Here is a 72,089-nt window from a genome sequence, read left to right on the forward strand (position 1 = left end):
TTGATCTGGTTCTAAACATGAAGATGCAATACATACCTTTTGTAATAGTTTTACACCATGTATATCAAAATATTGCTCCATCTGAAGTATCCAATTTACCGGATCCTTGCCATCAAACTTCCTCATCTTGCTTTTTCTTGATTTTAGGAGCTCTACCTTGAAACGACTGTAACTCTGTACTTGTGGATCTTTAAGTTCTAGATTTGTGATCTATAGTATCCCTCTGTGTCCTCTTTCCAATGCCACCAGTCTGATCCAAATTGGATTCTCCAAGAAAGAGTTATGCACAATCTCCCAAGATGACCTGATTATAGACTAGTTCAGTAGAACGAACTTGTACGACGTGCCACGAGTCACTGTTTCACCCTTTGGATCTAAAAAATGCATACAAGAAACTACAGTCCATCCTCTTTCTATACCTTCTTACGAAATTTCAATCCGATCCCCAGAGGGAAAGTTATGACGATTTTCCCCAGGTCACCTGTTTTGAATGTAACTCAGGAGTCTGGAAAAAGACCAACTTCCTCAGATCATATCTCTGCAAATATCGCGCGAAAAGCTCTGAAATTTGGACCCAAGGTTCAGCGTGATTTCTTCTCAAATGGGTTTTTTTTTGCGACTTCTGAAACGTCACAGAAAAAACGTTATAGCGAAAATACCACGATGACCTGTTTGGAGTAGCGAAACCCTAGAATCCAAAGCTCTGATACCAAATGTTATGAAACCAGCTCAAGAAAAGATAGAAGATATAGATCAACGCCTTATAATTCAGCCTCTTCGAGGGGGCAACCTCCTTTACATTACATAAATGAACAATTCTTGGATGATACAAATGAAAATACCTCCTTTCTATATATAGGAGTCTAAGGGGTCATAACATAACCAGAGCCGACATAACAATAATAATGTAAGGGCACAATAATAACAATAGTGGGCTTCTATGGGGCACATTAGTAACAATATGGGCACTATATGGGTACATCAATATAATAAGTGGGTTGTACTAATAACAATAAGGGGTTACACTAGTAGTATAGGGGCCTAACACATAATAAGCACATTTTTGAGTTCACCAATTGCATGGACAAGAGTCCTATCCATCTGAATGATCTATGCATCCTTTTTATCCCATTTTGCATTGATTTTGTTCATGACATATAGGGGCATTAAGTTTATCGATGCACCAGAATCAACTAAGAAATTGTGTACATTATAGTTGAAAATTTCAAATGTCAACAAAAGTGGAGGGCAAAATGTGTTTACATCGAATGTTAAAGAAATAAGTACAAATTCTAGAGAACCATAAGACTTACTGGATTCGTCTCCCTTTTTTGAAGAAGCATCGTTACCTGAGACAGATTGTCCAAGTGCGTGTAGGAGCATGTCTCACTGGCTCGTGATCTTTGTTAATTCGAAAAGTGAAATATTCATGCAAGTCTTATTCATTTCATTAACTATGTTGTAATCTAATGCGGGAGATCTTGTCGAAGTGTCTGGGGGAGTTAGATTGTCCACTACTTCCGGAGTGATGGATTTACTTTTACTGCTTGCGGAAGTACTTTTCTTTGTAACTTCATTTCCATACTTGTTCTGTGTGTTTTGCATTGAGTTGATGGGCAGACTGAACTTTTTTAACAAATGTTCCTTCAAATTATGCTTTGTCAACTCTTGTGTAGGAGCTTACCCTTGGCTTCTTAAGTTATATCGAGTGGTTTGTTTATGGGATGGGTCATTACTCAAAGGTTGCTTTTCGACATTGCTCTTTCTAGTTGTGAGTATACAACTGAATGTGTTCGCTGCTGTTAGAGAATTATATCTTATAGAGAAATGGAACACATCAAATATTGCAGAAATATAAACACAGAAAATGCATAAAACAAGAGAGACACAGATATACGTGGTTCACCCAGTTTGGGCTACGTCCACGGAGAAACAACCAGTCCTTCCTTTTATATTATCCAACAAACTGAAGAGATACAACCTACAACAGATCCACTGTAATTCCCTCTTCGCTCTCAATCTCCTCTCTCTTCCTCACTCATAATACAGATATACATAGACGCAATACAATTCCCTCATATATAGCGAGGGGTTGCCTTATAGGGCAAAAAACCCTAAATTAAACACAACTTCTACCGTCAAATATCCGCTTAATGAATGGCCCATATTGACTACGAAATTACAACATTTTACAAGGCAATTTTACATCTATTCTTAGCTTCGAGGCGCTGCCCCCGATCCCCCCCGCCAGGGGGGGGCTCCTAAAGGTCACAGCCACCCCCCCGAACCCCCCTACAGCGAATATTTTACGGGCGGCACGAATTGGGGTCCAATGCGGTGATACCTTTGAATACAAAAGATAATCAGGCTCCACACCCAACAATTGCATGCCCTGTGCTTGGTATCTCTTTAGTCGCAACGATTTCTTCCTTTTCTTTCGCAGGCTCAATCTGCCTATTAGTCAACACTGTGTCAATAAAATGTGCATCCATAATGTTCATGTTGTGGTTCCCTTGTGGGCATGTTTTCTTTGAATGGTATCCTTGATGAAATGAACAATACTGATCCATGCCCATACTCTCCATATTTAGCACAACGTTAAAGCTTTGTGCAGACTTGGTTGGATGGTTGTTGCTGCTGTTGAAGTTGGAAGTCTTTCTCAGAAGGTTGGACTTGGGAGTTCTGCTGCTCACAGTAGTCTCGCTTGACCTTTATTTTGGTTCTGCCAACTCATTGGACAAAGACTTGATAGTGCGGGTCGAGATTTCAAGATCAATCGCTTCCTATTCTTTGGCCTTGCTTATGGAGGCCTGAGACCTTTTCCCCTTGTCTTTGGAGAAATTTTTTGATTCATCATCTGCGATGACTCCAATCACACACAAGTCCTTTTAAACTGCGATCGCCTCTTCAAAAGTTTCAGCCAAAGTTGGTTTTGCAGTTCTTTTCACGAACTGTGCAATGCTTGATGGTAAGGCATATTTTAAATAGTCGATTGTGATGGAGTCATGAGGTTTTGTGTTTGGGGGAAATCTGTTCAAGCTACAGTTAAACCTCTGATTGAAATCTTTCACATTTTATTTTTTCTCCATCTTGAGATTGCCCAACTCTTTCAAAAGCATGGCGAGAGTTTATCATCAACGAATTTCTCAAGAAACAATTTCTTAAAACCCATCAAATTCTGGATTAAGTTTGGAGAAAGGAAATGATACCATACAGTATCTCTGCCATCTAAGCTAAGATTGGGGTTGGTGAGGTTATCAGCCATAAATATATGGTTTCTCTCCTTCTAGCGCCATAAATGTTGAACGTGGTGGACCCGCCAAAATTTAAGGGGTCTCCTCGATAGTTGGTCCCAATTAGACCTTACACCGTTTGGGATAGGAACCCCATCCAGAATATTTCTTGGTTGTTAGTTATCTTAAAGATATGCCTTGGCTCTAATTGTTAGTAAGATAGAGGAGTGAAAATGTGCCTTCGAAAAGAAAGGGGGCGTGTGTAGTGAGTGTTCGATTGTATGTGTTTCAAAGTTGTTTCACTTCGGAGGGGAGGAGAAGTGAGCCTCTAAGAGAGAGGTAGTAGTACCACCCTAGTAGAGACACACATAAACAATAAGGATTCGTACAACACCAAGGGGAATAGTCCACAGAGATGCGACGGTCATTGCAGCCAATGTAATGAGAAAGATCTATATAATATGCAGTGGAATAGTCCACGAGGATGCGACAACGATAATGTAAATTACAACACATTCTCAATAAGATAAGTACCAAAATAACCGAAATAGTTCAGCTACTTTAACACAAATGAAAGCGAACATGAATTACAAACATTCACATAATAGTATTACAAGCATCCATAATCCATGCATGAAGAACATGATGGCCCATATGACTTCTTATATTAAGTAAAACTTCCAAGACACATGTATACAATGAACATCACTAGCTCCAATAGTGGAGCGTTGGAACCACTCCTTGCTCCTCAAAAGAACTAGCTTGTCTCTCTAATGCCTTGCGGGTGCAACTAAGGTGAAAATTCCTTTGCTCTTATAATGAGAGTGTATATATAAAAATGAGGAAGTGATGTTTCACCTTCCTCATGAATCTTCATCTACACTTACGACTGTTTGACTTGCTATGACTTTTTAACTTTACATGACTGTTTGGTCTAAAATGCGGATGCAAATTAGAGTTTCATTTACTATCAATTCCGGTAAGTAAACTTTGAGGGTCATCCAATCTATATGGACTTAGAGACAAACTAAACTAAGCTAGATGAAGAAATGCCAAAGCTCCCTTACAGGAGGTCTTTCATTGGGATCTCCAACACCTATTTAGTCATTTAATCAAAATGAAATCTAAAGACATTGTGACAAGTGTAAGAAATATTAAAGCTCCCTTACAAGAGACTGTTCATTAATATTTCTAATCATCTTAATCAGCAAACTATTTAAACTAATGAAATTAAAGCACTTAAACCTAATTCTGATTGATTGCATGAAATATTAAAGCTCTCTTAAAAGAGACTATTCATTTATATCTCAAGCATATGAATCAGAAACCTAAACTAATGAAATCAAACATTAAATAACAAATCAGATTCATTGAAAGAAACATTAATTGTTTCTTACAAAAGGTCATTCGTTAATATTTCAAACATATGAACCAATAATTTAATCTAATGAAATTCATAAACAAACATAAAATGAAAGTTTACCAAATCAAAATGAGCATGCAAGTGAGGCAATGGGGGCCCTCCATAGCTCCACAAGCACACCTAGAAATGAGTCAAATGTAGAAGAAAATCCAATCCACTTTATTTATCATCAATTGCAAATTGCAATTACAAGCTCCCAGTTCTACATTCCCAGAGGTCCTAAACTCTACATTACAATGATTCTAAAATCTAAAATTGCAAATGAAGGACTAAGTTTCTAAATTCTAAAAACTAAGATTACAAATGAAGGAGATAACACTCCTATTTATACGACAAGATGAGATAACAAACTCATAATGATGATCCACTATTCCCTCTTCAAATCCACATATCTCTCAACCAATGGTGACACGTAAACCTATCCTCCATGATTTTCTCCATGAGGTCCATGATCTTATCCATGAGTGTTAGGACCTCATATTGTCTCTTTTTGACCGTACATTTTGTTATGATGTCATCCTTTTTCAACTTATATTTAAAGTCCTTGATTACTGTTTTAACCCAATTATTCCAAAGGTACACAATATTTCTTCTCATCACTATACGTTTAATTATTTTACATATAATTACGCTATCTTCATTATTAACCATTGAATTGATAATTGTTGAATGGTTAAAGAACAATGTGCAGTCCACGTTGCTGAAACTGCCTGGAGATTGCAAGATTACTTCTACAGTTGCTGAAACAGCAGGAATGACGCGCAAATCTCATGGCTGAACAGTTGTGATCTGCAGTCTAGATTTGACAGCAACAAAAAGATCACCGAAGGAGCTGCTACACTGGATGTAACGATCATGATCTAAAGACAATATTTTTGTAACAACATTTTGTTGAAGGGAAAACTAACTTCCCTATTTTTGTATAAAGGGTTAAAATAGGACTTATAATGTAATCTATTGTAATAGATGTCTCCTCTTTAAAAAGAGGAGACATCTACATTAGAGGGGATGAACAGACTGCGGGGAAGAGCTTAGTTGAAGGAACAGAACTGGAATCCTTTTTCTGTAACATGACATATTGATTGATGAATAAAATATTGTTTTGAACATTTCTTTCTAGTTCTTGTTTCTTGGGGAATCTTGTGAGAAGGACAGGGCCCACCTTCATCACAAGATTCACCCATTATATCTTAGCAGTGTGTTAAGTGTGTCTTTCATTCATGCTTTGTTAACAGTACTGTTTACTAAATATCATTTTTGCATTATTTCCGAAACTCTGTTTTCTTTCCAATGGATTGCTGCAGTGTTTATTTTATCCACAGTTAATTCATGTGTGTTGCATTGGCAATTGAGTTTACAGAGTAAATTGGCAACTTGATAATTAGAAATAGGTGTTGAAGGTTTCTGCTCTGGGAATAGGGTCCTTTTCTCTGTTACAACATAGCCAGCGATTTCATTTGCAGATTGATTCTTTAGATTACTCCTTTAATGAAATTAAGCATTCTTTGGTAGCTGTCTACAATAGATTGTTTTTGTTGTAACTCAGAGTGGAGCTTCAGTTTGTTTAAGCAAGGTGTGACTAGTCTTTACTACAACTTTTATTGCTTTTAAGATTGAGTACATATAGTACGCAGTTGCCTTTGAAATAACAGACTTCCCTGGGTTGAAAATTTATGTAGCACTTGGTTGTTTGAATTAATAAGCAATTAAAGTGACCAACATTTTGGCGCCGTTGCTGGGGAAGGCAATCATAGATTTTAAAAGCACTGATGATTTTCTTTTAGATATGCAGGATGCATGAGAGGACGCAAGAAAACTAATCCTGCAGGTGGCAAGGGCAAAGGAAGAGGAGGAAGAAAAACTTTCATTGATGAGATTATTTCAAAAGCTGAGACTTCTTAGAGGCTAAGCTCTCGGAGGCCACAGACTTAGTGTTCTCTCCAAATGGACTATGAAACAGAGGAAGTAGTGGGACCTGAAAGGGTTGAAGAGACAATAGAACATACTGAGGAACCAGTGGAGGACATTGAAGAACCAATAGAAAATATTGAAGTTGAGGAACCAGTTCAGGACATTGAGAGTCCAACAGAAAGCGCTGAAGACCGGGTAAGTGCAACAGGGGAGCAACCAATGGATGGAAATAATGAAGGAATATTTAGTGGAGGACATGGAGGAGGAGAAGGAAGAGGCGAGAACTCTCTCTCCACCTTGGAATTCCCTATTGGGGAACTTCCCAGAGGAGCAACTCCTATGAAGAACATCCCACTCTCAGCCTTACCCAACTTCCATGGTTTATCCTTTGAAGACCCCGATGAATTTCTTTTCGAGTTTGATATATTGTGTAGAAGTTATGATTATACTACTAATGCTCAAAAATTGAAGTTATTTCCAGCAACATTAAAAGGAAATGCACTGAGATGGTTTATGAGCCTGGGAGGTCATGTGGTCACAACATGGGATTAGATGAAGGAGAAGTTTCTGGCCAAATACCAAGACTATTGCCAAAGGAGAGAAAAAAGGGAGGAACTATTCAAGATGGTTTAGAAGGAGGATGAAAATATGGAGGACTTTGTGGAAAGACTCCAGTATAATCTACAGAGATCCGATCACCCTGATGTAAGTAAAGATATTCTTAAGACAATATTATTGAAAGGGGTAAGGGATGACTGTTTAGATATGTTAAATATGCTTGGTAAAGGGGATATATCTAAATATTCGTATGATGAAATTGTCAACCTCTGCAAGAGATGTTCAAGAGGGGCTGCAAATAGATCAAAAAGCAGGGACAATACATATTCAAGAGTCCAAAAATCAGCCAGTGGAGGAGCAACAAGAGCTGAAATAGGTAATCTGCTTGAGGAGTTCAAAACTGAAATGTTAAGCTCTTTTGCTTCACAGATTGATACCTTGTAGGTTAAGAAGAAACAAGTAGAGGCAGAAGCCGCTTTGGCCATGTTCTGTCCTAAATGCAGAGAAAAACATCCGCTAAGGGAATGTCCATTGGACAAGGTACCAATTTGCACCATTTGTGAGAAGGACCATGAAACTCAACAGATTACCAGGGATAAAAGCAGCGTTGCAACCAACTAAGGAGGAAGCTGAAGCAGTTTATCTGCTGACACAAAGGAGGCAATGGCAACCACGAGGACAAGGTACGAGCTCTAGTATGCCATTTAATCAATGGAATAATTATCCTTCTTTTAATCAAGCAAATTACCCGCCTTTCAACCAAATGCAATACCCACCCTTTAATCAAATGAATTTCCCACCCATGCAGCAAACAAACCCACCCTTTGTAGACCCTACAACGTGGACTCCTTGGCTTCTACAACAATCTTATTTTAATCAATGGAACCCAAATTGGAGAGCTCAACAAACTCCATTCCCAAACCAATTTCCTCAGATTTAGCAACAACTTTCTCTCCTGTCAGGTACTCCACCGAATAATCAGACAATGAGACCCCAGCTACCTGTACAACCGAACCCTAACCCTAATAATAATAAAGTTGTGCAAGTCATCGATATTCAGAACCTGCCTACACCTCCTGTGCAGTGTAATGATATTCATTTACAATCCGGGAGAGTAGTTGAGCCGATTATTGACGATATTACCTCTTCTGACTCTGACAAAGAAGAGGCAGAAAAGAATAATTTACCTAATAAGGGTGCTGAAACAGTCAAGCCACCCTCTAATAAAACTGCTGAAACAGTAGAGCCACCATTCCTTGAATGTCTAGCTCTCGCTAAGACACCTGAGCCGCCTGTTTTTAATCTTCTAGGGGAATTGCAGAATCTTTACGTTAAAATTCCACTTTTACAAGCACTCAGAGATGTACCAATTTATGCCAGAACCGTCAGAGACATCTGCATCAAGAAACTTGGTAGGAAAGCTAAAGACACCCTCACAGTTCATGTGATGGGTGATCTGGCCAATTTAATGTCAGGGAAAACCCCTCCTGTAAAATATGGTGATCCCGGCCATCCTACGATCACAGTACAGGTTGGAGAAACTATTGTTTCACGAGTTCTGGTAGACCTATGAGCTGCTATAAATATTATGACCCTTGAAACTGCACAGCTGTTACAGTCGAAAAATGTAATTAGAGAAACACCTACTATCCTGGAATTAGCTGATCGTTCCACAATCAAACCAGAAGGGGTTATTGAAGACCTGATCATTTCAGTTGAATCCTAGAATTACCCAGCTGACTTTGTCATATTACAGACCAAAGCAATGTTGGGGGGGGCATCCTCTGATTTTGGGGAGACCTTGGCTGGCTACAGCAGATGCCTTTATCAGCTGTAGATCAGGATCAATTACAATTTCTAATGGATGTGAAACTAAGCAGCTTACTCTTTACCCTCATGCTACACCTATGATTAACAATGATGATTCTGTATGGTTAGACTATGAGGATAATGACACTCAACCAATTTTGACCATTGGACATGCCTTATCCCTTAAAGACACCACGAAAGATGAAGTAATTAGTAATTTTATTTCTGAACCTTCCTCGGTTACTTCTGAAACATATAATCAGTTAACTGCAATTCTGGAACTTGAAACACAGGAAAAGCTTAAATCTGAAAATTCACCTCAAACATCAACTGCTATATCCTCTAAAAGCATAACAGTAGAAATCGAACCTGGTAAAACATTGAATATAAACCCCAATTTATCAGATGCTGAAACACAATAGCTAATGAAGTTGCTCCGTGAAAACAAGGAAGCATTCGCATGGGACTACACAGACATGAAGGGGATCTCTCCTGAATTATGTACTCATTGTATCTATATTAAGGAGGCCTGACCAATCTGTCAACCCCAACGGCGAATGAATCCCAATTTGAGGGAAATTGTTAAGGAAGAACTTCAAAAGTTGCTTAATGCAGGGTTTATATACCCCATATCTGACAGTGAATGGGTTTCTCCATTGGTGATAGTACCTAAGAAAAACGGGAAATGGAGAGTGTGTGTAGATTATAGAGCCTTAAACAAAGCCACTCAAAAAGATCATTTCCCCTTGCCATTTATTGATCAGGTGCTGGACAGCTTGTCAGGAAAGAAATTCTTTTCCTTTTTAGATGGTTTTAGCGGATATAACCAAATCAGAATTGCACCCCAAGATCAAGACAAGACCACTTTTACTAGTCCTTGGGGAACTTTTGCTTATAGAGTTCTCCCATTTGGACTATGTAATGCTCCAGCAACGTTTCAAAGAGCAGTGATAGGAATCTTTTCTGATATGCTTAATGATTCTATGGAAATATTTATGGATGACTTTACTCCTTATGGTGTGACTTTTGAAGATGCATTACAAAACCTTGAGAAAGTACTTAAACGATGCATACAAGCTCATCTTTCCTTAAGTACTGAAAAATGTCATATGATGATGAACGAAGGAATTGTATTGGGGCACTTCATTTCATTCCTTGGGATTCAAGTAGATCCATCTAAAGTACAAGTAATTCAGACCCTTCCTATTCCTAAAACACAAACTGATGTAAGAAGATTTTTAGGACATGCTAGATATTACAGAAGATTTATCAATTTTTTTTTTCTAAAATAGCTTCTCCTTTGTTTGTGTTACTTATGAAAAATGCTGAATTTAAGTGGACTGATGCCTGTCAAAAAGCATTTGATGAACTTAAGCATCAGTTGTTTACAGCTCCAATTCTAAGGGGACCTGATTGGGCACTTCCCTTTCATACATCCTCCGATGCTTTGGATACTGTAATTGGAGCTGTCTTGGGACAAGAAGAGAATAATCTTCCTTATTCCATCTATTTCAATAGTAAGAATATGACCCTTGCTGAGCTTAATTACACAGTTACTGAGAAAGAATTTTTAGCAGTCATTTATGCTATTAATAAATTTCGACATTACATTACTGGTTATCCTACTTTTGTTCATACTGACCACTCGGCTATCAAGTATTTAATGAACAAATCTGTCACGAATGCTCAAGTTACCAGGTGGTTATTGTTACTACAAGAATTTTATATTACAATTGTAGATCAACCAGGTAAAGAAAATGTAGTTGCTGATTTTCTTTCTCGGATAAAAACTGATGATAATATTCCAATAGATGATTCCTTTCCTGATGAGTACTTGTTTGCAGTATCTGCTCACTCACTGTGGTATGCAGACATTGCTAATTATCTAGTTGCAAGGAAGCTACCATCACACCTATCTCATCGGGAGAAAAGAAAGATCATTCCACAAAGTGCTCGATATAGCTGGATAAGTGGGTGTCTTTTCCATACAGGACTTGATCAAGAAATCCGAAGATGCATTAGAGAAGATGAGGTTTATGATATATTGAAGGCTTGTCATGATGGCCCTTGTGGAGGGCATTTTGCTGATAAGAGAACAACACATAAAATTCTCAGGATGGGTTATTATTGGCCCTCACTTTTCAAGGATGCAAAGAAATATGTCAGGGCCTGTGATAGTTGTCAGAGAATGGGTCAACCTAATCATAGAGATGAAATGCCACTGAACCCCCAGGTAATACTTGAACCCTTTGAAAGATGGGCTCTAGACTTTATAGGACCCATCAACCCTCCATCCAACCAAAGAGTTTACATATTGGTTTGTACAGATTATATGACTAAATGGGTGGAAGCTAAGGCACTTATTAGAGCTAATGAAGAATCTGTTTTAACCTTTTTATTTGAAGAAATCTTCGTTAGGTTTGGAGTGCCTAGAGAACTAGTCACAGATGGAGGACCTCCTTTCAATTCTCATGGTTTTAAAGCTACGCTTCAAAAATATCATATTAATCATAAAATGACTACACCTTACCACCCCCAAGCTAATGGTCAGGTGGAAAGTACAAATAAAGTCATAGAAGCCATTTTAACAAAAACAGTGAAGGAGAATAGGAAGGATTGGTCTCAAAGGCTGCCTGAAGCATTATGGGCTTACAGAACCACCTGGAGAAACACTACAGGTTTTTCACCCTATGAATTGGTCTATGGAAAAAGTGTTGTTTTTCTTGTGGAATTTGAAATCAAAACCTTAAGAACTGCTTTAGCTGTTAACCTTGATTTGACTGATGCACAGACAGCTAGGTTGTAGCAGCTTCAGGAATTGGATGAAAAGAGGTCGGATGCCATCCACCAAACAACTATGATTCAACAATAAAGAACCAGGTGGCATGATAAAACTATTAAGCATAAGCAGTTCCAAAAAGGTAATTGGGCTCTATTGTATGATTCCTGGTTTGAAAAATTTCAAGGAAAATTGCGAACAAGGTGGCTGGGACCTTACGAGATAGATACTGTTTTTCCTAATGGAACAGTAAGGCTCCTAACAATTGATGATTCTAGAACACCATTGTTAGTGAATGGGTATCAGCTCCGTCCGTACCAGCAACCAATTTCTAAAGAGGATTTTAAGGCCACTTGCATGGCAGATTCACATTATATCTTTTTGGGGGAGCCTGCTGCCCCTCATTGCATTTAACCTCTGCATTATATGTTTCTTTAGTAGATTAGATTTATTAACTAATAATCCCTGTCAAGGGTTGCCATGTTACAATTTATTATTTTGCAGGTCTCAGATTGGGAGGCTGGTTGGAAAGAACAATTGTATTGCAAGTAGGATCAAGTTTCATTTTGGGAAGCATTCTCATCTCACCTCAATTCATAGCTCATTTCCCCACATCACCTCTCAGCAACACTTTCCTATTTTGCTTTACAACAACATCTCTCTTTATTTTTCCCGTTGCTGAAACACCAACTTTTTCCTTTTTTTCTCGTTGCTGAAACACCAACTTTTTCCTTTTTTCCCGTTGCTGAAACACCAACTTTTTCCCTTTTTCCCGTTGCTGAAACACCAACTTTTCCCGTTGCTGAAACACCAATTTTTCTCATTGCTGAAACACCGACTTTTTCCATCTCTCACCAATTTTTCCCATTTTTCCCACAATTGGAACATTAATTCCTCTCAAAAGAATGGATACATATTACTCCCCATTGTGAGAATCATTTATTGATCCTTATAACTTTGATCTTTCACTACCTCCTCCTATGTTTATAAAAGCCTTTCATATAAATACCCTCATATTACAAAACCCTTTTTCATAACCATTGGTCATCTATTAGCGACGACATTATATTTTCAGAATATCAATTGAAGGTAAACATGAGGTATGCGTTTTTTATGTGTAAATATTAAACTATAGTTAATGAGAAGATTGTGACATGATTACCGCAATCGCCGTACATTCAAACTTATCATTTTAGCCACAGTTGGGGGGAAAACCAAAATTTTGTAATCATTTCACGATACGCCAATCACCGTCGTTTTTTTTTACCATGATTATGTCCCGTCACCCCATCTTCGTCTCATTATGTCATGACCTTATTTCCAAAACTTACTCTGTTTTGGGTGCGGTAACTCGGCTTTGTACTGTGCATTTTACTGAAGCAAGTAACTATGGGAGGCAACGCTATTTGAAATGAACCCAGTTCAACAGCTCTATTGGAATTGCACCCAGAGGTATATCAGATTTTTCAGCAGGCAGGCTGGGTAGATTATTTTCGAAGGCTCCAAGGATTTGATCCTTAGCAAGTCCTTGAATTTGCACGCAATTTGCAGGAAGGCTACTCTACCGTTCAAGGAGTCTGAATTCCAGTAACAGAGGATGATATAACACAGGTTTTAGGTTTACTGGCCACTGGCATTCGATGGTTCAGTCGCAAACACATCATTTTGAACGCATAGCAGGACTTCCTTCTACCAGGAGAGCGGGTCGAGCCTAAAGGCAGGGGTGTTGCACTTCATTCATTACCACTTCCATGGCCGAAGGTTACCGAATTTGTCAAGCACTATCTCACCTGCGAAGGACGTTACCAGGTAGTTTATCAGCATGATTTTGTCCTGTTGAATCATTTAAGACATGGTCGTCTGTTAAATATGCCATATTATCTACTTGGGTGTCTAAAGAATATGTCACATTATTCCATGAATGCGAAGTACCCACTCCTTTCCCTCACTCACCATCGTCTTGTTCAACTTTTAATTCAAAGGGTTTTTTCTCAATAGAATCCCCCTCTCCTTAATAACCCACCCCCAGAACCCGATGAAGATGCTGGAATTCCTCAAGCAGCAGCCGAAAATCCCCAAGAAACTATTGAAGTTCCTCGAGCAGCAGCTGAAAATCCTCAGGAATCTGCTGGAATTTCTCAAAGAGCAACCGAAACTCCCCAATTAAATGCTGAAAATCTCTGACAGACCCCTGGAATCCCTCAGTAAATTGAAAATCCTTCTGTACAAAAACCAGGGAGCATCGTTGATCCCTCACCACCTGCAGCAGTTAATCTAATTGACCCCTCCATTGTATTGACCCCACCCCATAATTTAGTTGAATCATCCACCCCTACTGTCAATATCCCCAGTGATGATTCAGATGATAACATTCCCATTGCTAAGCTAAAAAGGAAAAGGCAAGAAAAGGCTGTGCCCCTACCAAAAAGACGAACAAGGGCCTCAATTAAAGAAGCTATCACTTCTGATGACCCTCCTACCCCAGAGAAAGCTACTCATAAAAGAAAAACCATTGTTCTTCCTGCCTTTTTACCTCGAAGACGAATGAGGATGTCTTCTGAAGCAGCAATTAAAACCACTACCCTAAATTCCCTGCCTATTATCCTAAAACCCCATACCCCACCACAGTCCCAAGGCCCTGAATCTTTACCTACCTCACCCTCGGGTACGAAAATGCAAAATGCATAGGATTTTGTGACATCATTCCTTTCAAAGCATGTAGCTGTTACACAAGAACCAACTACTGATTCAACAGCTGCTCCACAAGAACCAGTTGCTGATCCATCAAAAGTGGATACCCAAGATGATATATAGCATGTACCTGTCCCACAAAAACCAACTACCGACTCAGTAGGTGCTACACAAGAACGACTTGCTGATGTCCATAAAACAAACGACCTGGATGTAGCTGCCCCACAAGAACCAGCTACTGACTCAGCAGGTGTTACACAAGAACCACCTGCTGGTGACCATAAAACAGACGATCTAGATGTAGCTGTCCCACAAGAACCAGCTACCGACTCAGCAGTTGCCACACAAGAACCACCTGCTAATGTCCATGAAACAGATGACCAGGACGTAGCTGCTCCAGCTACTGACTCAGCAGTTGCCACACAAGAACCACCTGCTGATGTCCATAAAATTGATGATCAGGATGTAGCTGCCCCACAAGAACCAGCTACTGACTCAGTAGGTGTTACACAAGAACCACCTGCTGATCAACAGAATAAAGATAATCAGGAACCAGCTACGCAGTCAGCAGCTGTCACACAAGAACCATCTGCTGATATGCAAAATTTGGATGCATAGGATGATATAGCAGTTACAGAACCAGCTGATGATTCAACAGATGTCATACAAAAACTACCTACTGAGGCTGCAAACAATGAAGCTGCTACCGATCAACAACCCTTCCATTCATTGGAATCAGCTACTGAGATTGTGACTGCTACACAAAGCCCAGTCACCTTGGCTTCCCTTTTACAAGAAAACGAGTTTCTGAAATCAGAGCTTGAGGTTTATAAGCAGGAACTAATAGTGGCAAGGGAAGCCTATGAAAGAGAGCTTAATCTGTATACTTTAGCTCATGCAACATCTGCAGCTAAGAAAAGTGCAGAAAAAGATCAATATAATTAATACATGTGCAGCCAATGTGGTAATATTTATCATCAAGCTGGTTATAAGATAGTCGAAGTCCCATTGCCTAGAGCCACTCCTGCATCGACTCCTGTTATAGTTAAAAAGGAACGCCCTGCTGTTAAACAAGAACCAGCAGGGCCTTCAAGGATTTTTGAAAAAGAAGAGAAACCACAAGTATCTCGGCCTACTCTGGTTGTTAAAACTGAAAGTCTTGCATCAAGGCCTACAAAGACTGTGTTTACCCAGACTGAACCTCGGCATTCAAAGACTGTCTTCACTCAGACCACAAGTACTCAAGCACAAATGGATATATGGAAGAAGGAATATGTTATGTCACAGGAAAGGATCTTGTAGGAACATAAATTATCATGGCAGAATTATATATATGCAAATTGGGATGTGTTGGAACAGTCTTGTGCACAGCACAAGGAAAATAAACAGTTAAAAACTAAATTGTCTTTCATGTTTAATTTGGTTCAAAGACTACTGGCCACCAGGAAACCATCCTTTAATTATTCTGTGTTTCTGGCAGAGCGCCTAGCATTCTTCCAAGCAAAGGCAATCAGGGATGGACGATCTCATGAGGTATCTACACCTCAAGAGTTTATCAAAACATTCACAGAGGCATCATTCAGTGAACAAAATTTACTCTGTGAACTATACCTCCATAATGAAGCCATGCCTGAGGATAGAAAACTTAATCTGATTCCTTTGGTTGGGGACATTCAGATTAGAGCCTTTGTCTCTTTCTTGGCCAATCAGCTCACGTGGCAAAATGCCTTCCTTTCAGCAAAACACAATGAAGATAATCGCCTTTTGTGGATTCGATCCGAACCACAGAATGCTGTCGTTTTTGTCGCTGAACATCATCGGTTTTTAAGGGAACCAGGAATGACCGAGCATCTGAGAGAATTACAGGCAACAGTCTTATAGGATTTCCAATATTATGTCAAAGCCAAGGGAGCTATTTCCTTACAAGCAAACAATCTATTTTGGGAACACTGCCCTAAGGAGAGAAAGGAATATCATCCCTTTAACCCGCTTAATCTTCAAGCAGCAATTTCACGGCTACCTAATTATGTCAAATGCATTCAACACTGTGCTGAAAAGTGGTTAGGATATCATTTTCACTTCCCTCTTCTATGGTTGCTAGTACAACAATATAAGGCTTATTTCAGGTTGTCCAAAACGGAGGAGCTCGCAGCATGGCAGAGACTACAGAATGTCCAGGGTTTCAGAGATTTGGTTGATAGCACCTTCTACACTTACTGTCTAAGTAATTTGCACTGTACAGCCCAGTACTCGGACTCAGACTCAGAGTAAAAGTTGCATGAGGACATGCAACCCTTTCAGTTGGGGGGGATGTTAGGACCTCATATTGTCTCTTTTTGACCATACATTTTGTTATGATGTCATCCTTTTTCAACTTATATTTAAAGTCCTTGATTACTGTTTTAACCCAATTATTCCAAAGGTACACAATATTTCTTCTCATCACTATACGTTTAATTATTTTACATATAATTACACTATCTTCATTATTAACCATTGAATTGATAATTGCTGAACGGTTAAAGAACAATGTGCAGTCCACGTTGCTGAAACTGCCTGGAGATTGCAAGATTACTTCCACAGTTGCTGAAACAGCAGGAACGACGCGCAAATCTCGTGGCTGAACAGTTGTGATCTGCAGTCTAGATTTGACAGCAACAAAAAGATCACCGAAGGAGCTGCTACACTGGATGTAACGATCATGATCTAAAGACAATATTTTTGTAACAACATTTTGTTGAAGGGAAAACTAACTTCCCTATTTTTGTATAAAGGGTTAAAATAAGACTTATAATGTAATCTATTGTAATAGATGTCTCCTCTTTAAAAAGAGGAGACATCTACATTAGAGGGGATGAACAGACTACGGGGAAGAGCTTAGTTGAAGGAACAGAACTGGAATCCTTTTTCTGTAACATGACATATTGATAGATGAATAAAATCTTGTTCTGAACATTTCTTTCTAGTTCTTGTTTCCTGGGAATCTTGTGAGAAGGACAGGGCCCACCTTCATCACAAGATTCACCCATTATATCTCTGCAGTGTGTTAAGTGTGTCTTTCATTCATGCTTTGTTAACAGTATTGTTTACTGAATATCATTTTTGCATTATTGCTGAAACTCTGTTTTCTTTCCAATTGATTGCTGCAGTGTTTATTTTATCCACAGTTAATTCATGTGTGTTGCATTGGCAATTGAGTTTACAGAGTGAGTTGGCAACTTGATAATCAGAAATAGGTGCTGAAGATTTCCGCTCTGGGAATAGGGTCCTGTTCTCTGTTACAACATAGCCAGCACTTTCCTTTGCAGATTGATTCTTTAGATTACTCCTTTAATGAAATTAAGCATTCTTTGGTAGCTGTCTGCAATAGATTGTTTTTGCTGTAACTTAGAGTGGAGCTTCAGTTTGTTTAAGCAAGGTGTGACTAGTCTTTACTACAACTTTTATTGCTTTTAAGATTGAGTACATATAGTACGCAGTTGCCTTTGAAATAACAGACTTCCCTGGGTTGACAATTTATGTAGCACTTGGTTGTTTGAATTAATAAGAAATTAAAGTGACCAACAATGAGGTTCATGATCTCCTCAAATTCGAATTTGAACATAGAGTGCCACATAAGGGTGCCTTAGAAGCTTCCTTTGTACCTACACATGTCAACAAACTCATTCTAATTGTTAGGTATAAGTATATGGATATTATTTTCTAAAGTTTAACCACAAATTCTCTTAAAAATATTAAGAATTAATAATATTTTGGAAAACACAAAGGTAACCCTTATAATGATGAAAGTGAAGCGGATGTGACGACATGGTGGTGGAATAGAGGTGAGAAAATGTGTGAATGGAGAGAAAGTGGATGTTGAATGGAGTGAAAGTAGATGAATTTTAAGGATAATTCTTAGGCCCAACAATGACTCTTCATATTCCATACATTTCCTTTGGACCTCCAATTTACAATACATTTTCAAAACATAATTTACATCATTAACCATAATGGTGTGGCATGTGACAACTCATGACATGACATGACATTGCTGACATAGAATGCTTGATGATGTCACAGTTTCAAGCCACTACTGCTACTGTGTGTTGTGGGTCTGCCTGAGAATGTTTTTCTTTTCACTTTTGGATGGCTTAGTGATAAGGGATCTTCAATGATCTCAAGCTTTGAATGGTGATCACAAACTTGTGTACCTTTGCTTTCTCTTGATTGATCAACTTGCGTACTAAAGTACAAGAATGTATTTCAACATGTTGCACTCCTTCATCTCCTTTTTCATCATTTCTCTAGGGCATAATAAGATACATGTTTATGCAATTCACTCATGACGAGATGACATCAGTTCGAAAACCCCCTAGTCTAAGATTATGCACATTTATCCATTGATTGAGCCAAAACTAGATGGAAGGTTGGGAAAAGAGCTTAGTGACTGTGCAATTGTGCAGTTCAGGTAGGCAAAGGGAGCCTTGAGCCTTGAGACTGTGCAGTGCGTAGTTCAGTCTAGGCCAAGGGAGAAAACTGCGCAATTATGGGGATCAGTGTGACAGGCTGGGACACTGGGTGAGAATATTACACAGTTCTAGGAGACAAGGGAGGTTGGGGCATTGAGCAGTTGCACATTTCAGGAGCTCAACTATGAGTTGGAGGCTAGAAACTACATAATCCGTAGTTAAGGCCATGCCAGGAGAAGGAATTGCGCAATTCTAGGAGTCAAGGTTAGGGTTTGAGCACAAAAATTGCACAGTACAACAGTCCTGGGAGGCAGGAACTGCGCATTGCGTAGTGCTAAGTGGCAAGGTCACAACTAGAGGAATGAGACTGCGCAGTGCGCAGTTCAAGGGGGCTGGGTGAAGCTAGGTTTCTTGGTTGGGAAGCTTTTCAGAAAATGACTAAGTGCGGGATCAGTGAGACTGATGTGAATAGTGATAAGACTTCGACTGTGATCACACACTTAGAATACTTGAAAACACAAAAATATAGATCTTCCAGGACACATGACAATTTATTTCCCTCATGGGACAAATTTACGACAACTTATGACAAGTGTGACACTTATGATGCACTTTGCTACGACGCGACGACACTTGTGCGATAGGGCTTGAAACATTGGAAATGAGGGTGGCATATGTTTACATGCTTAAAAAAACTCATTTACACAAAGGTGACCTCTTGAAACCACTAGAACATGCTTATATACATGAAGTGACAACTAACATGCGAAAAGACGACATTTTGCCTATCTTGTAAAGGGACAAAAATTCCTCAAGAAAACACATGGAATGAGGTTTAAAGTTTGAGACAACAATGTACAAGACCAATGAAGGCTATGAAATTGAGCGTAAGATAAAATTTTGGAGGGTGTTGTAGCAACGACAATAATCCCCTAATGCGGCAAATAAAACACTGCTCAACCTACCAACAAAGCAACAAATGAAGGCATAACAGTCTGTCCAAGTTATTCCCACCTTGGTATGGATAATATGAGATTCCCTTACCTATATACAAGCATACAAGCTAGCTATCATCTGAAAGCTAGCTAAAAATATGCGAAGCAAAAAGTGGAGGAGTTAAACTTGGTTCTAGGTAATGAAGTGAAGCTAAGTGAAATCTCACAGATGGAGGATTCAAAACTGGTTGATCGCTTTATTGGTAAGTGAATTTATGGGGATTCTGTATGCAAATGGATGAAGGAAAAATTCCTCGCCCTTGTTAGGTGTGAGGTGAGAAGCCTATCTCTTATTAAAGGATGGATGGATTGGTAATGTACCCGAGATACAATGCAAGCAACGTCTTGTAGACAACCTAAAGTTGGGGCTTCCAAGCATTATTTCTCAAAAAGCGGTTTGTTGATTTTGATGCTAGCTTTGAGTGTATGGATATTGCTTCTATTTTCGTTTTCCAACATGGGCTTTCCCTAAACCTTTGGTCCGTAGATGTATTTAAAGAAATTTGGAATGATCTTCTTTGTTTATCATGAAACAAACTCTTCTTTTAAATATTTTGGATATATGGGATAGTAAAAATCTTAGTAGACCCTAAATTATCCAATGTATTGGAAGATCCAATTGTTATCCAACTCAGTAACACTATATACCAACAAAGCCTAGACTATGAAGGTATTCCTTTTCATTGCGGAAGATTCCATTCATATGGCCATTTAGCAAAGGACTATAACCAATCAATGCAACATAGAGTTTGGAAGAAAAACGAGGAAGTGACCACATAAGTCAATCTGACCATCTCAACGCCAAATTAGAGCACCAAAAACCCGTCATCTATTTTAACTTCATCTGACATTGACAAGGACAAAGTCAAAGCAAGTTGGGATATCTCTCCCTCCCCTACCACTATTTTCTAGTTCTTCATTCGGTAAGTCCTCTTATCTTGTTGCCCCTCATTATTTTGATTTCAAAATTATTCTCTTTGTTTCGTTGAGAACCCCCCCCCCCCCCCCAAAAAAAAAAACCCTCTCCCTTTACCCCTGGACTTGTCAGGTATTTCCCGTTTGGTTTATCTAGTCTCCCTGACCATAAGTATTCCCCGCTTATCCCTCTCCCTGGAGACACTTTGGAGAATCCCCCCTCTATTGTTGACGACCCCCCTCCCCATCCCTATTGTGACATCTCCTATATTATAGCCTCCCCCTCTCCCATCAACCCTCCTAAGTATAAATTTTGGTCCAAATCCAAGTCCCTTAAAGGTGTTGATGGAGTGCTTGGTCCATGTGAAGGAAAAGAACTAGGACATTCCAAAAGGGATTGAAAATCATTAGTATTTCTTTCTCAAAAGCAAGAAAACCCTTAAATCCTATACGGAAAAAAAATAAAAAATCTCTTTTTATGTCCCTTGGAGCATTCACCTAGGGCCCCTTACCATATGATCAATCTATCTCTAAATTACAAAGGGTTAGTCGATCCCTCTAGAAAATTGGCCTTAAAATAGTTATCGGAAACCAATAAACCCTCTATTATTGTTCTATAGAAAACTGTGATGGAAGCAATAATGCTATCCATTCCCTTCCGAGATGGGATTTTAAAGCTATAAACTCCACTTCCCCTTAAAAACTCACGGGCAATGCATTTTAGACTAGGTGTCACTCTATTTTCATAGAAGTTGAATCTACTATTTCTTTATGTCGGCCTTATAATACCATTGTAATTCTAGAATAGGACTCTAAACTCCTCCGTAATTAAAAATGGGCATGTGTTGATTGGGGGTGATTTTAACTTCACTTTTGGAGCCATGAGCCTTGGTCTAAAAGGGCTCCCAGTGGAGTTTTCTTTGGAGTTTTTTGAGCAACTTGGAAATGACCTTCTTCAAGTGGAAAATTACTCCATAACTATAATACAGATGTGTTCCACCTTTGTATCCATCTTCATTTCCCTTATCCCCAAATTTGATAACCCTTGTTTCGAAAAATTCATTTAGGCCCATGTTCCCTTACAATGTCATTTATAAAATCATCTCCAAATTAATAACTCTACATCTAAAATCTTTTCTCACTAAAAATATTTCCCCTGAACAATTCAGTTTCCTACAAGGCAAATAGATTCATGAAGAGATAGGCCTCTTGAAGGAAGGTTTACACTCCATTTGCATTGAAAAACTAACAATGGTCACCCTTTAATGTTTACCTGTAAAAATATTTTGATAGGGTCAGTTGATTATACATAAGGTTGCTCCTATTTTAGCTTAGATTATGTAGTTCCTTTGTTCCTCGATTTTAAGCTACATTAACAACACTTATTTTTCCCTTCTTATCAATGGCCTCACATTTGTTTCCAAGTTTGAAAGGGGACTGAGCTAGGGAGGTCCTCTCTCCCCTCTCTTGTTCCTATTTTAGTTGTATTGGGACTAAGTAATCTTATTCATTACAATTTAGCTATTGGGAGCCTAAAAGGTATATATGTAAGCTTAACACTTTCTCTATCTTACCTTCTCTTTGTGGATGAAATTTTAATCTTATGTGAAGGACATGTTCAATATTAAAATAAGCTCAATGATTTTTTTGACCTCTTCTACAAGGCCTCATGAATGTTGATCAATAAGGAGAATTCCACTCTCTACACTTAGGCAATGTCATATTTGGAGAAAAATATCTTTCCCAAGTATTTGAGATATAGGTCATCGACCCAAATGCAGGTTTAAAATACTCAAGATTTGATATAAAGGAAAATGGTTACATCAAGAACAATTGGTCTTGGCTCGTTGCAAGAATTAACAGGAAAATCAATGCCCAAAATAGGTAGATTGATTCTAGTAATATTAGTCCCAAAAGCAATTTCAGTTTACTGGATCTCTTTGTTTGGGTTTTTAATTGAAATTTAAACAAAACCAGGATATTGTCTTTGTATTCCTTTGGTCCAACAGTGAAGGCAATAAATTATTGGTGTTTGTCTCTTGGAAAACTATTTTCATCTCAAAAAAACTATGTGGTTGGGGACTCAAAATCTTGTTCAATTTCTCAAAGGTCTCAGTGACAAAAAATATTTGGGGTCTGATCCAAGGAATGGGTCTATGGTAGAGATATTTGTAGGAAAAATACTCCCCTTAGTAATCTTTGGTTGACTGGATTAGGAATTCAAATTAAATTCTTCAAAAGGGCATAACTGTTTGGAAATAAATCCTAAATGCATTTCCCATAATAAAGAATTGGTTAACATGGAAAGTTAGAAATGGAAACTAGGAGCTCATTGGTAAAGATTCATGGGTAAGATGCAAAAATAAGTACTTTTTTCTAGATCCTGTAATCTGATCCTTAAATAGGATGGATTTTTTTTTTCTCTCTAAACTAAATTTGGATAAGAAACCCCTTTATGGGACATGGGTTTTGGATGGCCTCTCAAGAGATAGCTTTAAGAAAGCATATGGCTCCCACTTGGAATGCTTACATTGTAACACTTCAAAATTCTTATATCAAAATATCAAATCAGGGTGACCAACGTATCTAGTCTCCCAACTCTTCGAGAGGGTACACCCAAAAAAAAACTACCAGGAATTGGTTTTGGAAAACATAGCAGACACCCCCCCCCCCCCAAGTGGGCCTCTAAGCCTTGGAAAATTATTTGACTTGCAAAGTCCAAGCTCTAAATGTGGCTTCTCATTCAAAATAAGGCTCCCACGTTGGATCACCTTCAGTGCAAATATTTCATGGGGCTAGGTCGAGGTAGTTTATGCAAAAAGGATAGTGAAACAATTCACCATATTTTTTTTGGGTTGCACCTCCATGAAAAAAACTTGGGCATAATTCAATAGGGACTTAAAATAAAACTGTTAGTGGGTTGGTAACTCGATTTAAGATTTTCTAAAAACTTGGTTCACAAACTTGAGCACAAAAGGTGTAAAATCTCTTCCCGCAATTGTGGCTTGGTGAATCTAGTTGGCTTAAATAAAGCCTTATTTGAAGACTATTTCCCTTCTCCTATTCCCTGCTTTGTGTAGAGCATAGCTATCCTTATAGTCATCTCAAGTGCAAAATCTACCATAATAAAAAACCTACACCACTCTTCTGTCATTCAAAATTATCACTCGTAGGTTGTCTTTGATGGTGAAACTTAACACCATCCACCCTTGGGGGGTTGATTCAAGGATCAAATATTTTTATGAAGACACTTCTATCTCTTTATTTATTGGACTAAGCCCATCTTGAAACAAATTTAGTGAATTCATGACCCTTCTTCTTACCCTTCTTTTTGATTGAGAAAAAGGAATACAAAAGCTTCACATATATGCGTTAAACAAAAGAGAATACGAGACACACACACAAGAGGATATGAATGAGAAAGAGATGCATTACATAATATGGCGTCACACACATACACACATACATGTGAAATTCCCTTTCTCTTGTTAGGAAATGATCACTTAGTTAATAACTTTTTACCTGATTAATAATTACAAATGTAACATAACTTTACTATATTATTATGAAATAACCATGACAATATCTAACACCCCCTCTTCAAGATGATTTCATTTTCCATAACCACTAACACTTCATGAATTTTTTTTAAATTCTCGTTTATTGGGTGCCTTGGTGAAGATGTCCGCTACTTGATCTTGGGATCTCGGTTAATCAACTCTATTTCTTTGTTTTGCACTTGTTCTATAATTTGATGATTATTGGATTCATAATTACACTAAGAGTAGGGGAGGAGGCGAGTGAATCAATATAATTACAATTTTTACGTATTTAAACATTTAAACATCATAAAACATCAATCTCATAGACTAAACAAATAACACAAGAAACCCTTTTTCGAGAAAACCACAAAACTTCTTTATATGAAAGATCTTGTAGGCACCAACCTACAATTACGTCAATTTGTAGGCAATGTTACCACACAATATAGCAGGGCCCTAATGAAGGGAAAACATAAGGGAAAACCACTAGACTAAGTGAAAACAATGGGAAAATGACCCACTATCACTTTAGTCAAAGTCCCCTTAGATTTTACCTTCCTTACAACCCTGCTAGATTGTGTGGTAACATTTTTGGCGTCATTTCCGAGGGGGAATCGAGTCTCCCTCCTTGGTCAAATATTTGAAGAGATGATCCTTTCAATGGTGATAGATATCTTCTTCTAGCGACTCCATTGGAAGAACAAAGCCCTAGTTCTTCATTGAACTTCAAAGCCAATTCTTGTAGGGTGAAGCAAATAATGTCTCTAAAGGAATTTCAAGTTCACCTTGGTTGGTCCATATCTGAAATCTTACGAAAACTTGAATAACAATAAATGGCTCACTGAAAAAAGCCAATTTTATATGTTTCAAGATGATGATCCTCGATCCAATGATAATGATGCCATTAGTAGCCAAGAGGAGTTTGATGCCATGAAATTGAGGAGCCCTTCCAATGCCCTGAAAGGGGGTTGTGGTTTTTCACAAGATATGATGATTGTAGTCCAACTTGTTCCTTCCTCGATAATAGATATGATGTGATTGTGGATGTGTATGAGCTGTCTATCTCTTCATGCCATAATGAGGATATGCTTGAGATTTCTCTTCATATAAAGTTTATGAGCATGTTGGTTGATTTCTTCGTTCTCTCATTGCAAGAAAGGTTGCACAAGTTGGATTCTTCTTTTCCCTCCTCATCCATGATCCTTGATACATGGTCCACATATTTTTTCGCCTCCCGCCCTTACCAATCATCAAGAAAATCTTGTAATGGGAAATGTGATATTTGGGTCCCCTACCTCATGATGATTCATAAGGGAAAGTGTTTTTATATTGATCTATTAATATGTTGGTTGTATTGGCTATATGACTATACCTAACACTTGAATAATTTAGCACACATGGTAGAGTAGTATAAATGGCATATTGGTGTTGCATAGGTAATATCATCATATCATGCTTTCATGCTAGAATAGGTGTATTTAGATTAGATTTGCACCGTAGAATATATTTTCTTTCTTGTATGGTTTTATTTATTTGATGAAAACATGAGCGATAAAAGTATGCCCAAGGCAGATACTTCCAACATTGTCTGTGATGTGCAGGATATAGATCTATGGTCCTACAAGATTACTATGTTCTCATGACCTCCTGTTCGAGTACATGGTTCGTGCATTATACAATGATATTGTAGGTTTTAACCCTGTACAGAAATTACCCATAGATGAATTATAAAAAAAGGAAAATAAACAGTGATGAGAATATAAAACAAATACACAGAAATTTCCCCTGGATCCCAAAACTAGGACTACCAGATTGATTTTTCATTATGTTCCTTTCAATGTTACAATACATATTTATACATGGTGAAGCATTCATAAACCCCAATCCATTAACACTGGATTAGAACATAATCGTAGTTCCCTTGACCAGATCTACAAAATACCATGGGCATAAAACCATTATGCCCAAAACCATGTGCAATAGCCATGCATAAAACCATAGGTAGGTCTGCTAGTATAGGGTCCGACAGTCGTGGAAAGAATATAACAGACACCCAACAAAGATCATGTCCCAGTTGGAGCTAGATGTTACCCACCAAAAGTGGGTGACCCACAGGAGATTTTTTCTCTTAGATATGTCTTCAGCGGAAAACCAACATCCCTTGATAGTCACCAGTGTAACCGATATATTGTGCCATTTGATCTCCACTCCTTGAGCCTGTCATATGTCCCCTCGTCCATCTATCGAGAGTGTATGTTTGAAGGTGGGTTTTCCAATCCTAAAGGTATGATTTTCATTTTTTTTTTACTTGGGCACTCTGGGCATGGATTATTGGGTGAATTGGAAGGAGTAAGGGTTTTGACTATAGTTTTGTTCCCTCATCTTAAATGGGGGGCTATTCCTCAATCCTAGTCCTACATTATCTACCCTATTGTCTTATATATTTAGGAAGGACACTACTCAGGAAACCCCAATGTTGGTATTGCGGTCCCATTTTCTTGTTTCGCATTTTTCACTTTGCTCCACTCATTACAAGCCCTATTTCACCATCTTCCCTCTCTGGTTCTACATGATCAATAGGTGCACAAGCCACTAGTAAACTCCCTCCCCTTTTCCACATGTTTGGGTTGGGCTTGGAAATGTTTCCCTGAAGGTTAATGCAAGGAAAAAAAGGAGTTAAAAGTATATCATGGCCACAATCAAGAAACAAAACAAAATAATATTATAAAATGAAAAAGATGACTAGGACATTATATTAGCGCATGGGCAAAAGACAAACATGAGCTCTACCCCTTCATTATGTCCATCACTCTGGTTCCCAGGGCCCCATGAGTGCCCCCACATCATTAAGGAACCCATGCATGTCCCAAACCCTAGTGGGTGATGAAATTCCCCACCTTAAAGGGATAATAACTGCTTATATCATGCACAACATGCTATCATATCCTTGAGCCCCTAGCAGTAATACAAATAAAAAAAATCAAGAAAAGGAAAATAGGAAAGTGAAGAAGGGTAGAAAAACAAAGCCTGGGGTAACTCATGTATCCACGATTTCTCCCTTCCACATCTATACACCCAAAAATATGGACATCCCTCATCATTACTATCCTTGAACCTATGGCATTTGGCTTTGATACCCCTGTGTCCTTATCTATCTCATCATAATTCACATGATTCATATTAATTGAAGGATGGAACTTGGACGTGTCTTTTGCCTTAGGGGTTGGGAACACCTAATAGGGCTATTTATTATATTAACCACTCCTACCTAGGGAGGTAACACTATTACATGCTTAAAGCCCCAAATTTAGAAGGGAAGCCCATTATGAAGTCTCATTTGTGCCCTTGATTAACAAGCTTAGTTCACTTAGATGCACTAATGAATTATTGTACCTAATGGTGAGCAAGCACATTGGATCTTATATGTAACTGGAAGGTGGTTTCATGATGGGCTAGGAAACTTAACTAGTGTCTAAGCCCACCAGAGGATCATATTGACACCCTTAGGGGATGCATTGAGAGCCATGGAACTCCATCATGTGTTTGAGCATCATTTCATGCCGAGGGAACCCTCAACACCTTTAGAAGTTTATTCATTGCCCCACATTATTCATGAGATGATTCACTTGGACCAACATGACCCACCTAACTCAGCATGATTAGGGCAGTTGATCCAAGGCCCAAAGGATGTTTGTCTCACCCTTGAGACATGGGAAGGAATGCACTATCGTCAAAGCCCTCATTTGGAGCATTGTATAGGCTTTTCTTTCTTTTGAAGACCAATGAGACCAATAAATGTTCCCCAAACCCACTATGGGGCACTACATGATGACTTGCATGGAAAATTAGGGGCCATCCCCTAATTAATATTTATTGGAGGCCTCTCTCTCATTGTGGCACTTAAAGGACTCAATGTGGCCCTCTAATGGACCTACAACATCTTGACATCATCAACTCGACTTAGATATGGATGCCTAATTCATAACTTATAATAACTACTTGGTCGGCTTGTGACCAAGACTTGGTTTTAGTAAATTATTTTATAATTTTGGGGGCTCATTAGGCCAATTCGATTGAGGGAGACTCATATAAATAGAAGTGAGTCTCATTTGTGAGAACTCATCATCATCACTTGGATTCTTATCTTGTAAAATAACTCACACTTTTTCTCTAGAAGCTATTGGAGTATCTTGGATGTACAATGATATTTGGAGCTTATGTTTGATCTTGTTTTGGAGCTACTTCTTTAATATGGATCAATCTATTGCATGCTTATCTTGTAAGTTCCTCTGTTGATGAAATATTTCTCTTGAAAATGTCTAATGTATGTAATTTTTGCAACTAATGTAAATGCTATTGTGCCCTAATTTTGTTGAATAATTTTTTTGGAAGCTATTAGGTTGATTCTTGCATATGTTACTCATGACATAACATGCAATGAATGTTCGTAGTGACGAAACATTATTTTTCTTCATGAAACTCCATATTCTAATAGTAGGTAATTATTGGAGGTTGGTAGCTATGGCATCAACTTTTGACCTCCTTGAGAACAAATTTGGCCAATCTAACGCATCTAGGACTCCATAGCTCAAAGGACTAGGCACTAGTCCAAGGATTTTGGTGATCAAACTCCTCTTTCTCCATATTTTCTCCTCCTAAATTTTTGTCCCCTAAAGGTAGGGAAAAAATCTAGGGGTTGTAGCGAAATTTTAGGGAGGTGGTTTTTGGGAATCCAAGGGTCCAAACATCAAGCTTAGGGTTTAGGCTACCCATGAAACAAGTTTAGTGGGCATCTGCCTAAGTTTTATCCACAAAATATCTTTCCCTAGGTGCTGCTCTAAGAGGGAAAACCTATGTGTTTCTCTCTCACCTTGGGGACTTCTTTGAGGGTTGTATCATCATAGGATTAAGTGGAATAAATGTCAAGAAGCCCTTTCTTCCCTTTGCTTTGACCTTATGAGTTCCTTGGAAGTATTTCTTCGCACGATTATTCATAGAACCCTAGGTCTGACACAAGTCTTTCCTAGGTCTCTTGAAGGGAGACAAAATCCTCTTAGAGCTTCCTTGAGGGATCCTACCTCATCATCTAGAACCTTGATCTTAGGAATACCCATTATCATTACATATATCAGAACCATAAGTCTTGAAATCCTTATCTCAAGGCATTTCTTAGAGAGCGTTTTAGTTTCTATGAAGCATTGAGCCATTGTTGTGTCTCTCCTTGAATGGGATTTATGGAATCACATATACCTAAATCATTGATCTATTCATTCTAAGTGATTGCATTCCTACCAGGACTCCTCCCATCAATGAAAGTGTGTAAAGAGTAGGGGACTTTGACTAAGGAAACAATGGGTCATTGTCCCATTATTGTCACTTAATCTAGTAGTTATCCTTAGGTTTTCCGTTCCTTAGGGCCCTACTAGATTGTGTGGTAACATGCACCAACCTATAAGTGACACCAGTCCCATTCGCTATTTTGTAGGCAACAACCTACATGAGACACTAATCCCATGTGGTGGTATATTTTAAGGGAAGTTTTTTTGACATGGTTGTAGATGAAGAATACATGATCCATATATGTAAGACATGCCTCCCAAGTTTCACTATAAATGAGGACGCCATAAAAAAAGACAAGGAAAAATAATAAAAAAGGGTTAAAAATGTGATTGGCATGACTTTGGAATGTTGATGCCATATTACATGGGATAAAGGGCATGACCAAGAACTCATAATGGCCTCATGAGTACATAAGGAAATTTTGGGATATCAACTTCCTTCATATGAATTTGATGATAATTAGAACATAGATGAAATTTGGTAAAAAAGTGGGCACTAGTAAGTTCATCTAAAAGGTCATCAATGACAGGAATAGGAAATTTATCCTTGATGGTGATTTTCTTGAGAGGAAAAAAATCAAGCCACGTGTGCCAAGTACCCTCTTTTTTGAGTACCATGATAAATGAGATGAATAAGGGTTAGTACTAGGAAGAATGACTCTGATGGGTAACAATTGTTTAATAATTTTTTCAATCTTATTATTCTAAGTGAATGAGAAGTGATAAGGGAAAACATTTAATGGGAGATCGCTAGGCATGAGTGGAATAAAATGATCATGAGCACCATGGGAAGGTGGGAGGCCTTGATGGGTTCCAAAAATTAAGTGGTGATTGGATAAGAGAAGTTGCATGTTGGGAGAAATGGTTATGGGAGGATTCACAAAAGCTTGAATAGCTTGGAATTTCACAATAATGCCAAAATGACCCCTTTTTAAGAGTGTTTCCACATGATTGGAGATGATGATACTTGATGAAATTGTATTGATGCCTTGGAAGGTGTAGCAATTCCCACTTTGTTGGAAGCTCATATATAAGTCTGTGAAACCCATGGTGATGGGTCCTAGATTTTGTAACTATTTAGTACCCAACACAATGTCACAACCTCCCATTTCAACGGAAAACATGTAAGATTTGAAAGAATAATCTTTCACAATGATCTCTACATTTCATGGAACAACCATTAAAGATAATGATTTGAAAGTTGTTGATTGCATGCATGTAGCAATGGATCTCTTGAATCATGCTACAATGATTAAAGTTATGGGTATTTCCATTGTCAGTGAGGATAATGACTTTATGATTCTTGTCATAGCCAATTGATTTCAAAATTTTGGTTGGTTAAATATAGATTAGAGATGTAGAGAGATTACAGATTTCACATCTGGTTGATCAGTGGGAGCATTGTCATTGTCTAGCTAAGTTTGTGATTCTAGAGTGGCGACCTCACTATCATCTTTATAAGTGTCCTTATCAATTCCCATAGAAAGTATTTGCTATTTACTTTTTGCTTTGGAAAATATCTTTCATCACAACTATAGCAAAGGCCTTTAAGTTGGCACTTGGCCATTTATGACCTTGTTAATTCATGGATATTGGTAGGGTGGGGATGGGGAATAAAGGATGGTTTTTTAATTTTAGTAGTGACCACTTTTTTTTTTTCCTCTGGAAAAATCCGTAAAGTTTTCATTAATATGAAAAGATTACATATGTAGATGCTTTTCGCATATGCCATTTGATCGCTGTGGATCTGTACATTTTTACAAAAAATTACATTGTTCATTTGTCTGATATAAACACTTGTGCAATCCTGTTTTTGTCTGTAAAAAGATTTGTTGCCTTTCAGCAACCTTCAGTTTGTTCAAAAAAGACTATACAAAAAACTGTGATCTGTAAAGCTGCTGCCATTTCGATATGTTAAGTAGGGGGTAGACCCGCTGTAGGATATCCCGGGTCTATATAAGGACGATGATAGAATTTTCGTTCTTGCTGATCCAAAATTTCGATGATCTCCCATATTCCACGATCCATCAGCGCGGCCTCCTTGGACAGTTTGTCAGCCTCCATATTATGTTCCCTGTAAATGTGTGTAACAGTGATATGGTTAAAAGCCTCTTTGAGCTGCCGAACTTCATCAAATATGACTCTGAGTGTGTGCAAGTGACATGTAGAAATCTCATTGAACCAATTTGTAATAATCTGAGAGTCCCCATATATGTTGATACTAGTGCAATGATGACTTAGAGCAAAATGAAGGAGGTGACGCAATGAAAAAAGCTCAGCATAATTGTTTGTTCCTGCCCCCAGACCAGCTTTTATGTGGTAGGAGTGATTTGAGTTTAGGTGCAGGATGAAGCCACCCCCACAGCTTTGAGCATTTGCAGCTCCATCGAAATATGCCCATGGGATACCCTGATCAATGATGGGAGGAGGATTTGGTCGACGGGCTTTTGGGGGGGGCGGGTCAGGTAGCTCTTTGAATGCTGTGATAATGCTTGCTTCAAGGAGAGGCCAAAGAGGGACCTTGTCATCGAAGATCAATCTGTTCCTAGCTTTCCAGATGTACCAGTTTACAATAATGGGAAGGTTTGCCGCCTTCGTTCCTTTGTGTCTTTTGTCCCAATCAATCCAAGCACTGATTGGATCGGGCCCACTCCAATCCCCGTTGAAAGGAATGAAAGGCTTAATATTGTTCCATACTTGCTGTACAGTATTGCAAAGTAGAAATAAGTGCACAGAGGATTCAGAATCAGCTTTACAGAGAGCACATCTCGTCGGACCATGCAGTGCTCGTCGCATAAGGTAATCTCCCGTGGGTACCCTGTTCCGAAGGACGCACCAGGTAAATAGCTTTGACCGAGGCGAGGCTGAGAGTTTCCATATTTTCTGCCACCAACTGTCTAGTACCTCGGGCTTTTTCTGAATGATAAGTTGTGTGTATCCCTCCTTTGGAGTGTACGATCCACTATCAGCCTGATACCATATCAGTTCGTCCGGACCCTCAGTTATTCTGATATGGGATTCCATCAGGGCAGCACAATAATCTTGCCAGGTCGTGTGCCATCTCAGTGGAAGGTTTAGTTGATAAGCAGTCTTCCAAGCCTGGTGAAATATGTCAGAATGGTCCTGATCCGCTATCTGAGCAATCACCTTGATGCCATGTGCAGAAAGAAAATCCACCAGGGCTAGCGGAAGCAGGTGTCTCCCTCCACTGCCACTCCAAGGGTCAAGACCAACTAGTGCTCTGTCTCCGCTTTTGATTCTCCAAACAATGTTGTTCCTGATGAGCGGCAGAGCATGTAGCAGGGCCTTCCAGATAGATGAAATTCCAACTTTGTTCCAAGTTGCCAGTCTGAGCCAGTCCATAGCGTTTAGGGGCCAAATGTATTTGTGGTAAACAATGGTGGTCCATAAGCTGTGAGTTGTCATCAGGGCCCAGCCCATCTTGGCTGCCAGAGCACAGGCGAAGGTGGGGAGATCCTTTAAACCCCAGCCACCCCATTTCTTGGGGAGGGCAATCGAATTCCATCTAACCCAAGCGAAAGTGCGCTTTTCTTGTTTACCAGCCCATAGATATTTGTTGCAAAGTCGCTGAAGCTTTGATAAAATATTTCGGGGTATCCAAGCGAGCGCCATCCAAAAGACCGGTGTTGCTTCCAGCATGGATTTGATCAAGGTTAATCTGCCAGCCCTGGATAGATATCTATAGCTCCAGCATGAGATCCTTTTCTCAAATTTTGCTACCAGCCAAGCCCAGTCCGCGATCTTTTGAGAGGTAGGTTTTAACCAGTATCCCAGGTATTTAAGCCCCCTGTCCAGAGGTTGGGTGGAAAAAGGAAAAGCTTGGCTTGCAACATATGATTCATTTACTGAAGTGCCAACCAGTGTGATAGTAGATTTTGTCCGATTAACCTCCATCCCTGTTGCCTGGGCAAAAAGCTTTAAAATTCTGTTGAAGGTGGAGGTGTCCTGAATGCTGCCATCTAGCATGATAAGCACATCATCTACGAACAGTAGATGAGTAAGAAAACACTCATCAGAGATTTTTAGGCCCCTGATGGATCCATCCCTTTTTGCTGTGATAATTAATCGACTCAGAGCTTCCATCACCAGGAGGAAAAGAAGGGGTGATAGAGGACAGCCCTGGCGAAGGCCTCTTTCGGAGTGGAAGAAGTGAGAAGCGGCACCATTGATAAGAATGCTAAAAGTAGGGGATGTGATGCAAGCCATAATCCAGTTGATGAGGGGGAGGGGGAATCCCAAATGAATGAGGATCATTTTGATGAAGAGCCAGCTAACACGATCAAAGGCCTTTGAAAGGTCAATCTTGAGGAGAATGCATTTGAGTCGCTTGGTCCAGATGGAGTGAATTGCTTCCTGGGCTGATCCAATGGCTTCATGGATCAGTCTGTCTTCCAGGAAAGCAAATTGCTGAGGGGCAATATGTTTGGACAGAATGGGCCGAATCCGATTGGCGATTATTTTCGAGATAATTTTGTAGAGAACATTGCACAAAGAGATGGGCCGAAAGTCATCGAAGGATGATGGGGAGTCCGATTTGGGGATGAGGGCAATGAAGGTGGAGTTTATAGCATGATAGATCTGTCCCGATGTTCTACTCTCCTCAACCACCTTCAGGATGTCTCCTCCAAGGAGTTCAAAGAAAGCTGTGTAGAACTCAATAGTCCATCCGTCAGGTCCAGGACTCTTTTCCTTCTGAAACCACTTGATGGTGCTTTCCAGTTCTTCCATAGTGACAGGATCAGTGAGCGGCTCAATGTCCTCCTCATTCACAAATCTGGGGAAATGCGTAGCCACCCTGATGATTTCAGCCAGATTTGTGCCAGCAGGGCTTTTATATATACCTCTGAAATGAGATGTACCTAATTGTGAGAGCTTGTTGAAAGTGTCTGCCAATCCTCCATCTGGCAGGGGAATATTCCATATGGTGTTAGCCAATCTCCTACCTTTAGCAAAGTTGTGGAAGAATCTTGAATTCTCATCCCCTGCTTTGAGCCAGACTGCCCTGCTCCGAAGTCTAAGTGATTCCTCCCTGAGCTTTAGAATGTTCTGCTTTTGGTTCTCTAAATCAATAAGGTGGGTCTTGTCCTCCATAGATCCATAAGCCAGATTCCTGTCATCCTAAAGGGTTTTGAGCTCTTCTTCCACTCTGGTGAGATGTTCATCCTCCCTTATCTTCTTTGCTTTAGCCCATTCTATCACAATGTGCTTGAGTTCTGTCAAGTTTTTGACAAACCCCCTTGCCATCGATGATTCCCGATCAATAGGATGGGATTTCCAGAAGTCTGATACAAGATTAGTGAAGCTTTGATCCTGGAGCCAAAGATGATTAAATTTGAATGGTGCCTTTGGCTTTGGAAGGGGACCCATGATCTCCATTAAAATTGGGGAGTGATCTGAAATGCCTCCGGACCCTACCCATTGTTTGTACCGGTGGAGATGGTGGATCAATGGTCCTTTCAGCAGAAATCGATCAAGTCTGCGAGCAAGTGCCGCTGGTCCAACCCTTCTATTTCTCTGCGTTGGTAGTGGCTTCTGCATAGGGATGTCGATATAGTCATATTGCTCCAAGAGGCTTCTCATGAAGTCTGTAATGGAATCTATCTGCGCCATAGAGCCCCATGATTCCCGGAAACCCATTGAAAAGTTTAGGTCACCTCCCAAGATAATGCGGTCCAGGGACATCAGTCTGCTGCTGAGGAGCTGTCTCCAAAATATTTCCCTCTGATGGCATGGCCCATATGCATTGACAATGCGCAGATTGAGCCCTAGTTCAGCTGTGAAGATATCAATCCCCATAAACCCAGGACCACCCCAAGAAGAGTCCAGTCTGATGGTTTTTGGGTTGAAGCCAATTGCCAAACCCCCTGATCTACCATTTGCATCCAGGGCAATGTAGTTCCATCGAGACGAGATGTGGCTGAGAGTGAGCGTGATGGTCTCAGCAGATCCAAGGGTTTCTTGAAGGAGAATAATATCAGGGTTTTCGACCTCAAAAAGTCGTTTGATGGCTAGTTTTTTGGGGGAACTAGCCAGACCCCTGCAGTTGAAAGAGAGGCACTTCATGAGGGCCCCCGTTTTGGGGGTTTTGATGCTCTAAGGACCCCGTCAATGGTGGACTGTCGCCCTGATGCGACTTCAACACCGGCGCGTTTGATAGCTTTGTTAAGATCAGATTTCCTTCCCCTTGTGGAGATAGATCCCATCCCCGGGGAGACAATACCCAGCCCGATCAGAGGATCAGAATGTTCCACATGTGAGGGCCGAGGGCGAAGGGAATATGGATGGGGAGGAGGTTTCCTGGGGGATGAATCGGATGGGGGTGATGGAGATCGAGTCAAAGAGGGAGGGGCAGTGGAGGATACCAAGGGAGGTGGAGGGATAATGCAATGCGCCATGGAACATGTCACTGAATTTAAAAATTCAATTGATTGCTCATAAGAGATAGGGGAAGAGGTAAGATTTGTACCCGATGCCTGTGCGGCTGCTGCTGCTGCCCGAGCCCGAGTCATAGGAGGTGAGGGCACGTCCTTCTTGATCTGCTCAGGGTTCTCCATGTCGCCTTTTGGATCTGCTTGCTTCTGGGCCGCTTGTGGAGTGAGTGGAGAGTTCCTTCTAGATGCGATGGGCGAGATATTTGGAGAGCTGACAGGACTATTGATCAGTGGGAAGTCCCTGTAGAGGTGTCCCACTTGATGGCACCGATTGCAGCGGAAGGGGACTCCTTCATAGTCCAGAATCTGTGAACGCCTGTACTTTCCCAATTTCAGGGTGATTTTCTCTTCCAAGCCTTCTCTGGTGTCCAGGTGCACCAGAATTCGAGCCACCGTCTGCTTCCCTGAGTCAATATAAGATCGGTCATGGTCCAAGTATGTGCCTAAAGCGTTGCCGATTCTGATAAATGCTTCATCTCTCCATAATTGCAAAGGTAATCCTGGAAATCGAACCCACAGTGGCCCCGCTGCAATTTGTTCTCGCTCGGGGTCAAAGAGCGGACTCCATCGCTTCAATAGGACTGGTGCTGTTTCTATGTGCCAAAATTTTCGAGTACAGCATCCGTGTGCCCCTCATGTGCGATGCGAAGGGAGAACCATCCTCGTGGGAGAACCTGGACTGCTGGCATCTGTGTGAACATGCCTCCCCATATTTCCTTGACCCATCGCTTCAACCTTTCCGTCGTGTATGTGCGCCCCCACACATGTCCAACCAGCACTGTACGTGCTATAACCATGGTTTCTTCAAAATCCGCAGGGTTGCCGAACTCTACAGTGATGTCTTTCGTGGTTGCTCTTACACACTTTGATATCCGTTTCTTCAAGCGAGGTGCCGATGGGTGTTCAACCAACGGATTTGAAACCCTAGTCTGAATTGTGGGTTTCGGGGGATTAACATTCACCGTGGGGGTGCCGAAGAAACCAGAAGATTTTACTCCTGTATCCGGGCTAGGGTTTGGCGCGTTAACCGTTTGATTCGCTTGAACCTCTGGAGTGCCAGGCAGCGGAGAGGAGATAGGGTTGAAAATCAGAGCATCGGGCGAGAGCGAAGTGAGAAGTAGGGCAGTACCTGGGGAGAGAGGCGGTGCCTCCAAACCGATAGTTGAGGTTGCGGGTTCCGGCAGAGAGACCACCGGAAAAACATCCTGTGCGCGTGTCCCCTCAGAAAGCGGTGGAGCGAAACCCGGCGAAGCTAGGCTAGGGTTTTGGAATACTAGCTGTCCCTCGAACGGATCCTCGGTGAAATCCACGAGGTCCGTTACCTGTTGACCTTCCATGACGGTTGATGACCTCTTCCCTGTCGATTTCCGCGGTCGATCTGTCGACAGTTCGCTGTCCTGCTCTCGATCTGTTGCCTAAACTGTGGTCCTGCGGCTGCAGTCTGCGGCTTCATCTAGTAGTGACCACTTGTTGTTCTTCCTTATCTTTATAAGTGGCTTCAAGCCATGTTTTAGGGTTATCCCTGAAGATGTCAGCATGGATGTTATCTTTGAGACAAATAATAAAACAATTAATGACGAAAGTGTTTGACATTCCTTCAGTGTAGAAATTCATTTTCTTAAAAGCTATGGTGTAGTTCAATTATTTCCATTTCATTAAGCTTGGTCAAATGAGCTAAATGATGAGTGTCTGTGTCAAAGTATTCATAAATATCAACCACAAATTAAGTCCAAGCAATATAACTATGGTGGGAATTCTTATGCCATTCCAACATTGCCAATGCACCAACACTCTAAATCTAAACAAAGGACACCAACACACAGTTTCACAAGTCATATTTATTAAAATCCACTTTAGGTAGGTGTAGATCATAAATAAAGTAGTTGGAATGAAGCTTCATGGAATGGGATGATTCAAATCCCTCTTGGTTTAAAGGTTGTTTTAGGGAGTTAAGACCCTTGAATTGATCAATAAGAGATATCTAAGAAATAGTGACAAGAAGTTAAACTTTGATTGGTTTAATCTTGAGTTGCTTTGAATTGGGTCTACAAGTGTGTATAGGACTCCTCCATAAAAGGAGGGTGGTCTTGGTTCCTGGTTGCCATTCGGAGAAAATGCATAAGTAAAAGGGTAATGGGATAGTGATAGGTAAGTAAGGGGTGAGTGGGTCCCACATAAAATGACTTACTAAAGAGTTGTACAAATATGATCAATATGGAATTTTCATTGTGGGAGATAGGTAGGCGATAATAGGGTATATGTGTCCATACAAAAAATGACTCATGAAAGAGTGGTCCCACCGTGATTACCGAAAAGCAAGGAATATATTGAGATAGATCCAAAATAAGGGTGTAGGTGGAACCACTTTATACTCACTTTTTTGTTTTAAACTCCTATGGATTTATAGTCCTACATGAACAATATTACACTAACAGAATGCCCAAATTTTGAATATTGAAGAGCATGTAAGAATTTGTATCCTGAATGTACAAATGTTGCTTTTAGTCTAGCAGCAAGGAGTAGGGATTTGAAGGGTTCTACAGATAAGGGATTTCCCTATGATGTAGCCCTATCATATAATTATTGGGTCCAAGAGTATTACTCAACCAATATATTAGGGATCTACCTAAGGAAGGTTGATGATACCCTTAGTCATACTACTTGATTACCCATGCATATGAGAGTATTATTCCCAAGTGTTGTTCTTAGTGTCACTATAGAAGTTAGTCAATCGAGTGACTAATATATGGCTAGTTTTGGGATACCTATAAGGTTTTTGATATACCTAAGGGTACATAGAAATGGAATTTCATGTACATATGTTGTTTGATGCGATGCTACTTAAATGAGTACCAATAGTTTCGACATGTATGCTTCCCATTGTTGATCACTTTCCTTGCCCAAGGAAAATGACCAACATTGAGATAAAATCACGAGGGGAACAAGAAATACTATCCTCATTTTTGTAGAGGTGGTACTTATCTATTGATTGATGAAAGATTCTTCTTCTGTCTTCAAATGAGTGTAATGGGTGAGTTATAAAGAGAAAATCCAACAAATCTTCCAACAAAGGTCTCATATAGAGGATTTAATTGTAAAGTACATAATCTTAGTCATAGAAAGAAAAGGGAATAAATGTGATTGCAAAAGATTTTATTTATAGGATTTGCATGTGAAAACTAAAAATCCTCTTCTCATGGGAATGGTATTAAGAATGATATATATGTTGAAAATAGCAACAAGAAATGATAAAAATAGAATCCAGAATATTCCAATTTTAATTTGTCCTTGAATTAAAATTGTGAATTTAGTCTCACCAGTTGCTTGGAAATAATTAATTAATTCATTATGGGTTAATTAGTTGGAGAAATTCAAGTTAGAAGTCTTTCTAAAGTCATGGAAGAGTTATCCCTTAAATTAAGGAGATTATCCCTCAATTAAGGAGATAATATTGAGTTATATTTGAGTTGTAATTAGTTAACTCAGTTTACTGAGTTAAGTCTAGCTAAATTAGTTCCAATTTGTTGAGGAACTAATTGTGAGTTATTAGTCAATTGATGCATGCATGCAATCAACCAGTGAACTCTAGATAACTGAAGATTCCCTCATCAGAAACTCATGCATGTCTATTCTGAGAAAGACCCAGTTGAGCTAAATGTCAAGGATAGTGTACTATTGGTTGCATGTGTTTTCCTATAAAGGAAACTCATGCATGCAGTCAAGGTAAGGTTCCTTGAGTATTGCGCAGTTCCGACAGGGTGTGAGATCAATGTGAGAGACCAGTGTTCCACTTGGTAATAGGAGGATCACCCAGGAGAAACTATGCAAGGAAATAGGAGCTTGTAGGGCAGAGGAGAAGGCTTGTGAAAAGCCAGGTTTGCCTGTGAGCATCCAGGAGGATTGTACTGAGAGCTGGCTAGCTATGAGAGCTAAGGCTTTGTATAATTCTGATGTATTTCCACCTTGTATGATAATACAGATAGTGGGGTTTTTAGCTGAGGCTTTCCCCTGAGTATTTTCTGTGTTTCATGTGCACTGATTCTTCTTCTTCTGGTTATATGTGTTTAGCTTGATCTTGTCCAAATCTTTAAGCTTCTGCAAAGCAAATTGATAGTAGAAGTAGATTATAGTATTTTGTTTTGGTATATTGCATTATCAGGTTAATCTACAGTCGAATTTTCTACAAAGATCTCATAGGGAGATTTGTAGAGAATTTGTAGAATTTCTACATGGTATAAGAGCTAGTTGATCTATAGAGAAATTTCTACATGGTATCAGAGCTAGCTGATTTCTAGAGAAACTTCTACATGGTATCAAAGCCAAGTTTATCGGAGCTGTGAACAGTATACGGAGAAGAGAATTCGAAGTTTGAAGTTCGGGGTCGCAGGTGCAAATCGAATTCATATCTTACTTCAACGAGATGGGACATTATGCGACTAATTGCCCATCGAAGATGTCTAAGAAGGGATCCTTGGAAGGATCGGAAGGTGAGGCATTAGCCTCTCAGTTCGAAATGGACTTTACCCTCATCGCATGCATGGTGTCATCGATGATGGGTTGTGTTTGGTATCTTGATAGTGGAACCTCATTCCACATGACCGGTGATAAAAGTTTATTCAATACCTTGGAGGCGAAAGACCTCAGGATGCGCATAGAGACGGGTGATGACGAAAGGTATAGTGTTTCAGGAGTGGGCACAATTGCTTTTCAGAGGGAGCATGGAGCTCCTATCACCTTGATAGATGTGAAGTATGTGCCTGGACTGAAGAAGAACTTGGTATCGGTCGTGATGTTGGAGGACAAAGGCTACGATGTTGATTTCAGTAAAGGAAAGGTGTTCTTTAGACACATCACCACGAGATAGGTGAAACAGATCGGTTCACGAGTTAAGAACATGTATGCTCTTGAGGTTCAAGATGCATGCAAAGCCTTGAGGAGAAAGGCAAATGCTAGAGACTTGGTGGTTGAGAGGGAGAGTAAATTACCTCTCAACATGCAGTCCCAGAAGAAGTCTCAGACAATTGTGGAGGAGCCACAATTGGAGAAGTGGGCAGAGGGATCACATGAAGCCATACCTCTAGGTGTGAGGTGGGGAAATGTGAAGTGATAGTCTCAAGAAGGTTGAAATTGGGCAGGGGGCATTGAGAGGTTTTATCTCATGGATCGTACCTGTTATATACCTAGGGGGGATAATATGGGGTACCAAGGGAGGTACCCAAGGTAATAATGTAATAATGGGATGGGCCATAGTAATAAATAAGGTGGTTAACCCATGTCATGTAAGGGACCACAAGTAGTTAATAATAATGTAATGGGCCCATGGTATTAGTTGATGGTATGAGGGAACCATGGTAATGACCCATGGTATTGTATGTATGAGACCTATATAGAGGCTAGAGACTCCACATGGAGAGATATGAAGAGAAGTATTATTGTATGAATAGGCATATGGCTTGTGGAGTGTTCTCCTTCCTTAAGGAGTGAATGTATGGTGTTGCCCTACCATAAGGGTCTTGATATTAATAAAGAAGCATTTATATCTATTTCTATCTGGTTATTTCTTGGGTTTAGTCTATTATCATAATATTTCTGGGTTAGATTTACAACAAGAATGTTATATACCTAGGGGGGATAATATGGGGTACCAAGGGAGGTATCCAAGGTAATAATGTAATAATGGGATGGGCCATAGTAATAAATAAGGTGGTTAACCCATGTCATGTAAGGGACCACAAGTAGTTAATAATAATGTAAAGGGCCCATGGTATTAGTTGATGGTATGAGGAAACCATGGTAATGATGCATGGTATTGTATGTATGAGGCCTATATAGAGGCTAGAGACTCCACATGGAGGGACATGAAGAGAAGTATTATTGTATGAACAGGCATATGGCTTGTGGAGTGTTCTCCTTCCTTAAGGAGTGAATATATGGTGTTGCCCTACCTTAAGGGTTTGATCAATAAAGTATCATTTCATATTATTTTTGGGTTTATTTGCATTATCTTATATTTTCGTATCTGATCTATAATATTCTTGGGTTAGATCTACAACAATTGGTATCAGAGCTACAACAAGTGGTATCAGAGCTACAACAATTGGTATCAGAGCACTTTCTTGGGCAAACAGTGGAGAATATTTTTTTTTTTATTTTTTTGCAGGGTTTCGGGGGCGGCGAATTTTGAGGTCAGATCTGTACATTTTGGTGCAAGATCTATAAAATATAATTACAGATCTGGATTCTTTGTGAAAAAATAGTCTAATTCAAAAAAAAAATCAGTTGAATCGGAGTCCGGATGAAGGAGATATCACTGATCTAAAAATCAGTGGGGTTGCAGACAATTTTCAGGGCAGCGATTTTGCGGCGCAGATCTAGACGTCCTGGTACAAGATCTGCAAAATCTAATTGCAGATCTGGATTATTTGGGAAAAAATATCCAACTTCAAAAAAAAATCAGTCGAATCGGAGTCCGGATGAGGGAGATATCGCTGATTTAAAATCAACTCTTTTTTCAGAAATTTTGGGTGACGGCGGGAGAGTAGCAGCGCAGATCTGAAATTCCAGTGTCTGAATCAGGATTTCTATCACATGGGCAGATGCAGAATGGTTGTTCCATTTCCAAAAACAGGTTATAATAGAGATTCTGAGCAATATTGACGAAACTGTGACATTTTCAAATTTTCGCCAAGTAAGTGAATTTTTTTCCCAAACCATTCATGGCTTCTAGCAAGGTTCTATACTTTACAGGAAAAGATGATGGTCCTACTATTGAAGAATACATAAAACAACAGAAGTGGGTATGGAAAAACCTTTGGAGGGATTCATTGCGGTTGGGTTTCAAAGATGAGGCTTACAAATGGTATCTCTCACTTGATGACAAACAGTTGACCAAACTCTCAGATGCAGAATTTGAAAAAGTCCTTTTAGACAAATGGTCTCGTGCTAGAAAAAAGGAGAATGAGACACATAAGGGGTTAATTGCTACGGGTGTCTCCTTATTGCAGGTTCATGGATTCATTCAAAAGGAGAAGATCATTGTTTCTATCAATCCTAGTTGTAAACATAATTTTATCAGTGTTAATTTGGCAAAAAAATTGCAAGTCCCAGCAAAACAAATTGAACATACACAGGTTGATAATGAGGATGTTCAAGTGTACAAGGATTTGAAGATTTCTATGGATAAATATGTGTTGCATGGTGATTTTTATGCTTCAGAGATGGATAATATGGATGTTGTTTTGGGATATCCTTGGATGGAATCCGTGGGTACTATCAATATTAATGTGCAGAAGAAATTCCTCAAGCTATGGTATAAAAAGAAGAAAATTACATTACAGGATATTTCCATCCATAAATAGGTAGAGCACATGGAGGCTGAAGCAGAAGATGTTCAAGGGACTGACATATCAGATGATGAGCCTTTGATGATCGACAATCAAACACAAACAGAGGCTGCAAAAGAAAAGGTTACAGGTGATGATACATCAGAGGAGGGCTCAGTGGTTGAAGTCATATTGAAAAAGAAGACACCACAATAGGCACCATAGCAGGGTGAAGTCAAGCAAAAGCCATCGTGGGTTAAAACTTCAACATATCATCACCCACATCACCCCGCAAGACAACCATCAAGATGGAAACCAAGTAGTCACATGATGGATAGAAAGGAGAGACGATCCACCTACTACACATCAACACAGAAGAACTGCCACGGTCACCTTCCATCTCAAGCGAGCGAGGCACCAACGAGATCGAGGGTTCACCTTTCTCTTGGATGGCTAGATGCACGTGCATGGTATCAGTGGACTACTCTTTTGAGTAGATCTTATTATTTGTGTTATTCCCATGTTTCGGGGACAAAACATGCTTAGGGGGGTGGAATGTTATATACCTAGGGGGGATAATATGGGGTACCAAGGGAGGTACCCAAGGTAATAATGTAATAATGAGATGGGCCATAGTAATAAATAAGGTGGTTAACCCATGTCATGTAAGAGACCACAAGTAAATAATAATGTAATGGGCCCATGGTATTAGTTGATGGTATGAGGAAACCATGGTAATGATGCATGGTATTGTATGTATGAGGCCTATATAGAGGCTAGAGACTCCACATGGAGAGGATATGAAGTGAAGTATTATTGTATGAACAAGCATATGGCTTGTGGAGTATTCTCCTTACTTAAGGAGTGAATGTATGGTGTTGCCCTACCTTAAGGGTTTGATCAATAAATAATCATTTCATATTATTTTTGGGTTTATTTGCATTATCTTATATTTTCGTATCTGATCTATAATATTCTTGGGTTAGATCTACAACAATTGGTATCAGAGCTACAACAAGTGGTATCAAAGCTACAACAATTGGTATCGGAGCACTTTCTTGGGCAAACAGTGGAGAATATTTTTTTTTATTTTTTGCAGGTTTCGGGGGCGGCGACTTTGCAGGTCAGATCTGTAGATCTAACCCAGAAATATTATGATAATAGACTAAACCCAAGAAATAACCAGATAGAAATAGATATAAATGCTTCTTGATTAATATCAAGACCCTTATGGTAGGGCAACACCATACATTCACTCCTTAAGGAAGGAGAACACTCCACAAGCCATATGCCTGTTCATACAATAATACTTCTCTTCATGTCCCTCCATGTGGAGTCTCTAGCATCTATATAGGTCTCATACATACAATACCATGCATCATTACCATGGTTTCCTCATACCATCAACTAATACCATGGGCCCATTACATTATTATTAACTACTTGTGGTCCCTTACATGACATGGGTTAACCACCTTATTTATTACTATGGCCCATCCCATTATTACATTATTACCTTGGGTACCTCCCTTGGTACCCCATATTATCCCCCCTAGGTATATAACAATACCTTGCTATGGGAGCCCAAAGTACATAGTAGCGGGAGGAATCAGTGGGATTGATGCAGTCAGAGATCAAAGTTGTTAGTATCAGTCTTTTAAGCCTTCCTCCAGTGATCAAACATGCTCTTACAAAGTGATTTTAAGGTGTCAAGGTCAAATTTTGTCATTTCAGAGAGTCTTCAAGTAAAATTTGGTCACTAGGTATTAGGTCTAGGGTTTGTTTTCACTCCTTTCAAAGTTGTCCAAATGTTGGTCCATGTCACTATTCAGCTGAGTGTACCATCATTCATAGGGTTGTCATCATCATGTCAGGTTCCAATGGGTCATTTTACACCTTGTTCATGCTTCAGTTGCGCCTAGGTAAGGTTCATTTCCCTCTCCTAGGGTTTTGAAGGTAATTTCTCTTGGATGGTCAAATCATCAACAAAACTTGTATCTTGATGTTCATACACCTTCCCCTATCCTTAATGTACCTTATTAAACACTTCCCATCACTGATATCCCTCAAATTCCTCATTTTCGCACAAACCCTAGTTTCTTGCTACAACTTGACAATTTTCTAGGCTAGGCCTGTGTTTTGCCCTTTTGGACCTCTTCCCCTCACTCAATATTTGAAATTCCACTTTCCACTACTTCCTAACATCCCTCCCTACTTCCCAAAATTTTCTCAAGAATTTAGAAGCCCCTTATCCCCTTCATTTCACTTCATTTTGACAAATCCCCTGTTCCACACATCGGGATAGGTTTTACTCCAATGATGTTTCTGAGCAAGAAAAGATGAATTTGGGAAAAATGAGAGAGGTTTTTGTCCAAAATAGGCCAAGGAAGAAAAAATTCCTTCACTTTTTACACAGGTGTCATGGTTTTAGAGAAATGTCAAAAATACAGTTGCCTTAGGAGAATTGATGCACCTCTGAAGTGACCTTGGGAAAATCAAGTTTTATCCTAGCTTGGTTGGCCAAATGACTTGCTTGATGAGTCAAATGATAACTAGACACAAATATCTTTCCAATGAGCTATCATGAGCTCAATTTGGGGTTGAAGAAGACCTTCAAAAGTTGACTGCAATAGCACTATGCCTTTAGGCAGCCTCATTTTGCACATTTTGACCAGTCTTGGGAGATTTGATTTTTGATAGCGAAAATGAACTCCAAATTGAAACATTCCAGTTGGGTTGAAAAGTAGACTCAATAATATTTCCAATGAGCTATCTCACACACAATTTGGACATGGGGAAGGCCTCCAAAAGTCTCATGCAAAAAGGGCGATGCATTGGGTTTGGAGCGCAGCGCATTGGGCAGCGCTCGGCAGTGTAAATTTTGAACGGGCGCGAGGCATTGAGAGGGCGCGATGCATAGGTCCACAAGGCCGATTTTACTCACAACCTCCTCCAAAATTTCAAAATTTCTAAATCCTCACCTTGTCCAAGTAAGTTAACATTCCTCCATGACCAATGAATGAGTTTATCTTGGTGCTTATGGTGATTTAATGGGAAAAAATTGAAACCCTACCTCCTTGCATTTCTTGTCAAAAACAATTGCATAGGGTTTATAAATTGTATTTCTTGCTGCTAATCCCACTCCTAGCCATTTCTCACTCCCTCACTCCTTCATTCCCTCATTCATTTTCTCCCTCTCTTTACATTCTCATCTACCCACTCCCTATTTCCCATATCCCTAAACTACCAACCCTAAATCCTTAATCCCACTATCCCAAACCCTAATCAAATATCCCTAATCCATAAATGTTATTCCCTAAACCATTTCATTCCCCAAAAACCTATAGCTAGCATCAAATCCTCCCCTCATCAGTCCCACTCATCTATGGAGCTCAAAAACATAAAGAAAAAAATATTTTTCGGCGAAGGTCACATGAGACATCATTTGTCGACGCGTTGCATCCCTATTAGTGAGGCCATGGAGGTGATCAACCGCCTAACAGATCCTGACACTGCTAAGTTAGTTGAGATCTGTCTCAATTCTACGTTTTTCTGTTTTGAGGGAGAGTTCTTCGAGCAAACCTGCAGGGTTGCCATGGGCTCACCCCTTTCCCCTGTTGTTGCTAATCTTTTCATGGAAGATTTTGAGTCCAAGGCTCTAAACTCTTCCAGGCTCCTACCAAAGCTTTGGAGAAGATATGTGGATGACACCAATGTTATCTGGCCTCACGGCCAAGAGGAATTAAATCTCTTCTTCATTCATCTCAATAATCAATCCTCTGCCATTAAGTTCACCATGGAGCAGGAGGTCGATGGTTGCCTTCCGTTCCTCGATATTCTTATTTCTAAGAATAGTGATGGTTCCCTCGGCCACCGGGTTTTTCGGAAGAAAACGCATACTGAGCAATATCTTCATGCTAGTTCCCATCATTTCCTGGCTCAAAAGTTGGGTGTTCTCAATACCCTAGCTACTCGGGCCCTAAGGATCTCGGATAAGGAGAGTTTGGAGAATGAAAAATCCCATCTCCTTGATGTCTTTGTTGAGAACGGTTATAGTAGATTCCTGGGTCAGAGGGCTTTCGTTAAAGCTTCGAAGAATTCGCTATCTCATCGAGAACCGAAGGAGCGAATTCCTGGTGTCCCTCTCCCTTATGTTCAGGGGACTACTGATAAGATTGGTAGGATTCTCAGGTCACATGATGTTCCTGTGACCTTTAGGCCCCTGAACACCATTCACATGTCCCTCAGATCAGCAAAGGATCCTATCGACCCTAAAGATATGAAAGGTGTGTACTTGATCCCCTGTTCTTGTGGGACCCCCTACATTGGGGAAACTGGTCGCTCCATTAACCAGAGGATTAGTGAGCATGCTGCTGATCTTAAGCATAGGCGTACTAAGTCTTCCGCTTTGGCTGAGCACGCTGAGAAAACCAATCATCATGTTTGTATTGAGGAAGCTAATGTTATTGCTAAGGTTTCGCACTTCCATCATCGGAAATTTAGGGAGGCGCTTGAGATTGAAAAGAGGCCGAGTAATCTCAATAGAGATGATGGCTGGAAAATCAGTCGATGTTGGGTCCCAGCACTCTCGTCCTAGTCCTCGTTTTTTTTTTTTTTTTAAGTAGTATTATTTTTATTTATTTATGTATTTATTTAATTTAATTAATTAATTATTTATTTATATTTTTTACTCATTTTGTTTTTCCTTCCTAATTTTCCTTCTTATTTTTAATAATTTATTTGTAACGAAATATTATCACTAAGTATTTTTAATTACTAATCTAACTTAAAAAATTTTAATTTTTGAATTATATAATCATTTTATTTTAGGGGGTTGGTCCCCCTAAGTAATATAATTTAACATAATTTTAATATAATGTAATAATATAATTTTAACTTTAGATATAATTTTAATTATATTTTAATTTTAATTTTCATATAATTTAGTTTTAATTATATTTTAATTTTAACATAATTTTAATATAATTTAATATAATTTTCATTAATAAAAAAGTTTTCACATAATTATTTTATTTTTCTAAGGGATTGGTCCCTCTATGAGAAATATTTTTTCCCTTAGATATAATTTTTTAATTATTTATCTCTAACTAACTATTTTTATAAATTATTTTTACTAATTGAACATAATTATTTATTTATTTAATTTTTTTTTTTTTTTTGAGGGACTGTCCCCCTCTAGGGTAATTTTTCCCCTTAGATATGATTTTATTTATTTGTCTTTAACTAACTATTAACATAAATTATTTTTAGGTTATAATTGAACTAACTATTATATATTTTTAATTATTATTTTTAATATTTTTATCACATTATTAATTTATTTAAAGGGCTGGTCCCCCCGGGTAGCATTTTTTAGGATTCCTAGTCAAAAGTAGCTGTTAGTCTTTTTAACCGCTGGGGGCTTTGCTCTGCCTATTTAAACTGCTAGGCTGGATCTGGTTCTTCAACTTGTCCTGACGATGAACCACACTGGTTGGTTCGAAACGCGTCGACAAATGATGTCTCATGTGACCTTCGCCGAAAAATATTTTTTTGTAAACTTGATATGGATCACAGAAGCCTAAACTCTATTAACATAAAGAAAAACCGACAAGTTGCCAAGAGGAGGAAAACCAAATTGACAAAACTTGAAAGGGAAATTCAAGCTGATCGTGAATCTTGGCTCGAGGTGAAAAACATGCACTTGGAAAAGATGCTGGAGAAAGCCAACAAAGAGAAAAATATGTTGAGGAACATGGCATACCACTAGTTGGCGAGAACAAGGTGTGCCAAGTGAAAATCAGGAACTTGAAGGCCAAGTTGAAGAAAGCATTGAGGAAGAAAAAAGAGAAAGATAGACTTCAGATCTTGGCTGAGGCTTCCTTGGCCCAACACAACACTTAATGAAGGACACTCAGCCCAAATTTCAAGAAATTTGGGACACTTTGCAATTTTGAAATTTTTGGCCTAAAAAACAGGTTTTTCTGCCCAATGTGCCGCGCCACCTGGCGCATGCTTTTGATGGAGACCTCATTTTGAGGAAAAATCAGCATTTTTGGATTTTTCATGGAAAAATATGAATGCCGACAAATGGCCAAGAAATTTTGACAGGTTTTGAGCTTCCAAAAAGGTCAAAAACACCTCAAAACTGACCTTTCTGCCCCTTTTTGGACACACAGGAAGCAATGTTGGGAGAACTCAGTTTTGGAGGGGCAAATGGAGGCCAAATTCAAAAATTTCACTTGTTAGGGAAAGTAGATTGGTATACCTTTCCAACAAGCCCAAGTGGAGAAAATTTGGACAGTAGGAAGGCCTCCAAAATCAGCTGCAAAAAGGCACTATGCATAGGGAAATCAACGTGGCGCATAGGATGAAATTTGCTCATTTTGGCCAAAAAACTCTGTTTTTTGCCTAGTTTCTTCACAGTTTGACTTTCATCTTTCTAATAGTCAAACTCATGATGTAATTTAATGTGACTTGATGGATTTTTAGGTAATTATGCTAAATTTTCACTCATAGAGGTAGACTCATCCATGAAAAGGTAGTTTGCAACTGAATGAATCAGTTCCCTAGTTTTTAGAGGCACGCTGTTCCACTGCCTAATTTTTAGTTCTCAGTTTAGAATTTGTTGGAACAGCTCCTAAACTTATGAGCTCGACCCCTAGAGACTAGGATGAGTACTTGGTTTCCTATATCTGGTAATTTTTCAGTCATTAGCATGGTTGGACTTTTGTGAATGCTTTGAGCATTGTTGTACACTCATATCAGTAGTTTGGCAAAGGAATAGACCGGGGTTTGCAGCATTTTATGGGATTCTTGTGGCAACTTGATTTGGTATTGTGTTTCCTTCTGTAATTGCAAGTTTACATGTGTTTTATGTATGCCATTATCTCTCCTTGCTTCATCTTAACTAAATCAAACAATATTAAAGGTAGAATTCATTGATTTGTAGTGCTCTACTTAGGGTTTGTTTAGTTATTTATGTTTTCAACTGTTTGAAGAGGATCCCTGAGATTTTCTTGCCCTCTTCAACTCCTCACCTGTCTAAAAGCTCTCCATCTCATTCAATTTGAAGTACCAAAACATTTGCCTACCTCGCCCCATAGAGATCTCTGCAAAACTAAGCCTCATTCCCCGGACCCAAATATGCCTTTCACATTTGAGCCAACAAAACATCATCAAATTTAATCAAACTTTTCTGAACACATACCTAGCCTAAGACCAGTATTCACATGAGTCATCTCAAGCCTCATTGATCATATTTTGCTGAGATTGATAAGGAGAGAGCCCTCTCCCCACCTGGTAGGGCTAGCTACCAGGTTAAGCGTGGTTTGATGTTATCCTAGATCCTACCTTTATCAGCCTAAGGTAGATTTAGGCAGTAACATAGTGGCGACCGTACTGGGGAAGAAAAGCTTATTTTTTTGTTAGTGTTCTTGATTTATAAACTACAGACGAAGCCTGAAGTTATGCCAAGAAGCCTTCGAACTGCACATTGCTTTGCGAGTGCATAAGTAGATAAAAGCAGCTTCAGTCAATCTCCGGTCTAGTCTTATAAGTTGAACATCTGACTTGCAAATTGCCCCAGTACATGTATCAAGTTAGATCTGATTGTTGATGGTGGACAACAATCAGACACCGGAAAGGCTAAAATCATTTACCTGGTGACTCCAAATCAGTTCCAAGATCAAATCCTAAGACTCCACTGGAGGATGAACCTGACCAACAGAAACATGAAAGGAAAATATGGACAGATCAGGTATTCAAGTTGGAATTTCATCCAAGACATTTTGTTCTTTGTTCTAAATTATTTCTTCTCTTTTCCCGACAATGTCAAGAAGGCTTTGCAAAGTATATTTCATTTGAGAAAAGATACTCAGCCTGCATTTGATTCCATCCCTTTGAAGATTGTGAATACCAAAGATTTGCATTCCTTTGAGTTTGATGAAGACCCTTTGCCCGAATCTTGTGATGACCGTCTTCAAACTGATGAGCCTAAAGAGACCAAGACTAATTCTATACTTTCTGTACATACCCCTATACCTTGTAAATTCTAGATCGATAGAAGCCTCTGATTTTACCTCCTATATCCCATGCTTTCCCTAAAAATCATGTTCTATATCTACCAAGATTTGATGGTGAACGCGACAATATCACTGCTGAGAGACATGTATTGAATTTTGAGTCCTTTCTTGACCTTCTAGAAGTTGATGAAGAAGATGTCAGTATTAGGCTTTTTGCTCTTTCTTTGCAAGGCAAAGTTAAGAGTTGGTTTAAAACCCTTCCTGATGGGAGCATCTCAGATTTTCAGCAGTTCGTCAAAGTTTTTCTCGACAGGTGGGTGGTCAGACAAAACCCTTTCTTGATTATAGAAGAGTATAACCAGTTGAAAAGACTGCCAGGGGAGATAGTACAACAATTTTCTGCCAGATTTAACCAAGTTTATTATTCAAAGCCGGTTAATATAAGACCTCCTCTTGGATCCGCTCTCTTGCACTACTCGGGTGCCTTTGATCCGAAAATGGAGTTTCAGTTGAGAGAAAGGAATCTTGCAACACTTGAAGAGATGCAAAACAATGCAGTAGATGTAGAGGCTCATTTGTTGATCCGAAGGGCAAAGTTGAAGGAAGAAGAGATGAAAAATATATATCCGGAGGAATCGACAGCTCTAGAGGTAAAGCTTGACATTTTGGTAAGTGCAGTGGAAGAGATGATGCAAAAGATCACCACAAGGAATGAGTATAATGTTCAAGCCCATGGCTCGCTGATTGAAGAAGAAAAAGTTGCTGATCCAAAACATCTTCTTTCTTATCCCAATTGTCATAGATCTGATAATGATTGTTTTATAGATCATCTTGGAGAAGAGAGATCTGTTGATATGACATGTATGCTTGATGATGTCTTTTATACTGATGATTTGCCTCAGTTTTATCAGTATGATGATGATTATGTTCTCCAAACAGAAGCTAATCTTGTAGATAAACCAACAGCTAGTTTTTGGGAGGAAGAAGTTCACTTTCAGCAGCCCGAATACAGTGATCGGTCGTTGCATATTAGATATGAAAGTGAGGAGGAAAGTGCAACAAATTTTGAAGTAAGTGCAGGATATTTGCCTTTTTGTTTTGCTTCGTTTCAGTTCATCAGATACAAATTTAATGCAATCAGAAGTCAATCATCGACAAGTCTTGATCTGGACCATCTTGAGGGCAATGAAAACCTTGTTCAAGACTTCTCATATCCAGATTTGTAGCCCCCGAATGCCATTGATTGTCAAGTTGCAGATGAAGACTTGGAAGCTGGAATGTATGATCAAATGATGCAAGATGATTTCGTGCCTTTCTGTTTTGAATCATTTCAGTTTTTGAAGGAAAATTTGCATAGTACATTTTCAGTAAAGGATTAGTAGCCTGTAGGAAATCATGTAATCTCATCGGAGACAATAGAAAATGGGTTGCAACAATATTTTCAAGTTTTTCATGATCCAATAGCTGATGTGTTGGATGATGTCTACAGTCAAAGTCCTTCTCCTATCTGTGAGCTTGACAAAAGTATTGATACAAACTTGATCCGACAGCTGGTTTCTTTGTCATTTTCAGCAGGAGTCTCATCACAAAGCTCAGATCAAAGTTTGCATTCATGGTATGAGGAGAAGAGAAGTAATCCATTGGATGAGCTAAGTCCCAATGTGCATGAACTTCAAGATCCTTATACAGTGTTTTTGGAGGCGGATAGAGAATCCATATCATTCAACGGATCTGTTTCCAAGTTGTCATGGGAGTTGCCTTTCAGTAGTTCTCTCTTGTTGTTCATAAGCAAGCACTTGCGGAGAATTCAAACAGCAGCTGGAATACTTACTTGGTTGCATTGGTTGTTTCATTTCACTTGATCAGGTGATGAATGAAACTGTTAGAGTAGGTTTTGATGAATAAGCTCTACTTTGAGCATCATTTCCAGTTTGTCGGTTGTGTTTAAGTATCGAGTCAGTTTTTAGTTTGTGTCGTCAAGTTGTCAGTTTTCAGTCATGCATTTTAGCTTGAGTTTTTGACTCCATTGCCCAATGGATAAGGCACTGGTCTGCTCTCCCAAAGATCTGCCGTTCTTGGCACCTCCAAGGAGCTACCATCCCCATTGGAGCCAATGTTAGTGTCAGTCTTTGCAGCCTTCCTCCAGTGATCAAACATGCTCTTACAAAGTGATTTTAAGGTGTCAAGGTCAAATTTTGTCATTTTAGAGAGTCTTCAAGTAAAATTTGGTCACTAGGTATTAGGTCTAGGGTTTGTTTTCACTCCTTTCAAAGTTGTCCAAATGTCGGTCCATGTCACCATTCAGCTGAGTGTACCATCATTCAGAGGGTTGTCATCATCATGTCAGGTTCCAATGGGTCATTTTGATGAGCCCCAAAAATGGATCATTATTTGGGCTCATTCAACCTCCTAATTCGACTTAATCCACCATTCTCATTAGTTTATTGCATGTTTTTGATTATATTTATGCTAATAGAGTGAATTGGGTTAGTCATTATGCCAACAAGTCTAATGTGTGCTTTGTGTAGCCTTTTTCGTCAATTTGGAGACAAAATCAATGGTTGAAATGAGCACTTGGCAGCCAAATTCGTGGAGAGTATTTTTAGGAAGGTGTTCCCTTCATTTATGGGCCCTTACCTCGAATTCTCCACCGTCAGCTCGGAGTTCAAGGGCCACCAAATCAATCAGCACAAGGGCAGCCAAGCAAGTCAAGTAGGACTGCTGTTAACTACAAGTCTTGGGCAGCCGAGTCCCTAAAGTTTAGGAGGACTGTTGGGGTCCTCAATTTGTATAAATAAGAAGGCTTAGGGTCTCATTTTGGTTAGCCAGTAGTTAGTCATTTTGTAGTTCAATTTTTAGGCAATAGATTAGCTTTGCTTTCAGCTCATTTTCAAGTTTCCCTTGTGGACAGTTTTGATGTAACTCTTCTTTTCTTGCTCAATAAAGATGAATCCAGCTTTGCACCAGCTCTAAATCTCTCTTAGGAGGCTATAGCTCTTGGGGTTGGGCCCATCTCAAGCGCCCAGTACCTCCTTTTTTTACTTTCATGTGTCTTTGCTGCATTCTTAGAGTAAAATCTGCTATTTAGATTTAAAACTTGTTGTGTTGTTTAGGTTGCTTTTGATGATTAAAGTAGATTTTCATGTTCAGATTGATTTGGATAGATTAATAACATAAAGGATCCTTGGAAAAAGGGGCTCAAGCACCTCTGATCTTACCTCTCCGTCAGTGGGATTGTGAGTTGGGACAAAGGTGACCTTGCTGCCCACAAAAACGCTGTTTTGCTTCACCATGCAAGTATTAGTGTTGGATTCTTAGTTGTCAAACTTGATATCAGTTTTGACTGCATGCTTAGGGTTATGATTGCTTAGTTGCATAGTTATTTCATCTGATTTTGTGCAAATAAACTTCTGTTCCATTTCTTTTGCTATTATCTAGGTCAGATTAGGTCAAGGTAATTAGGTTCTTGATTTTCCAAGTCTTCATTTGTTAAATTCGAAAAATAACTTGCAGAGCACCTGTTATCCTTCTCTATCTACCCATAATCCATCAGATAATCTGCTCCAACCCTTAGTCCATGATTCGTACCCTTCATTTGCCATACTTTCCCCACCTTGCCCTAATTCCTACATTCTTGTGCATCATCGCTTCCTCCATCCTTGAACAAATCCAATCGCTCCTTAGCCTCATCCACCAAGTCCTAGACCTCTTCACACCCCTATTTCACCTCCATACTCATTCCTCCATCTTTTTCCCTCCATCCATGCTCGAAAATCCCATTTCGAAACATCCTGTAGAAGAATTACAGAACATCTTGTAGAAATCCTGAACATCCTGTAGAACCCCTGCAGACTTCCCGTAGAAGCTCATAAACACGGTTTCTTGGCAGCCAAACTTTGTGAGACTCTCTGGAAGGGTGTTAGGGACCCTTTAGACCCTCTCTGAACCTTCCCAACCTTTCCCAAGCATTTCTCCTCGATCCACCTCTGCACAATAAAAAATAGTTAGAAGCACATGCATGATAATTCCAACAACTTAAACAAAAATACAAAAAGATGTTTTCTTCAGATAGAGGTAGTCTAGACACATGTATTTTACCTTCATAGAAGTAATGGCATCTCTTTTAGTAGTTTTCATGCTCTCCTTTGCGTCAGTAGGACTAGCTGGTAGAATTAGGGTTTGCTAGGGTTTGCGTTTCTTTTTGGCTTTCAGTTTCTTTCCACAAGTAGATCAACTTCCTTTGAGTTAGCTTCCATCCATCAATTAAAAAGATTCTTCCAAGAGCTCATAGAAGTTGGCTTAAGCTCCTAGTGGACTTGTGCCAGCTGACCAAGTGACAGCTGCGGCAAGAGCTAGTACTTGTGCATACAGCACCGTCGCTTCCAAGTTTGTTACGAACTACCGGGTTGATAAAATTAAAGAAGGGAGTTCTAGGAGTTGTAGCATTATTGCTACAATACTGGAGCCCACCACATTTTACACCTTGTTCATGCTTCAGTTGCGCCTAGGTAAGGTTCATTTCCCTCTCCTAGGGTTTTGAAGGTAATTTCTCTTGGATGGTCAAATCATCAGCAAAACTTGTATCCTGATGTTCATACACCTTCCCCTATCCTTAATGTACCTTATTAAACACTTCCCATCACTGATATCCCTCAAATTCCTCATTTTCGCACAAACCCTAGTTTCTTGCTACAACTTGATAATTTTCTAGGCTAGGCATGTGTTTTTCCCTTTTGGACCTCTTCCCCTCACTCAATCTTTGAAATTCCACTTTCCCCTGCTTCCTAACATCCCTCCCTACTTCCAAAAATTTTCTCAAGAATTTAGAAGCCCCTTATCCCCTTCATTTCACTTCATTTCGACAAATCCCCTGTTCCACACATCGGGATAGGTTTTACTCCAATGATGTTTTTGAGCAAGAAAAGATGAATTTGGGAAAACTGAGAGAGGTTTTTGTCCAAAATAGGCCAAGGAAGAAAAATTTCCTTCAATTTTTACACAGGTGTCATGGTTTTAGAGAAATGTCAAAAATACAGTTGCCTTAGGAGAATTGATGCACCTCTGAAGTGACCTTGGGAAAATCAAGTTTTATCGAGTTTTATTCCTCCATGACCAATGAATGAGTTTATCTTGGTGCTTATGGTGATTTAATGGGAAAAAATTGAAACCCTACCTCCTTGCATTTCTTGTTAAAAACAATTGCATATGGTTTATAAATTGTATTTCTTGCTGCTAATCCCACTCCTAGCCATTTCTCACTCTCTCACTCCTTCATTCCCTCATTCATTTTCTCTCTCTCTTTACATTCTCATCTACCCACTCCCTATTCCCCATATCCCTAAACTACCAACCCTAAATCCTTAATCCCACTATCCCAAACCCTAATAAAATATCCCTAATCCCTAAATGTTATTCCCTAAACCCTTTCATTCCCCAAAAACCTATAGCTAGCATCAAATCCTCCCCTCATCAGTCCCACTCATCCATGGAGCTCAAAAACATAAAGAAAAACCGACAAGCTGCCAAGAGGAGGAAAACCAAATTGACAACACTTGAAAGGGAAATTCAAGCTGATCGTGAATCTTGGCTCGAGGTGACAAACATGCACTTGGAAAATATGCTGGAGAAATCCAACAAAGAGAAAAATATGTTGAGGAACATGGCATACCACTACTTGGTGAGAAACAAGGTGTGCCAAGCGAGAATCAGGAACTTGAAGGCCAAGTTGAAGAAAGCATCGAGGAAGCGAAAAGAGCAAGATAGACTTCAGATCTTGGCTGAGGCTTCCTTGGCCCAACACAACACTTAATGAAGGACACTCAGCCCAAATTTCAAGAAATTTGGGACACTTTTTGCAATTTTGAAAATTTTGGCCTAAAAAACAGGTTTTTTTGCCTGATGCGCCGCGCCACTTGGCACACGCTTTTGATGGAGACCTCCTTTTGAGGAAAACTCATCATTTTTGGATTTTTCATGGAAAAATATGAATGCCTACAAATGGCCAAGAAATTTTAACAGGTTTTGATCTTCCAAAAAAGTCAAAAACACCTCAAAAATGACCTTTCTGCCCCTTTTTGGACACACAGGAATCAGTGTTGGTAGAACTTAGTTTTGGAGGGGAAAATTGAGGCCAAATTCAAAATTCCACTTGTTCAAGAAAGTAGACAGGCAGATCTTTCCAACAAGCCCAAGTGGAGAAAATTTGGACACCGGGAAGGCCTCCAAAATCAGCTGCAAAAAGGTGCTACACATAGGGAAATCAGCATGGTGCATAGGATGAAATTTGCTCATTTTGGCCAAAAAACACTGTATTTCGCCTATTTTCTTCAGAATTTGACTTTTCTCTTTCTAATAGTCAAGCTCATGATGTAATTTAATGTGACTTGATGGATTTTGATGTAATTATGCTAAATTTTCACTCATAGAGGTAGATTCATCCATGAAAAGGTAGTTTGCAACTGAATGAATCAGTTCCTTAGTTTTTAGAGGCAAGCTGTTCCACTGCCTACTTTTTAGTTCTCAGTTTAGAATTTGTTGGAACAAATCCTAAACTTATGAGCTCAACCCCTAGAGGCTAGGATGAGTAGTTGGTTGCCTATATCTGATATTTTTTCAGTCATTAGCATGGTTGGACTTTTGTGAATGCTTTGAGCATTTTTGTACACTCATATCAGCAGTTTGGCAAAGGAATAGACCAGGGTTTGCAACACTTTATGGGATTCTTGTGGCAACTTGATTTGGTATTGTGTTTCCTTCTATAATTTCAAGTTTACATGTGTTTTATGTATGCCATTATCTCTCTTTGCTTCATCTTAACAAAATCAAACAAGATTAAAGGTAGAATTCATTGATTTGCAGTGCTCTGCCTAGTGTTTGTTTAGTTATTTATGTTTTCAGCTGTTTGAAGAGGATCCCTGAGATTTTCTTGCCCTCTTTAAATCCTCCTCTGTCTAAAATCTCTCCCTCTCATTCAATTTGAAGTACCAAAACATTTTCCTACCTCGCCCCATAGAGATCTCTGCAAAACTGAGCCTCATTCCCCAGACCCAAATCTACCTTTCACATTTGAGCCAACAAAACATCATCAAATTCAATCAAAATTTTCTGAACACATACCTAGCCTAAGATCAGTATTCACATCAGTCATCTCAAGCCTCATTGATCATATTTTGCTGAGATTGACAAGGAGAGAGCCCTCTCCTGACCTGGTAGGGCTAGCTACCAGGTTAAGTGTGGTTTGATGTTATCCTAGATCCTACCTTTCTCAGCCTGAGGTAGATTTAGGCCCTAACAAAAGTGACAGAGGCTAGAGCAGTCAGATACTGAAGAGCGCAGAGAAGGATTGACAACAGTGCAGAAAGGCAGAGTCGACCGAAGCACAAAGTTTTCAGTTAACAAAGGCAATAGCAGTGAGAGACTTTGACGACAGATGCATCACACTGATTCGGTTTGGATGTTTTTTTGTTTCTGGAGTTGCTGGAGCAACAACACTAGAGAAAAGTGTTGCACGCATAACATTCCAAAGGTTCACGACTGGGATCAAGTTGAATTCCTTTCTTGTTGACTGGGAGTGTTGAAAATAGCAACAAGAAATGATAAAAGTAGAATCCAGAATATTCCAATTTTAATTTGTCCTTGAATTAAAATTGTGAATTAAAATTCGAATTTAGTCTCACCAGCTGCTTGGAAATAATTAATTAATTCATTATGGATTAATTAGTTGGAGAAATTCAAGTTAGAAGTCTTTCTGAAGTCATGCAAGAGTTATCCCTTAAATTAAGGAGATTATCCCTCAATTAAGGAGATAAGATTGAGTTATATTTGAGTTTTAATTAGTGAACTCAGTTTACTAAGTTAAGTCCAGTTAAATTAGTTCCAAATTGTTGAGGAACTAATTGTGAGTTATCAATTAGTTGATGCATGCATGCACTCAACCAGTGAACTCCAGATAACCGAAGATTCCCTCATTAGAAACTCATGCATGTCTATTCTGAGAAAGACCCAGTTGAGCTTAATGTTAAGGACAGTGTACTATCAGTTGCATGTGTTTTCCTATAAAGGAAACTCATGCATGCAGTCAAGGTAAGGTTCCTTGAGGATTGCGCAGTTCTGACAGGGTGTGAGATCAGTGTGAGAGATCAGTGTTCCACTTGGTAACAGGAGGATCACCCAGGAGAAACTACGCAAGGAAATAGGAGCTTGGAGGGCAGAGGAGAAGGCTTGTGAGAAGCCAGGTTTGCCTGTGAGCATCCAGGAGGATTGTACTGAGAGCTGGCTAGCTATGAGAGCTAAGGCTTTGTATAATTCTGATGTATTTCCACCTTGTATGATAATACAGATAGTGGGGTTTTTAGCTGAGGCTTTCCCCTGAGTATTTTCTGTGTTTCATGTGCATTGATTCTTCTTCTTCTGGTTATATGTGTTCGGCTCGATCTTGCTCAAATATTTAAGCTTCCACAAAGAAAATTGATAGTAAAAGTACACTATAGTATTTTGCTTTGGTATATTGCATTATCAGGTTAATCTACAGTCATATTTTGTACAGAGATCTCAGAGGGAGATTTATAGAGAATTTGCAGAATTTCTACATGGTATCAGAGCTAGCTGATCTATAGAGAAATTTCTACAATATATGTTCACATCATAATAATTTTAAAGGGTAAAGAAAATATTATGAGAATATTGGCTTCCAACATAAAAATAAGTAAAATACACCATATCATTTTCAAAGATGAAAATAAATATACCATTTTTATAGAAAACTTAACAAGATATTTCCACTAAACTCATAGGGATGAAAGTAGTTAAACACTTGCAATCTTAAGCTTAAAAATCAAAGTTAAAATATCACACTAGCTATGAACTCTTGAGAGTTCTTTGTGGAACCTCGAATGCAAATATTTAAAAATAGTTCAATGTTCAAAAAAAGAAAATGCATTTATCCAAAATGGAGTGAACTGGGCTCCCATGGACTACTTAAATGGAAAGACCTAGAAGAGAATGAGGAAAACAATAAAGAATAAGCTCTTGTCATTCAAAATTACCTTGAAATGAAAGGATGGATGATTGCAAATTGAGAATAATATATCAAAAAACTCAACTCTGAGGTTACTTTTACTTACTATGCTAGAAGGGGGTTAAGCACTCTTTTTTTGAATGTTCTTCCATCTTTTATTTATAATAGTATTTTCTTCATCTTCTTGGAATTGATTCATAGTCGATTTATTTCTCTTTGTGTTCACTAAACCAAGTCCCTTTGGTAAATATAAACTTTAATATTCATTCCCCAAAGAAGGGCCTACTTTAAACATTTGAAACTTCCTTTAAATCAGTCATTTTAAAAAAGTAATTAGCTACCAATTCATAAATGGTCATGACTGTAATTTATTTTTTTAGGTATAATAGATGACATCTCAACCATGGAAACCATCTCTAAATTTTTCTTCACATCACTAGCTTGCCAACGAGCTCTACTTTGCCTAATGTGGACATAGTGAACTCAAGTTATGGCTTCTGGAAGTTAGTGACTTAGAAACTATTGATTTGCTTCACATAAATCATGGCCTTTGATTTATTAATCTGCCCCATTTATCTCCCATGCATCGTGGGAGGGAATTTATAACATTTTATAAGGAAATAGACTCCCCATATTATTTATTTATTAAGTAGAAAGAGTCATGGATCCTCACATAGCTTGGGTGTAGTGTAAATTTTTTGTTACCACCTCTATTGAAGGAAAGTGTAACTAGGTTCAGTCTTCATAAATGTACTTTTGATATTTTTACATATTTAAGAAAAGAAATATTATTTTATAATATATGTCAATGAGTTTCTTGCTCATTGAAATAGGTCTAGCACTATTTAAAGTGCTATAGGTAAGTCAAATAGTCAAAAGAAAAGGTTGAAGACCTTAAGGACATGTTCCACCTTGTATAAATATGTATTAAATTCAAGAGAATACCTCCAAGAAAATTCAAGTCTCCTCCTAAGCTAAGGCATCATCATGGCATCATCAAGAATCTCCTTCAAGCATGCTACACCACCATGGAATCTATCTGAAATCTACTCTTCTAGTCAGCCCGCAAAACAGTTAAGTAGTCGGCATACATGTCAGCCTAGAGGAGAGACAATCCTCTATATATAGAGGTTGTCCACTCCCTCATAACATACACAACGTAAGCTCTGAAATCAACAAAGAAGTTAAGCCGAGAATGAAGGTAAGGGAAGTCTAAGGGTCTCCAAAAGTGCAGCGAAGGAAGGAGGAAAGTCAACGAAGGTTAGGGACTGTTTCTAGGGCTAGAAACAATCACATGTGCGAGGATAAGGAGGAAAGACTATGGATATAGGAGAAATAAGTTTTCAGTGCAAGATTCGTTGGTGTTTGGGCTAGTCACTTGGCCTCCTAAGTCAAGCGAAGAAGTCCCTCTCTCTAGCGAAGGAAAAGGACCCTAATTCTCTAGGGTATCTCTCACAAGTGCAAGAATTATGGTTGCACTGTTGTCATAACAACCCTCCCTTGACAATCATAAAATTTCATTGATTGGTGAAGACAAGAAAGGAATCATCATATGAAAATGGTTTCATAAAAGACATCTTCTCTAGAGCAACAAGGTTACTAACAAGTTGAAAGAAGAATGAAGTGCTGGGAGAAGTGTCGGGGTATATGGTGCAGAAAGGAGTGAAGACTTGACTTGTGATTGGAGGATCTCTTAGTCAGGGGTCTAGGGTTTGACATTGATCAATAAAAGCTTCAATAAGAGAAATTCACTAAAGGGTTTTCCTCTCAAGAGAAGAGAGGTTTTTGCCCTGGCAAAGAGCCAACATCTTGTGTTCTTGTTTTTATGTTTTGGTAGCAGTTTGATGAAGTACACACATACACACTAATAATAATAATAATAATAAGAAGAATAAGCTAACAAGAAAAGTAAAAAGACTCCACAAATTTTTATCAAGTAATGAAGAATCTCATTACACTACTTTGCCTTAGATTCTTCAACATGGTACTAGAGCTAACGTGACACATCAAGGAAAGGGAAACTCAAGAATACTCATCAAGTGGAAGCATCTACAAAGTTGAAGCATCAAGCCTAGAAGTCTCAATTAATTCAAGAATAAGAAGGGTCTACAATCTATCACTCATCTAGGAGGTCTACAAAGCTAGAAGAAGAGCCTTACATAAAGGCACCCATAAAGAAGAGCAAATTGAAGCAAGACCTACATCAAGCTACAAGTCTTCAAGCAAACCTCATCACCAAACAAATCCATCAAGCCTTCAGGGAGGAAGAAAATCCATTACATTTCAAAATCTATCAAGTAAGTACATGTCCCCTTTTGAATATACATCAATGTATTTTTGCAAGGAAAGCAATAAAATGTTAGGTACCAATAACTTTCTTGCATGGAAGAAGAGGACTTATCTACTTCTCAAGGAGAGTAAACTCCTAGAACATGTCAAAGGGAACATCACTATCCTTGCTAAGGAACAGACTCAGGCTTTAACCAAGTACAATAGGGATGAGACAAGAGCCCAAAGGATTATGATAGAATCAATCAAAGACTATCTCATTCCATATGTCTCCAAGTTTGAGACATCAAAAGAAATTTATGATAAGCTACTAGAGCTATTCTCGGTATCTACAACCGGAGAAGTAATATCTTTGAGGAATGAATTATACAAGATGAAGATAACAAAGGAAAGAATAGCTCCCTACTTCATGAAAATATCTAAAATGAGAGATCAACTTCAAGAGCTTGGGGAAGTCATGTTTGACAGAGAGATGACAACTGTAGTACTCAATGATCTACTTGAGGAGTGGGGAAAATTCACATAAATAATATATGCCAAGAAGGAAGCAAACATGCTCAGTGAAATGTGGTCTCTATGCAGAACAGAGGAAACCAGACTTAAGGCAAAGGAAGATGTGGGATCAAAGGAGCAAGCAATTGCTTCCATGGCCAAGAGAAAGGGTAAATTTGACAAATTTGGTCCATAAAGAACAAACAACAAAGACATGTCAAAGATACAATGCTTTGGATGCCAAGAATATGGACATTACAAAAGGAATTGTCCTAAGCTTAAAAAGGACAACAACAACAAAAGAAAGCAATGAGAAGCTCTCATAACTCAAGAGATGAAAGAAGAAGGAAAGAATCAAAAGAAGGAAGATCCTCTGGATCTCTACTATGACTAGGTCAAACTCTTTACTTCTAGACTTCTTTCAAAGTTTTGAGTAGTATAGGAGCATGTAGGAATATAATAAAATTGCATGGCTAGAAACATCCTCTAGAATCTAGAAGCATAATGTACATAGAGTTCTAGATACTCATGAAGATGTAGCATTTATGATAAGAACAACAATGCATGAGTAGAAATATCTTCTAGAATATATGAGCATGGTAGATATAGCTCAAGATATTCATGAAGAAGAAGCATACATAGTATAGGAACTCATCTACGATGAAAGAAAAATTGATCATGATTAAGAATCTTAGAAAACCTCCATCATCAAAGGAAAATAAACATTTGCAAGGCAAGGATCTTTAAGATCCTATGATGTAATCTTCAAAAGAAGGTTCATGAACCAAGGCAAATGTCTCATTGGGAATCCCATCCATGGGATTCAACAAAAGGATGATATGTAGATGAGCTAAGATGAATCAAGAAGGGCCACACCAAAGGATGGTCAAAGGAGAATCAAGATGAGGTATGTATGCATCAAAGTTTAGTCATGTTATCATTTGTATTGATTCATGGAATATTTATATAACATGATCAAGTATGAAAGAATCTCTTTCACCAAGTACATGCTTGAAGGCATGTGCTACAATGTAATGAAGGTCAACAAAAGAATATGCTCACATAAGGAGCATAAGATTGTTGACTAAGAAGTAAGAAGAAATGCTGACAAGTTGAGAAAGCAAGCAATGAAGGAATTCTCTCACAAGAAGAATTAGATGTTTGGCCTATCCATCTGAGAAGAAGCAAATGAATAAATAGATCAAGCATGTGAAGAACACCATGATCACTGAGAATCACTATCTAAAAAAATGCTTTGAAGATATCTCCCGAAAGAAGGCATGACAACTCTGATAGAGGAAGAAAGGACCCTTGACACCTATGAAGGCCTTGGAGATATAAAAGGTGTAGATAATTGATTCTACTCGATAAATATGTCATGATGAAGAATCCATCCAACAAAATAAGAAACAATATCAGGATGAAGTCATGATGGGCTACTAGGTCGAAGCATGTAAACAAGCAAGTACAATGAAGCATCGATGAGAAGAATATTTCGAAGCATGAACAAGATGACAAAGGAGTAACCAAGATGATAGGAAAAACCTGATGTATGACATAAAAGCCACTTTCCTCAAAGGAAGCAACGACATGAAAAACTTAGGAGGAAAGTGGTCGATGGATGGTGCCCTACCAAGAATGAGTTCGAACAAAGACTTTGTTGTACCTTAAGAAGCCAATTTCCTGGCTATGTAGAAATTGTGCTTAAGACATTAATGTTTATAATTATTGTCACTTTTTTGTCACTTAATTGTATGTTGTATTCTCAAATGAAGGACCTGAAATACTTGGTTTTAAACCCTCAATACTTAGGTGACATGAAAATCTCAGAATGCCATTTGATTGCTGAATATAAATGATGAATGAAGAAAGCTTGTAGAAGTCATAGACAATACGCTGTTTTACACAGAATCTACTATCTGTGACACTTTGAGAAGTTAAAGATAATATGCTGTCTTACATAGAAACTACTATCTGTAACTTAGAAGAATTGCAGAGATGGGAACTTCAAGTATAGGAGCGCTCTTTTAAGGGATTTTAACTTCATTTACATAAGCAAATAAAGACCTGCAACTTCATTACCATACTTAAAGGAAGAAAACATTTAATGACACATAACAGAGAAGTCACAAAATTATACCCAACAATGTGTGGAAAACTTCTGATTCTTTCATTAATCAACAGTTGTATCAGGAATACAGTGGCCTAGTCTCCAGGTTCTCCAAAATTCGAACCATTTTTTTTCTATAATCTATGCCTCTTTATACATCATAGGATAATTAATAACTACCCAAAACTGTCAAACTACCTTCTAACTACTTTGAAGTAAAGATCATTACAAAATATTACATTTGGGGGTAAAAACACCTCATTCCTTTCAAGAAAACAAGATAATAAGAAGTAATAGAAATCAGAGAATGATGGGAGATTGCTGCTCACTATTAGAATCTATAGCTTGAGCCTGTGGTTCTGCTGATGTATCTTTGTGTTGCTCTGTCATCCATTAATGGTGTATGGTGAGTGGCTTGGAAAATTAACAGATGAAAGAGGTGGAAGATGTGGAATGAGCGACGTGGGGTGAAAATCTTTGGAAGCTCATTGCGGGGGTAAAGAATGTACGATATCTCAATGAGGTTGAACCCCCACAGTAATTTCTGGCCACATATTGCGGTCAACCAGGCTAACGTCATGGTCAATTGCGGGGGTTAAGCTTTTGATTAATCTTCATGCTTATTGCTCCCTCGCAGCACACCTCAATGTACTTATCAAGCTATCGCTTGATAGCACCTCTTGAACCTGCATGACCTTTAGACAATGAAAAACCTTCGGTTACCACGAAACTCAAAAGAATTAACACTCTAGTTCATAACTTGTCGTGTCCGCCTTTTCAACGCACCTTTGACTTCCATACAGACCCGATAGGAAATAAAACTGCCAGTTAATAATTTATCGGGTCCGATTTCAAAGACAAAACCCGATTACTTTCTGACCCGACATCGTCGGTGTCATACGAACCCGATAGGAAATAAAAATACCAGTTAATGATTTATCGGGTCCAATTGTAAAGATAGAACCTGATTACTTTTTGACCCGATATCTGAACTGATATCCGACTCGATATCCGTCGGATCTTGTCTCTTTCGATGGGCAACTGAGATTGGCCCACACTTCAGCGAATTAAACTGGATTTGATACACCATCGCGTTCGATCTTCGAAATAAACTCCATTCTAGTTTACTACGTGATTTCCGTCGGATTTGTGGCCTATTGGTTGGACGACCCAAATCTTCTTGTGGGTTTATCACTTTCATATTTTTGATAAAATTGAAAATAAAACCTAAATAACAATGGATGCTACAACATCTGGCTCCACCTGGGGATAGTGCTTTTGCCATAGAAGCACTAAGAACCGTAGATCAATGCCTTCACCTCGGGCATGGAGTCATATATTGCTTAAGCAATTCAAATTCTATGGCATCTTTACATTGAATTCACCCCGGTATCTACAATGATAGGATGCTTGTCCTTTGATAACAAAGTGCTGAGAATCGTAGATCCATATCCTTAGTTGGGCATGGAGTCCAAAATTCTGAAAACCCTGAAACTTGAAGGACTAAAACCTAACATTCTTGAGATCTGAAACCTCTGCAAACCGGTTTCCAACTAGGACAATCACCCTTATTTATCAGCTAAAATTGAACTGAAGAATTGCAGTTGGAAACCAAATGCTCAACACCTGAGCTTATTTATGTACAGGTTCATACCTATGTACATGACTGACCTCAATCAGGTGAAGTCAATCTTCCAATGGTACTAGGTTAGCATTTGAGTGCCTGATCTAGAACCATTCTGCCAGTGAATTTTGAAAATACAATTCATCCTAAATGGAAAATAAACTATGCATAAGGGCAACTCACAACAAAAATTAGGAATATATCCACAAAATGGTATGTGTAGGCTGCTAATAGATTTCTCCATGTAATCTGCCATAGGATCTTCAAAAGTATAAGAAAAAATATGGTCTTGATCAGCTCCAAAAGAAAAAATCTCTATGTATGAAGGTTCTTGCTTGAATAAACCTTCTATTGGGATAATATGCTCAATAGAACAATCAACAACATCTTTAAGAAAATGATCTATGTCACTTTTATGCATCCACTTTTCAGCTTTGAGCTTTGATTGAAAATAATTTGTAATTATGACCTCAAGAAATAAAAGAATTTTTTTCACATCATTATATGACATATGGCCAACTTCAAATAGATTGTTTACCTCTGATCCATGGGCATCATTGTATTCTTCAATGCAATGATATACAATCTCTTTATCAGCTTTCTTTTTACATAAGATAATCTCTTTTGCTATGATAAATGGCTCAACATATTGTTGTCCAACATTTCCCACTTGCTTGTTTTCTTCTCTATGTCCAACACCCAACTGATGAACTTGAAGACCTTCATCTTGTTCCTCATCTAAACCATTTTTGTTATAAATAGGAGGACCATCAAATTTAACAAAATAAAATCTTTGGGGATTTATTTGCAACTTAATTATTTCTCCCTCTTCTTGACTGCTGGGTATAAATTCTTGATGCATGTTTAAACTTTTCTCCATTTTAATGCTCTCTTGATTTGCTTGGAACAGGGTCAACAAATTCTCTGCTTGTGAGATTATTGAAGAAGAGTTTTTTTTAAACTTTTCCGCATCATTTTGAGAAAATGATAGTTCTTTGCTTTCAAAGACTTTCTCATAATTAATTTGGCTATAACCTCTCTGAATTCTTGATATATTATCAACATGATCATTAGTTTCTTCAGCAGGATTATCATGAGCTTTTAAAGTTTCTTTAGAATCATAATATTCACAACAACCTTCAAAAAGAAACTTGTGTGCATAAGAAGTTCTACAAAAAGAATTGAACACTGAATGGAAACCTTTCAAAGATGAAATGCTTGAACGAGGTAGAGACCTGTACCAAACCCTAGATTCTTGGTTCAAAGAAAACATAAACAACTTCATCTTCACATCTTCATGAATGATACTCTTCTGTTCCATGCATTCATAAAACTCTTGGAGGTGTTGAACCGGATCTTCATATTCATTTCCACTGAATCTTGGAAGATACTCATTCCTCTCATGAAATGTAGGCATATGATGAGGATAGCCCGTGATCCCAGTAAAATCTAGTGGGTCAAATTTATTGGCTAAGAATGCAAGGATAACCATTAAATCCCAAAAAGAAAACTCCAAAGTGAATATCACAGGTGTGAATGTACAGCCAACTACTGAAACTTGTCACCCTCAAGAATCAGATTCAAACTTAATAAATCCAGGGGAAAGTGTCCTTGTCTTCTCTCCCCGACAATGACGCCAATTAATGTTGTACCTTAAGAAACCAATTTCCTGGCTGTGTAGAAATTGTGCTTAAGACATTGATGTTTATAATTATTGCCACTTGTTTGTCACTTAATTGTATGTTGTATTATCAAATGAAGGACCTGAAAGACTTGGTTTTAAACCCTCAATACTTAGGTGACATGAAAATCTCAGAATGCCATTTGATTGCTGAATATAAATGATGAATGAAGAAATCTTGTAGAAGTCATAGACAATATGATGTTTTACACAGAATCTACTATCTGTGAAACTTTGAGAAGTTAAAGATAATATGTTGTCTTACACAAAAACTACCATCTGTAACTTAGACGAATTGTAGAGATGGGAACTTCAAGTATAGGAGCGCTCTTTTAAGGGATTTTAACTTCATTTACATAAGCAAATAAAGACCTAAAACTTCATTACCATACTTAAAGGAAGAAAACATTTAATGACACATAACAGAGAAGTCACAAAATCATACCCAAAAATGTGTGGACAAATTCTGTTTCTTTCATTAATCAACAGTTGTATCAGGAATACAGTGGCCTAGTCTCCACGATCTCCAAAATTTGAACCCTTTTTTCTATAATCTATGCCTCTTTATACATTATAGGATAATTAATAACTACCCAAAACTGTCAAACTACCTAACTATCCTCTAATTGCTTTGAAGTAAATATCATTACAAAATATTACATTTGAGGGTAAAAACACCTCATTCCTTTCAAGAAAACAAGATAATAAGAAGTAATAGAAATCAGAGAATGATGGGAGATTGCTGCTCGCTATTAGAATCTATAGCTTGAGCATGTGGTTTTGTTGATGTATCTTTGTGTTGCTCTATCATCCATTAATGGTGTATGGTGAGTGACTTGGACAATTAACAGATGAAAGCGGTGGAAGATGTGGAATGAGCGACGTGGGGCAAAAAGCTTTGGGAGCTCACTGCAGGGGTAAAGAATGTACGGGAGCTTCAACGAGGTTGAACCCCCGCAGTAATTTCTGGCCACACATTGTGGTCAACAAGGCTAACGTCATGGTCAACTACGGGGGTTGAGCTTTAATTAATCTTCGTGCTTATTGCTCCCTCACAGCGCACCTCAACGTACTTATCAAGCTATCACTTGATTGTGCCTCTTGAACCTGCATGACCTTTAGAAAACATCAAACCTTCGATTACCACGAAACTCAAAAGAATTAACACTCTGGTTCATAACCTGTCAGGTTCGCCTTTTCAACGCACCTTTGACTGCCATACGGACCCGATAGGAAATAAAATTGCCAGTTAGTAATTTATCGGGTCCGATTTCAAAGACAAAACCCGGTTACTTTCCGACCCGATACCGTCGGTGTCATACAGACTCTATAGGAAATAAAACTGCCAGTTAATGATTTATTGGGCCTGATTGTAAAGATAGAACCTGATTACTTTCCGACCCAATATCCGACCTGATATCTGTCAGATCCTTTCTCTTTCGATGGACGACTGAGATTGGCCCGAACTTTAGCGAATTAAACTGGATTTGATACACCATCGTGCCCGATCTTTGAAATAAACCCTATTCTAGTTACCTACGTGATTGCCGTAAGCTCCGTGGTCTGTTGATCGAACGACCCAGATATTCTCGTGGGTTTATCACTTTCATAATTTTGATAAAACTAAAAATAAAACCTAAATAACAATGGATGCTACAACAAACTTCATGACATCAAGAAAGGAAGGAGATTAAGCAGCTGAAGGACCCACGAAGAGGAAGTTGTTGATGAAGGAAAGAGTCCCCAGTTAAGAGGGGGCTCTGACAGGTCCCTGATCAAGCGGGAGTTTTGGTTCACCCTTGATTACAAAGGAGTGACAATTGTGTTTTCCATTTCATGGGTCATGCACTAGACCAGGACTAACAACCGTAAGTCTAGATGAAGGCTATGAATGGAAATGTAGACACAAGATAGACATAACATTCTTGTCTTCACTTGGTAAGGAAGAATGGGAGGATTGGGTAATCATATGGCATCTGATACTCTTTGATGATGTGTAGGGCATCTAAGACAAGAGTAGGCAAGAGGACTGATATTCTTTGAGGGATGAGAACCCAAGATAAGAATAGTCCTAGAAGGTCATACTTAGAGAACACCAGGGTGGGTATATACCTTGAGAGACAATGATGAAGGTGTCTATAAATCATTGGTCTCGCCAACATTGTAGCTCATGGTCTCTTAAAGAGATGGAGCTATTATTCAAGGCCTTGCACTGTGACAATGCCGATGGCTATGATGCTATAACAAATGTATTGCTAATTTCGTTTCTCTTATGTGAATGCTTCAAGATTGATAATAGCCAAACAACTTGTAATGTTGTATGAATACCTCCCTAGTTAAGAGGGAATGTTGGAGGAAAGTGTAACTAGGTTTGGTCTTCATAAATGTACTTTTGATATTTGTACCTATTAAAGAAAAGAAATATTATTTTATAATATATGTCAATGAGTTTCTTGCTCATTGAAATAGGTCTAACACTATTTAAAGTGTTATAGGTAAGTTAAATAGTCAAAAGGAAAGGTTGAAGACCTTAAGGACATGTTCCACCTTGTATAAATATGTATTAAAGTCAAGAGAATACCCCAAACAAATTCAAGTCTCCTCCTAAGCTAAGGCATCATCAAGAAGCTCCTTCGAGCATGCTACACGACCACGAAATCTATTCTAAATCTACTCTTATAGTCGGCATGCAAAACAATTAACTAGTCAGCCTAGAGGAGGGACAATACTCTATATATAGAGGCTGTCCACTCCCTCATAACATACACAATGCAAGGTTTGAAATCAGTGAAGAAGATAAGCCAAGAAGGAAGGTAAGGGAAGTATAAGGGCCTCCAAAAGTGCAATGAAGGAAGGAGGAAAGTCAACGAAGGTTAGGGGTTGTTTCTAGGGCTAGAAACAATCACACATGTGAGGATAAGGAGGACAAACTATGGATATAGAAATAAAAAGTTTTCAGTGCAAGATTCGTTGGTGTTTGGGCTAGTCACTAGGCTAACAAGGCCTCATAAGTCAAGCGAAGAAGTCCCTCTCTCTAGCGAAGGAAAAGGACCCTGATTCTCTAGGGTACCTCTCACACGTGCAAGAATTAGGGCTACACTGCTGTCATAAAAACCCTCCCTTGACAGTCATAAAATTTTATTGATTGGTGAAGACAAGAAAGGAATCATCATATGAAAAGGGTCTCATCAAAGACATCTTATCTAGAGAGAAAAGGTTACTAACAAGTTGAAAGAAGAACGAAGTGCCTAAAGAAGGGGGAAACAAAGTGCCGGAAGAAGTGTCGGGGTATATGGTGCAGAAAGGAGTGAAGACTTGACTTGTGCTTAGAGGATATCTTAGTCAAGGGTCTAGGGTTTGGCATTGATCAATAGAAACTTCAGTAAGAGAAATTCACTAAAGGGTTTTCCTCTCAAGAGAAGAGAGGTTTTGG

General features: G+C 38.9%; 1 protein-coding gene across 1 annotated transcript; it reads right to left on the reverse strand.

Moving 5' to 3' along the window:
- Window positions 1-34,785: 34,785 nt before the first annotated feature.
- On the reverse strand, window positions 34,786-35,730 carry LOC149234620 (uncharacterized). The gene has a single exon (XM_089368324.1). It carries the CDS (start codon window positions 35,728-35,730, stop codon window positions 34,786-34,788), a length of 945 nt encoding a protein of 314 aa, XP_089224450.1.
- Window positions 35,731-72,089: the final 36,359 nt, after the last annotated feature.

Source organism: Pinus tabuliformis, chromosome 8, assembly GCF_031772625.1.
Source record: "Pinus tabuliformis cultivar Carrire ecotype Pingquan chromosome 8, CPIR1, whole genome shotgun sequence".
Taxonomy (NCBI): domain Eukaryota; kingdom Viridiplantae; phylum Streptophyta; class Pinopsida; order Pinales; family Pinaceae; genus Pinus; species Pinus tabuliformis.

Excerpts from the sequence above, each read along its gene's own strand:
- LOC149234620 (XM_089368324.1), bottom strand. The coding sequence starts at position 35,730 with ATGAAGTGCCTCTCTTTCAACTGCAGGGGTCTGGCTAGTTCCCCCAAA.